The 68,412-nt window shown below is 52.7% G+C and overlaps 3 protein-coding genes across 3 annotated transcripts; 2 read left to right on the top strand and 1 right to left on the bottom strand.

The window, feature by feature from the left end:
• Positions 1 to 20,545: 20,545 nt before the first annotated feature.
• KAT7 (lysine acetyltransferase 7) lies at positions 20,546 to 34,244 on the bottom strand. The gene is made up of 16 exons (XM_069876780.1): positions 34,065 to 34,244; positions 31,728 to 31,875; positions 30,223 to 30,399; positions 29,803 to 30,042; positions 29,196 to 29,278; positions 28,873 to 28,962; positions 28,091 to 28,189; positions 27,801 to 27,911; positions 26,861 to 27,052; positions 26,570 to 26,659; positions 26,237 to 26,377; positions 25,688 to 25,781; positions 25,357 to 25,503; positions 23,980 to 24,086; positions 21,345 to 23,365; positions 20,546 to 21,291 (listed from the first exon to the last, which is right to left on the bottom strand). The coding sequence occupies exons 1-15, from the start codon at positions 34,077 to 34,079 to the stop codon at positions 23,264 to 23,266; spliced, it is 1,836 nt and encodes a 611-aa protein (XP_069732881.1). The 5' UTR covers positions 34,080 to 34,244; the 3' UTR covers positions 20,546 to 21,291; positions 21,345 to 23,263.
• A 3,623-nt stretch (positions 34,245 to 37,867) lies between these two features.
• Positions 37,868 to 52,200, top strand: FAM117A (family with sequence similarity 117 member A). The gene is made up of 8 exons (XM_069876887.1): positions 37,868 to 37,964; positions 44,510 to 44,667; positions 48,245 to 48,340; positions 48,850 to 48,957; positions 49,234 to 49,368; positions 50,074 to 50,296; positions 50,649 to 50,769; positions 51,157 to 52,200. The coding sequence occupies exons 1-8, from the start codon at positions 37,868 to 37,870 to the stop codon at positions 51,494 to 51,496; spliced, it is 1,278 nt and encodes a 425-aa protein (XP_069732988.1). The 3' UTR covers positions 51,497 to 52,200.
• Positions 52,201 to 52,778: 578 nt separating this feature from the next.
• Positions 52,779 to 57,928, top strand: SLC35B1 (solute carrier family 35 member B1). The gene is made up of 9 exons (XM_069877254.1): positions 52,779 to 53,017; positions 54,105 to 54,208; positions 54,497 to 54,627; positions 55,081 to 55,111; positions 55,299 to 55,456; positions 55,858 to 55,984; positions 56,729 to 56,835; positions 57,095 to 57,248; positions 57,569 to 57,928. The coding sequence occupies exons 1-9, from the start codon at positions 52,818 to 52,820 to the stop codon at positions 57,619 to 57,621; spliced, it is 1,065 nt and encodes a 354-aa protein (XP_069733355.1). The 5' UTR covers positions 52,779 to 52,817; the 3' UTR covers positions 57,622 to 57,928.
• The last annotated feature ends 10,484 nt before the right edge of the window (positions 57,929 to 68,412 follow it).

The following is a 68,412-nucleotide window of genomic DNA, read 5'->3' as shown; positions in this document are numbered from 1 at the left end:
CCCCCTCCAGCTCATTTTCAGAGCTAACCTCACAGCAGCTCGATACTGCGTGGGGTCTGAGGGACATCAAGCCAATGTGTCCAAGCGGTAGCTTTGCCACAAAGCAGCCAGGTCTGTGCCCCATGCACGGGGTCTGAAACCAGCCCCCGGTCTCGTGTGGGGTTTGCAGGCAAAGCAGCTCAGCAGGGCTGGGCAGGAGATGCCCAGGGAAGAGTGAGGCACTTGGAAAGCATGGTGAGTGATATAGTAGGTGGGATTCTCCCCTCCGGGCAGCACCTGTTGTTTAGCCTGGAGAAGAGGAGGCTGAGGGGAGACCTCAATTCTCTCTCCAACTACCTGAAAGGAGGTTGTGGAGAGGAGGGAGCTGGGCTCTTCTCCCAAGGGACAGGGGACAGGACGAGAGGGAATGGCCTCAAGCTCCACCAGGGGAGGTTCAGGCTGAACAGTAGGAAAAAAATTTTCATGGAAAGGGTCACTGGGCACTGGCAGAGGCTGCCCAGGGAGGGGGTTGAGTCACCTTCCCTGGAGGGGTTTAAGGGCCGGGTGGACGAGGTGCTGAGGGACATGGTTTAGTGATGGGAATGGTTGGACTCGATGATCCAGTGGGTCTTTTCCATCCTGATGATTCTATGAACTCCCAGCCCGCTGTGGACCAGCTCCACCCTGCCGCTGATGCTCCCTGTAGGGGAACCGGCACTTGATGTGCTGTGTGAGCCCCGGTCCAGCCCTGCAGATCTCAGCGCGCAGCAGAGATCGCTGCTCTCTTTGCACCCTGTGGAACAGGCGTTCCCGAGCTGTTCAGCAGTGCTGCTGGGCATCCCTGCACACAAAGGGTCTGCACATCATGGGTGCTGCGAGCAGAGCACGTGTTCTAACAGAGGAAAAGGATGGGGTTGTGGCTCGGTTTCTCCAGCAGGAATATCAGAAAATCTGCGTCACCTCCCAGCCGTGAGGCCTGTGGGAAACCCGTCCTCCCTGTGTGATTCAACGCCTCAAGCGGGAGCGATCACACCTTCTTGTCTTTCCTAGGGAGTCCTCAGGTGGGCAACTGCTAACTGCAGTCTGTGTGGTTTTTACCAGAGGGAATCTCTGCTCTCAGCCTGAGCCCCTGCGTGTGATCATCACGCGGGGAAGAGGAACAGGTGTGAAACAGGGAGAGCTACCATTGCATTGTGCAAATTCATCACTGCACTTCTTGCCATGATGAACTTTTAATGCTTTAAAACCACTTTGTATATTATTCCAAGCCAAGAATGACATTGGAGATGGATTTCTTATGGGGACAAGAAAAGGGACGAAGCAGCCTTTGTTCCGATCTCCCAAAGCGCAGGTGGACACTGCAGTCCAGCCTCGGGGAGACCCCACTCTTCCAGCATTGCTGGAGGCATTTTGCAATCAACTAAGAAAGCTAAACAAGTCCTCTCCTCTTTGTAATCTTGCAAAAGCTCCTGGCAGGGACAGGGTTAATGATGGGATGCCTGGTGCCATCTGCTGCAGGGTGAACTGGAAGAATGTGCAGGCGATGGAAGTCACTCTGTGCAGCTCCACAAGCTTCTGCCACTGCAGGATCTGCTCTCACTCAGTCACACACGCGCGTCGACACACACACGCGGAAAGCCAGAGCCCTCCAAGGACGAGGAGACGGGAACAGGGTGAGGCCCATCTCACAGCAGATTCTCCTGCAGACCTGCAGGCACCTTTCAAAAACCACAAAACGGTAACCAAATAAACAAGCGGGGCGTCTCCAGCTCACCACACCTCCATACCCCCGCGGGCACCCAGCATCCACGGCTGCCAAGGCGCTGACGGAGCGGGTAAATCAGTGAGGAGCTGCGGAGTGCCAGTGCTGGGAGGATCATAGAATCATAGAATCACCAGGTTGGAAAAGACCCACTGGATCATCAAGTCCAACCATTCCCATCAATCACTAAACCATGTCCCTCAGCACCTCGTCCACCCGTCCCTTAAACTCCTCCAGGGAAGGTGACTCAACCCCCTCCCTGGGCAGCCTCTGCCACTGCCCAATGACCCTTTCCATGAAAAATATTTTCCTAATGTCCAGTCTAAACCTCCCCTGGTGGAGCTTGAGGCCATTCCCTCTCGTCCTGTCCCCTGTCCCTTGGGAGAAGAGCCCAGCTCCCTCCTCTCCACAACCTCCTTTCAGGGAGTTGCAGAGAGCAATGAGGTCTCCCCTCAGCCTCCTCTTCTCCAGGATAAACACCCCCAGCTCTCTCAGACGCTTCTCTTGTTCTCCAGCCCCTTCCCCAGCTTCGTTGCTCTTCTCTGGACTCGCTCCAGAGCCTCAACATCCTTCTTGTGGGGAGGGGCCAGAACTGACCCCAGGATTCGAGGAGCGGTCTCCCCAGTGCCGAGTCCAGAGGGAGAAGGCAGCAGGCTGTTTGCTCCAGCTCCCTGCTGCCCTGACAGGAGCTGAGCCATCTGTCCTTAGGTGAGCGCATCAAAGGTTGCCACGTCAGGCAGGTGAGTGCTCGGGCTCCTGCTCCCACGGGCACCCACACATCGCCTCCGCGCTCCCCCAGGATGTCCCAGCCCTCTCGGGAGCTGCCACGGTGCAGCACAGGAGAAGATGCTGGTGGAAAAGTGGGAAGAGAGGATGGCTCAGAGTTGCATCCTGGTTCTTCCTGCAGAAAACAGCTCTTCTCAGCCCAAAGTCAATCCCAAGGAACAAGGGTCTGGTGTGACCGGGCAGCAGGCAGGCACTGGTTTGACACAAGGGGACAATCCTGGTGTCACACTTTCTTTTTCACTCTGAGCACACATCCTCAGCTCTCCAAGCACCCCAGTCTGGCTTCACTTTTTCTCCTAACCCACCAAGTGCAAACTCAGAGAGGTCTGTCCCTGCAGGAAAACCAGCCTGGTGTTTCACCCACCAGTTCAGCCTCTCTCTGTCTCTTGTGACCCTGCTGGAGCCCTCCTAACTTGTTAATAGTTTGTATTTTTGTAATCAGGGCTTTACATTTTCCTAATTACTTGCAAAGATTTCTTCTTGCCCTTTATCAGCTTCCAAAGGCAGGTGAACAAGGGAAGTCAAGATGAGGTCCAGGTTAGAACGAAAGATGGATGTTCCGCTGTTGATTTTAGTGAGTTTGGGATCAGGGATGAGTTCAGACCAGGGAAAGAGCACATTTTCCTTTGCCCAGAGATGCTGTGGAGCCCGGCACCCATAAGAAGAACAGCAGAGAATAATTTGAGGGCTGTTTGTCATGATGTCAAACCAACGACACCTCACGTCGGGGAGGGAGCATCGTTCCGTGCTGTGTCTCACCTGCTCTCCACGACCAGACGACTCCTAAGAACTCAGGTGCAAAACACAGAAAGCAGCCCTGGCAGCTGCTCTGCTGCCTCAGCTGCGCTCCACCCTGCGGGCTCCCATCACCTCCACCCGCTGCTGTCCCTGCCCTTGTTTTGTCTCACATCCCCTCTCGCAATCTCCGCTGTGCCCTGCCTGCTCCCCTCCCTTTATCTTGCTGACGAGATGCCTGGATGCCTGGAACTGGGACCTGCTTTCCACCGCTGTGGAAATGCCCCTTTTGTTTTCCAGCTATTGAATAATCAAAGCCACGTTTCTGGTTTGAGCTTTTGGAACTGATGGCGTGTCGCAACAATGCCTGGGAGACCCAAACACAACGCAGCCCTCGAGAGCTCCGACCTCAGATGACACGCTTATCGATTCCACACCTCGGTGTCATCCTGGGAGCGGAAATGGGAATCGTGCTCGGGCTGAGCTGGTGAAAGGCTGCCAAGACCTTCTACAGACAGAGCAATATTATTCTTGCAACTGTCCTGTGCCGTCTCTCCAGTCTTTGCAAAATCATTCCCAGCCCAAATCCCACCTGTTTTCTTGCTAGAGATTACAACAAAATAACAAGCACCTTCACGCCAAGGAGGTGAGGACTGTGCAGCCAGGCTGAGCTCAGGCTCTGTGCTCACCAGGGACACACAAGGATGTAAGGAAGATACCTGAGTGTGCACGGAGGCCCCAGGGGCTGCCTGGAGAAGAAACACCTGGGGGTGTTGGTTGACAGCGACTGACCATGAGCCAGCAGGGGCCCAGGTGGCCAAGAAGGCCAATGGCATCTTGGCTTGGATCAGAAACGGCGTGGCCAGCAGGTCCAGGGAGGTTCTTCTCCCTCTGGACTCGGCACTGGGGAGACCGCTCCTCGAATCCTGGGGTCAGTTCTGGGCCCCTCACCACAAGAAGGATGTTGAGGCTCTGGAGTGAGTCCAGAGAAGAGCAACAAAGCTGGTGAGGGGGCTGGAGAACAAAAGGAGCATCTGAGAGAGCTGGGGGTGTTTAGCCTGGAGAAGAGGAGGCTGAGGGGAGACCTCATTGCTCTGTGCAACTCCCTGAAAGGAGGTTGTGGAGAGGAGGGAGCTGGGCTCTTCTCCCAAGGGACAGGGGACAGGACGAGAGGGAATGGCCTCAAACTCCACCAGGGGAGGTTCAGGCTGGACATTAGGAAAAAATTTTTCACGGCAAGGGTGATTGGGCAGTGGCAGAGGCTGCCCAGGGAGGGGGTTGAGTCCCCTTCCCTGGAGGGGTTTAAGGGACAGGTGGACGAGGTGCTGAGGGACATGGGTTAGTGATTGATGGGAATGGTTGGACTCGATGATCCGGTGGGTCTTTTCCAACCTGCTGATTCTATGATTCTACAGGAATGGAAGCAGGGGTACAGCAGGCTCAGGAGATGTCACAAACAGGATCTGAAAGCATCACAGCCAGTGAAGTCACCTCACCTACACCCTGATATTTTCAGGGAGAAACAGGAGCACTGAGAGAGCTGAGATAGGGAATGTGTCCATGAAGCTTCTTGCAGTAAAAATATAGTTGAAAACAGGAAAATGTTTCAGTCCTGATGAAAATGCCCATTATAAGTCCTTTAGGTGGATGAAACTGAATTCCAGCTCATTAAGTTGCTTTAAAAATATAAATCACACCTGATGACAGGCCTCCCATCCACATTAATCAGGTGCCATCAGCTTAGCCAGCAACATGGCAAAGCAACTCTGAGTGTTTCTATAACATTAATCACTGATAGACTCCCTTTTTCCTTCCTCTTCAGCTGACAGGAAGCACCCTTGCTGCTGGTTTCAAAAGGTTTTTCTGCTTTATGATGGCAAAAAACTCGTTTGCTCGGTGTTGCTCTAGGGAAGCTGCAGGTTTGATAGGCTGATTTCCAAAACCAAGAGTTGTAAAACAAATATCAAACCCTGCAAGACTCCACCGACGCTGCCAGAGCTGCTGGAAGTCACCCCCTAAAATTCCCCGGTCAGGGCTCGGAGGTACCTGGCTTGCAGCCCAAAGCACGGGGTGAAACCTGAAACCAGGGAAGTTCAGCCCAGTTTCATGTTTTGTAATTGCTGTTGCACAGCCCTGGCGAAGGATGCGCCGTACGGGTTGTGTGCTTGGTGGCTCCTTCTCTCCCCTGGCCACCAGGGAGCCCTTGGTGGCTCCTTCTCGTGCCTTCCCGAGGGGATCCCTGCTTCCCTCTGCGAGAGAATGGAAAACAGCCAAGCTAATCCTTCACCCTGCGATCTAAGTGAAGAACCATCGGAAGAGCTTGGCCCTAAGAAACTGAGCCCCAAATGTTTGTATCACTTCATCTCTCCACTGTCATCATCCTAGCGGTGAGTCACGCCGGTTGCTAAATAAAACGTGAATTGGCAAACTGAACTGGGAATATGGATGTGGCTGGTAGTGATGAGTCAGTGAAACTCAGCCCAGGCGGCACTGAGGCACCGGTGGGCTCCTCATCACAGGCAGCGCGCTCGAGGGGAGCCCCGGGGGGAGGTTAAGGGAATAAACCTCCTCACTCTTGCTCTTTGACTGGGTGAATTTATGGCCCACTAAGTGGATTTTATGAATAAATAACTCATAGAATCATAGAATCACCAGGTTGGAAGAGACTCACCAGATCATCGAGTCCAACCATTCCCATCAATCACTAACCCATGTCCCTCAGCACCTTGTCCACCCATCCCTTAAACCCCTCCAGGGAAGGGGACTCAACCCCCTCCCTGGGCAGCCTCTGCCAGGGACCAATGACCCTTTCCCTGAAATATTTTTTCCTAATGTCCAGCCTGAACCTCCCCTGGTGGAGCTTGAGGCCATTCCCTCTCGTCCTGTCCCCTGTCCCTTGGGAGAAGAGCCCAGCACCCTCCTCTCCACAACCTCCTTTCAGGTAGTTGTAGAGAGCAATGAGGTCTCCCCTCAGCCTCCTCTTCTCCAGGCTAAACACCCTCAGGGAATCATTAACAAATAAAGTAATTAAGCTCATGCACGTTACCAAAGGATGTGGCAAATTGGCCACCTCGTGGAGTCTTCCTTAGGGATGGAGTTGGCAGACGGCGCTGTCCCACGTGTCCTGCCAGGTTTGTGTTCGTGAACCCCACTGGGGTGAGTAAACACTGCTCAGGCTTGGCAAATGCTTGCTGGTTGTCTCCTGATGCCGATTCCTTCCAAGAGCTGTTGTAAACAGTAAAAGCTCCAGCTCTCCCTGTTAATCTTTCCATCTCGAGTCAGCCTGGAGAGCAGAACCCCCCACGAGTGAAGGCGTCGGGGCTCACAATGCTCCCTGCCAGGACTGAGTGTCCCAGGACAAGGAAAGGCCAGGAGCACACACGTCCCAAATGTCCCGCTGGGGACCTTCCCTCCTGACTGGCAGCCACCTGCAAACATCTCCTACCAGTCAGCAGAGGGAGGTGAGCGTGGATCAGGATGAGCCCCACATAAAATCTACAGCCTGGTGGATAACCGCATGGTTTTCTGGGTTCAGCTCTTCACATCAACCTAAAATTCCCTTCTGACAGCCCAGTGACTCCAACAAGATGAAGAGGAAGGTCTTTCTTGTTCTTCTGATGTTCACCCCATTCTTTAGGCAGACAGTCTTGACTGCAATTGGCAATCAAGAAGAGAAGGTCTGAGCCTTAGAAAGGACAGAGAAAAAGCTGAATTGTTCAGCTTGGAACTGGACACTAGAATGACCTGGAGTTCACAGAAAAGCTGGACTGTGGATCCAGCTCCCCAGTTCAGCACAACAGTTCAACCACAGGAGACTTTCCTGCACAGGATGAGCTGATGCCCAGCTCTGCAGACACCCAGGGCTACAGCTTGCAGGGAGAACCAGGAGAAAACATCCACTTCCCAAAGACCAGTCACATCCAGGCCCAGGGAGGGCTCTTAGAATCACAGAATCATAGAATCACCAGGTTGGAAAAGACCCACCGGATCATCGAGTCCAACCATTCCCATCAATCACTAACCCATGTCCCTCAGCACCTCGTCCACTCAACCCTTAAACCCCTCCAGGGGAGGTGACTCAACCCCCTCCCTGGGCAGCCTCTGCCAGGGACCAATGACCCTTTCCATGAAGTATTTTTTCCTAATGTCCAGCCAAGATAAGGGTTGGAGGAGAGACGGAGTGTGCAGGGGGCTGGTAGGTGATAAGGGGGGGTTCGTGCTTTCTCTCACCCATTTCCCTGCTCGGCTGTAAAGGGCAGGCAGGAGCCTGTAATTTGTGGGGATGAAGACGTCGGTTCCCTAGGCAGTTACAGCCTCAGAGACTGGAAGTTCCACCCCAGCAGCATCTGCCACCGCAGCTCTCAGCTTGAGTTACTCACTGGGAGGTCTCCAAAGCAGGAGAGTGGAGGTGGGGAGCAAAATAGAATCGTCAGCCCCTTCCTCTACCACGCTGGCCGTCACGGCGAGCTGAGCCTGGGGACGAAGGAGCCAAGGCAGCTCAGCCTCAAGGGGAAGCACGCGCCGCAGCTCTGTGTGGTCCTGGGAGCTCGACCCGCTCACCGGCTGGGCCACCATCAGCTGCTCTGGGGCAGAACTGTGGGACAGTATTGGAACACTGAGTACCCTTAGAGACCCACAGCTTGGAGCCTGCATGAAACAGGAATCCTGGGACACAAACCATGCGAGCAAAGCACAGAGGGAACGAGGTGCTCCGAGTCCTGAGCTAACACCTTCCCCGGGAAGCTGTGCCATCTGCATCCCAGGGAAGCTGTGCCATCTGCATCCCAGGGAGGCAGGGAGCTATAACAGGACACAGGGCTGCAGAGCCTTCGTTTTGTCCCCCTGGAAGGGACTGGTGACCAAACCAATGAGTGGCCCCAGGGCTGGATGGTGAGAGCATTCCGAGCCAGGGACACCTCCCCTGCAGCGTCCACTTGGCTCAGGGTCCAGTCTGGAAGCTGGAACTGAGACGCTGCTCGAGTCAGTGAGAGCTAAGCCAACATATTCCTTCTCGTGCACCTCCCTGTTTCCTCCAAGGGGAAAATCATCCCTTTTCTTCTCCCTGAAGCACAGAGGCCTTGCAGCCCGAAGGGCTCCGAGTGCACGGAGCTGTCAGGAGTGAACACGCTCTCTCGTCACAAGTTCAGATCATCTGGTGAGCTCACATCCTCGCCCTCCAGCCTTTGCTCCAGCCGCTGAGCTGCGGGGCCAGGCTGTGCTTTCCGAGCTGTGTTTGCTCCTCACAAAGCAAGGATGATAGTAGCTCTAGTCCGACCCTTGCGCCTCTTCCCAGAAAAGAAGAAACTTTCTCACTGGGAAGAAAAATAAATGTTTCATTTTCTGTGTTTTTCTGGGAAAGCATCCAAACACAAGGAAGGAGGGAAAAAACAAACCAAAACAAGTCCCAATATTCCCTGTTTCAGATCAACTGGAAAAATAAAGTTCATTCTTGGAAAGAGAGCAAAGGAAATGGTTTAATCTCAGACTGGTTCCAGTTCCAAACTGGTTTTGCTTGTGCACACACAGAGCCCCTCCCAAGCGCCCTGGTAGTTTCCCAGGGAGGGAACCTCTTTAGAACCAGCAGTTCAATCCTAGATGGGTCCTGCTGCCCCAGAGCTGCAGTTTACCCCGGATACTCCAGATATCGATGTCCCTAGAGCCTCAAAACTCACCCTCAGCTGCTGCTGGGGCAGAGCAGCCGTCGCTAGAATGAACCAGGATGATTTGGGGTCCCAAATCCACCCAATTAAATGCACAGCAGGGATACTCAGTTCTCAGGAAAGTCACGGGAACTGCAATGATCAAATGCACTCATGCTCTCACAGGGCTGTAAAACACAGAAACAGGGTCCAGCTCCCCTCCCATCAAAGCCAATAAAAACCTGAAGTCAATCCACTAAAATTTACACTGGCGTGAGTAAAAGGTGCTTCAAGCCAAGTGGCTTTTCCTGTCCTGGACAGCAGGTTTCTCCTGCACCGACTGTTTCCATCCTGGCTGAAGCATCAGTGCTGTGAGCATCTCGCAGCGATGCCCCAGTGGTGTCTGGAGGACCCCAAGAGGGATGTCAGGGTGTTTAGTTTGAAGATCCACAGGGCAAAGATATTTCTGTGCTACCTGAGGATCCAGGAATGCAGTAAAGCTGCCAAGAGGGCTGTGCTTGGTGGCCAAGAAGGCCAATGGCATCTTGGCTTGGATCAGAAACGGCGTGGCCAGCAGGGCCAGGGAGGTTCTTCTCCCTCTGGACTCGGCACTGGGGAGACCGCTCCTCGAATCCTGGGGTCAGTTCTGGCCCCTCACCACAAGAAGGATGTTGAGGTTCTGGAGCGAGTCCAGAGAAGAGCAACGAAGCTGGTGAAGGGGCTGGAGAACAAGAGGAGCGTCTGAGAGAGCTGGGGGTGTTTAGCCTGGAGAAGAGGAGGCTGAGGGGAGACCTCATTGCTCTCTGCAACTCCCTGAGAGGAGGTTGTGGAGAGGAGGGAGCTGGGCTCTTCTCCCAAGGGACAGGGGACAGGACGAGAGGGAATGGCCTCAAGCTCCACCAGGGGAGGTTCAGACTGGACATTACGAAAAAGTTTTTCATGGAAAGGGTCATTGGTCCCTGGCAGAGGCTGCCCAGGGAGGGGGTTGAGTCCCCTTCCCTGGAGGGGTTTAAGGGACGGGTGGACGAGGTGCTGAGGGACAGGGTTTAGTGACTGATGGGAATGGTTGGACTCGATAACCCGGTGGGTCTCTTCCAACCTGGTGATTCTATGATTCTATGAATGCTTGGTGACAAGCTCACAGCCAGGGCTCCAGGGGCCTCTGCAGCAGAGCTGCCTCGCACTGCGTTAGAAAACCTTCCTCATCGTCAGCATCCTCCCGTTAGCTGCCACCTAAACTTTGATGCGGTGATGCGAGGACTGGCAAGATGGCAAAAGCCTCGCAGCCCTGAGGAAGAGCAAAGCTGCCCTCCTGCAGCGGGCATCTCGGGGGCCTTGGTCACAGTGGTGCAACTGCTCGTCCCTCCAGCAGAGCAGATTTACACCCCGGTAGCTGACAGATTCGCTCAGCTCCGAGCGTTGTTTGTTGGTTAAAAGGAGACGAATATTTCCAAGTGCAATTTCCATCCCAGCAGAAGCAGGAGCTGTAGGCTCAGGGCTCCGAGGCGGCTTAAATGCCACGATGCCAAGACAGAACCCGAGTCATCTGTCTCCCTGCCAGCTCCCGTGACCAGCCGGCTCTGGCGCTGGCGACCCGCGGCCTCACCACAGTCAGCGCCTGTCTCTGGAGGGTCCTCCCAGGAGGAAATGTGGTTTCACAGTGGCTGCTTGTCCGTGGGATCTATTTGGAGACACCACCCCGCCCTCCCAAGGGCTTGATGGATGACCAGCCAGGAGGATAAAAGGCTTTCCTCTTAAAGAAACCCAGCTAAATATAAACCTTTGCCGGCTTTAATGTGTCTTGAGCGCTAACTCGAACCATCTGCAAGGGTAGAGCTGCTAACCCAGGCTCAGCCATTGTCTCACATGCAGCTCCAAGCCCTGAAGCCCCAAAGTTTGCAGGATGGCCAAGACGGGAGCGGGTGGGAGATGCAGCCAGGTCGCGGTGCAGCAGAGGCTGCTCGAGGCTCAGACGTGTCCGTGGGAGCCAGCACAGGGCTCTGCTTAACTTCAGGTGGAGAATAAGGGGCTGGTTCAGCCTGAACGCTGCTTGGGGTAATGCAAAAGCAGCTCAACACCTCTTCCCCGCAGTGAGGGTGCTGGAGAACAGGCCTTAGGAGGAACAGCTGAAAGAGCTGGGGGTGTTTAGCCTGGAGAAGAGGAGGCTGAGGGGAGACCTCATTGCTCTCTGCAACTCCCTGAGAGGAGGTTGTGGAGAGGAGGGAGCTGGGCTCTTCTCCCAAGGGACAGGGGACAGGACGAGAGGGAATGGCCTCAAGCTCCACCAGGGGAGGGTCAGGCTGGACATTAGGAAAAAAAAATTCATAGAAAGGGTCATTGGTCCCTGGCAGAGGCTGCCCAGGGAGGGGGTTGAGTCCCCTTCCCTGGAGGGGTTTAAGGGACGGGTGGATGAGGTGTTGAGGGACATGGGTTAGTGATTGATGGGAATTGTTGGACTCAATGACCCAGTGGGTCTCTTCCAACCTGGTGATTCTATGACTCTATGATTCTAAGAGCCCTCCCAGGGCCTGGATGTGACTGGTCTTTGGGAAGGAAGCTCTCATGACCTCGTGCTGCTGTTCAGAACATGTTCTATCGCCATTATTATTCCACCCAAGAGGTGTCAAGCAACCCCAGTGCCAGGTCATAGCAATACAAACGGGAAATGAACTTGGAAGCTGCTTTAAAGAAGAAGCCCCATCTTCATCACAGCTCTGTGAAACCAGGACAGCCACCAGCTTCACTGGTGCCCCAGGGTTGGCACTGCACCCACAAGTCATGAGTCCTCACACATTTAGGTCTCAAACCTGGTTCTTTAGTGCAAACCACCTGAGGATGAGACACAGCTGGGAAAGCGAGAGGTCCGTGGTGCACACGTCCACCTGCCCTGCAAAAGAACCAGCCAGAGCCCCAATCCCCTATTTCCCGACTCCCCATCCTCTGTCGCCAAAGTGGCTCTCGCAGCCGGGTGCTGGCGAGCTGTGGTCTGCGCTGAGCCAGGGCTCCCTGCCAACCTTCACCAACGGCTCCTACGCCTCCCAGCCCAGTTTAGAAGCCTCGTTTTACTGCTTCCCAAACACAGCGGGTTCGGCTCAGTGCACCTTCTCCGGTTTACTCTGCGGAGGATGCAGGCTGGAAATAGTAAAAGGAAGGGACACCTAAAAATAAAACATAATTACAGAGGGAAAGGGTGTTTGGAGTTCAGAGCTCCTGGCCCTGCTGGTAAGCAGAAACTGAGGCTCCGGGCTCACTGTCCCCATGTGGATGAGCAGATTTTAACCTCTCGTGAAAAATCCTAGATACCAGTAGCTGCCTTGAGCCCCAAAAGCCCAAAGGTGCCTGCGGGGAAGCCTCGTGGCAGCCAGAGGGACCAGCAACCACTGCAGAGTGATACGAGGTGTCCATATCAGCCACATTTATGTCCTTCCTGGAGCTCATACCTTCCCTGGAGGTGTTTAAGGTGCGGGTGGATGAGGTACTGAGGGGCATGGTTTAGAGATTGGTGGGAATGGTTGGACTCAATGATCTGGTGGGTCTCTTCCAACCTGGTGATTCTATGATTATACCCCTAGCTGGCTGCTCCGGGCAGGAAAGGGGTTTATGAGCCCCTTACCCCCTTAATACCCTGCGGTGTCTGGGGGTTCAGGCTGTGGAGGGCGCGAGGAGCTGCTTGTGCCCAACCACTAGAACAACAGCAGGAGTTCCCAGCAGAGGTCCAGCTCCAGCCCCACTGCTGTGACCAAAGGATTTCCATTCAGCTGAAGAGGAACTGGGAATTTGTTGTCTTCTATGAGCATTGCCTATAGAGATAATGCACGGTTACACCAGAGCCCTGTTTGGCTCTGAAGCCTTGGATACAAAGAGGGAAAGGCAGCACAGATCCTGCTTCTCAGGATCACAGGCAGCTGCAGGGCAACAAGAAACTTTCAGCATTTAAGTCCTGTTTGCTGCTATTTCTAATTTAGACATTCTCCTGCTACCTAACTGACCCTCTGGGTGGTCCAGACACTAAAACTTCATGAACAGCTTTCTCAGCATCCAGCCCTGTCTCCTTCTTATAGGTGATGAACTCCAGGGAGGAGAGAAGTGTCTTTTCCAGTGGATGGCCAAGAAAAAGTAGTCCTGAGGTCCTTTTTCTGCACTGACTGCAAATTCACACTCCTTCCTTCTCCCACTGAAATGAATCCATGTTTGGGACGGAGCTCAGAAGCCACGCAGCAATTTCTCTTATCAGTTTTGGGTAAGTAGTATCCTGAGCTATCACAGCACAATTAATGACCTAAGCCATCAGGTTTGGAGCTGGTCTGGCTGAGAGCATCTCCCCCAGCATCATCTCCCTGCTCCTGGCCCGCCTGGGAGTGACTCAGAGGGAAGAGCATCACCTGCTGAATCATCAGCAGGAGCTTCCTGCACCGCCAGCTCCATGGGGAGAACTCCCTGCAGGAATCGACTGACCAAGCCAAACTGCGCTTGGCTTGTGGCAGCTGAGGGCTGCTGGCCAAGAAGAGATGGGGCCTGCCCTGGGTAGCTCTGCTCAGTAACTCTCCTCATGGCGGGTAGTCTTGTTCATCAGGATGTCCCAATTTCATGCGGGTCTGGGGTTAGGAAGCATGTAAAGACCCCAGGGAACGGAGGGAATTAGCCTTGTGCTTGGTGTTGGACAGCCCTGTCACAGAGATTCCCAGCAGATCATAGAATCACAGAATCATAGAATCACCAGGTTGGAAAAGACCCATCGGATCATCGAGTCCAACCATTCCCATCAATCACTAAACCATGTCCCTCAGCACCTCATCCACCCATCCCTTAAACCCCTCCAGGGAAGGGGACTCAACCCCCTCCCTGGGCAGCCTCTGCCAGGGACCAATGACCCTTGCCATGAAGAATTTTTTCCTAATGTTCAGCCTGAACCTCCCCTGGTGGAGCTTGAGGCCATTCCCTCTCGTCCTGTCCCCTGTCCCTTGGGAGAAGAGCTCAGCATCACCTCAGCCCTGCCCCGCTGGGCACTCAGGGTGTGCTCCGGCTCCTGCTGCAAACCCACAGGGGTTTCACAGCCGGGACAAGATAGGACAAGCAGTGCTTCCCCCATGCCACATCCTCCCCTTTGCCTGAGGAGGCTTAGTTATCTCGTCTCCTCAGCCTGATAGTCTCCATCTGTCCGTCTGGGCAGGACAGGAGCTCTGCCTGTCGTCTGCGCGCTGTCTGCGTCTGTCTGGCAGCCTTGGCTCTCCCTCGTTCAGCGACTGCTCCCAGCGCTGTCTCTGTCTGCCCGTCGCCCCGCTCAGGAGAGCGAGGCTGGCTCCCCGCTGCCGCGCCTCTGGCATTCTGGCAGCATCCCTCCTTGTGTGGGAGGAGGTGGTGGAATAAGGGAAGAGCTCAGACTTTAAGACGATGCAAAGCGGATGCTGCAGCACCCTCGCTCAGCCACGAGAGGTGGAGAACCTGCCTGGCCCAGGAGCAGGGGCAGGACAACCCCCGGCTGGAGACCCGGGCACAACACAAGACGCGAAGGCAGGTTTGCATAGCATCACAGAATCACCAGGTTGGAAGAGACCCACTGGCTCATCAAGTCCAACCATTCCCATCAATCACTAAACCATGTCCCTCAGCACCTCGTCCACCCATCCCTTAAACCCCTCCAGGGAAGGGGACTCAACCCCCTCCCTGGGCAGCCTCTGCCAGGGACCAATCACCCTTTCCATGAAAAATTTTTTCCTAATGTTCAGCCTGAACCTCTCCTCATGGATTTTGAGGCCATTCCCTCTCATCTTGTCCTCTGTCCCTTGGGAGAAGAGCCCAGCTCCCTCCTCTCCACAACCTCCTCTCAGGGAGTTGCACAGAGCAATGAGGTCTCCCCTCAGCCTCCTCTTCTCCAGGCTAAACACCCCCAGCTGTCTGAGACGCTCCTCTCACCAGTGCACTCTAAACACTTGCTCTCCAGAAGCAGCAGGCTGGTGTTGCCACTCTGAAGCACTCCATGCTGTTCCCCCAACAACAGAATAATGGGAGAGAAGCCTCTTGGAGGCTCATCTCCAGCTCACCTCTCTCAGGTCGACAGCAGCCAGCATCCTCGGGCTTCTCCTACTGACCCTGCTGATGGGATTTCTCCCAGCATTTCAGGAACACACCAGAGCTCAGAGGGCTTGTGGTTTTGTGACACTCATCCTATATTTTCCTCCTCTTTCATACCTTTAGTTTGTTGTTTACCTCTCTCTGTCCCCTAGAAAGTCTTTCTCCCTGGGCATTTTCAGCCTCGTCCCATCACCTGATTCAGCCTTTGGTCACAAACTCCTGGACCAGCTTGGCTGCTGCCCTCTGAACTCTGCCTGTGGTCATCTTCTGGCCAGAAGGCTAATATTTTCCACAGGGTTTGCAGCCCACACTCAGAATCAGATTTTCAACAACAGGCAGGGAGCCGGGCACAGCAAAAAAAAATCCATCAGCTCCATCAGGGAGGGAATGAGACGCGGGGCCTTTGGAAAAACCCTCCTTCCCTTCCCAACTCTGGCACACAGACACCTTCCCATCTCACAGTACGGTTCGTACAGCAGTACAGAGTCTGTGCCTTAACTAGGGCACCAAGAACCTAAATGATGGAAATTATAAAAGGAAAGCCACGACTTCTCGAGCTGTAACAGCTCCCACAATCAGACTGAGGGAGTTTCTCTGGGAGGGGGAAATCTTGAGCACAGTTTTCACGCGCCTGCAAAGTTCTGGGGCAGCTCCAGCTCGTTTTAGAGAAAACTCCAAAACCAGAGGAGCTTGACTTGAACCCATCAAGCCCAAAGCCCGTCTTGGCGCAGGAGGCAGGAGCCTCCTGTTGCTGGTTCCACACATTGCAGGCAGCGGGTTATTAAAGCTCTCCCTCATTAAGTGCAGGGTGCGATATCAGAATAAATAAATACAGGTTTTCAGCCTCTGGTGACCTCTGTAGGTGCCCACTGCCAGGTGGTGGTGACACAGGAGCTGTGGGACATGGTCGGTGATGTCCCGGGACACAAGGTAGGAGGGCAGTGCCACCTGCGGGTCGTGCCGGGCTGGAAGGGACCTGAGAGAGCATTGAGTCCAACTCCAGACCCAGCAGTGCCAGCTCCACCCAACCTGTCCCTCGGTGTCGCATCCACATGGTTTCAGACCCCTCCAGGGATGGGGACTCCACCACTGTCCCACGCAGCCTCCACCAGGGCTTGACAGCCCTTTCTGTGAAACAGTTTTCCTAATATCCGTAGAATCATGGAATCATTAAGGTTGGAAAAGACCTCCAGGATCATCCAGCCCAACCCCACCGTGCCGACTGAACCCTGTCCCCAAGTGCCATGACCACACGCTTTTTAAACTCCTCCAGAGGAGACTCTACCACCTCCCCTGGTAGCCTCTGCCAGGGCTTCACCACTCTGTCAGGAAAGATATTTTTTTTCTTATCCAGTCTAAGCCTCCCCTGGTGCAACTTGATGTTAATTCCTCTCGTTACCTGTGAGCAGAGCCCAGTACCCACCTCACCACAACCTCCTTTCAGGAGCTGGAGAGAGCAATGAGGTCTCCCCTCAGCCTCCTCTTCTCAAGGCTAAACAAGCCCAGGTACCTCACACTCTCAGCTGATCTCTGTGCTGGTCAGGGACAGGGGACAGGAGTGGGGATGGTGGCTCTGAGCTGTCACTGGTGGGATAAAGGAAGCAGTATCCATTGTCATAGAATCATAGAATCACCAGGTTGGAAACGACCCAGCAGATCATCGAGTCCAACCATTCCCATCAATCACTAACCCATGTCCCTCTGCACCTCGTCCACCCGTCCCTTAAACCCCTCCAGGGAAGGCGACTCAACCCCCTCCCTGGGCAGCCTCTGCCACTGCCCAATGACCCTTGCCGTGAAAAATTTTTCCTAATGTCCAGCCTGAACCTCCCCTGGTGGAGCTTGAGGCCATTCCCTCTCGTCCTGTCCCCTGTCCCTTGGGAGAAGAGCCCAGCTCCCTCCTCTCCACAACCTCCTCTCAGGGAGTTGGAGAGAGCAATGAGGTCTCCCCTCAGCCTCCTCTTCTCCAGGCTAAACACCCCCAGCTCTCTCAGCCGCTCCTCTTGTTCTCCAGCCCCTTCTCCAGCTTCGTTGCTCTTCTCTGGACTCGCTCCAGAGCCTCAACATCCTTCTTGTGGGGAGGGGCCCACAACTGACCCCAGGATTCGAGGAGCGGTCTCCCCAGTGCCGAGTCCAGAGGGAGAAGAACCTCCCTGGACCTGCTGGCCACGCCATGTCTGATCCAAGCCAAGATGCCATTGGCCTTCTTGGCCACCTGGGCCACTGCTGGCTCATGGTCAGTCGCTGTCAACCAACCCCCCCAGGTCCTTCTCCTCCAGGCAGTTTCCAGCCAGACTTCTCCTAGTCTGGAGCTGCTCAGGGTTGTTGTGCCCCAAGTGCAGGACCCGGCATTTGGCCTTGTTAAACCTCATCCCATTGGTCTCAGCCCAGCGGTCCAGCCTGTTGAGATCCCTGAAGGGACCAAAGTGCACAGCAGGGAACCCTCTGTCACATTCGGCCTCTGCCTGTGTCAAACCTGGGGAGAAAACATGAGGTTTATTCCCAAGCACCAGTTGAGAGCATGTCTTAAGAGCTTTCCCAGAGCGCAATCCTACCCTGGTGGGTGACAGTCACAATCACGCACTGGGTAGCACAGAGGTGATGGCATTCACCGTGCCCTTTCTCCATAAACCCAATTCCCCTGAGGATGAGCAGGTATTTGTGCCCAGAAAATACAGAGAGATGGATCGATAAGATGGAATTCCCTGCCCTGGGAAGGCAGCTCCCTCTGCTGCCCTCTCCAAGCAAACAGAGCTTGGCCAAAACCCAAGACTTCCCTGACGTTTTCCTGGGGATTTCCATGGAGTTCTGCGGTTGCTTGGATTCGGTCACGTATGCGATGCCTCTTGCACCAGCTAAGCATGATGGATTACCCAACCGAACTGAGAAACAAACCCAGGAGCTTTAAATCCCTTTTAATCAGCGGGTTGTGATCCTAGGAAACAAGGCGCTGCAGGATCAGCTGAGCTCCTGGACTGGGATAATAAACACAGCCCTCAGCTGGTGGGTGGGCAATGGATTTTAGGAATCTTAGATGTGACCTGGATCTAACTTACCTGGAAAATGGGTTTCTCACAGCCTGGAATTCACTGTCTCAGTGAGCTTGAACGGCAACATTTTTATAAACCAGCAAACTCGTCTTCCTGCTCAAGAAATGACACAAATACCTGTCTGCGAAGGGACTGCTGACAGCTGAACTCCAAGAGAGTAGCAGCCACGTATTCATTGCCCACTGGCCACAAGCCGTGCCTCTGCGTGTCTCTGGAGGTGAAGCCTCTTGAAGTAAAGCAGAGCCACTCTCTAGACCAGCACTCCCACGATGTCAGATCAGCCAGACGAGGAGCGGTTGTGGCCAATATTAAACCTGGTCACTGAATTTTGCTGCTTTTCGCCATCTGATTCCTGGTTTTGCCCCCAGAGCACCAGTCTGTGAAAGGCAGATCACCCTGGGCTCCTGATGGCCAGGTTCCTGTGCCAGAGTTAAGTAATAACAGAAGGGCTCAAGCAGCGAGTGATTTATCTCACTGGAAGGAGAGCAATTGGTCTGCATGCAAAGCTCCCCACTGGGATGCAAAGCAAACAAGTATCTTGATGCAGTTGTTGGCTCATCAGGACAGGCTGGAGGTGCCAATATAGTTTGCTGACATCCTGTTTCCCTCTGGCTGCTGTAAGGGGTCAAACTGCATCTCCAGAGGCAGGAGAAACAACTGAAGCTTCCTGTTTCCAATTCTTTACTCAAGAAACTGTCTTCGGGTCAGAGTGGTGACAGGAGCACAGCCAGATGAGGATGTCCCAGGCGTGCATTGACTGGGACAAGCAGAGGGCATCTCTACATCTTCGTTAGCCCTGGCTAGAGCAGCGTGTCCTGCACTGCAGCACGTGGCTGCAGTTGTGTGGCCTTGCAGCTGATCCCTGGTCAAACCAAGGCTGTGACAGCCCTCGTTACCTGTCAGACACCTCTGCTGAGATACAGCCCTCGACAGTGAGTCTACACTATGCTGCTTGCTCTCCAGAAGCCTCTGCAGTCACCAGTATTGGACAATCAATCAACAGCAGAGCACTCCTGTTCTGGAGTGGAATGGAGCTGGGTTTGAGCTGGAAACAGCTGGTGCCCTAGACACTGTGCTCTGGGGAGGGAGGAATCTGTAATCACTAGCCAGGAGCTCCCAGTGAGGCTGCTGCATCGCTAGGTGATGCGTGAGGCACCCCAAGAGTCTCACATCTGAGGACATTATTCCTCCACTTCACTTGAGCCCTGGGCAAGGTTCCCTTTTTGCCTCCAAGTCATTACAAGGCCAAGAGGTTTGCAATTAGAATCATAGAATCACCAGGTTGGAAGAGACCCACCAGACCATCGAGTCCAACCATTCCCATCAATCACTAAACCATGTCCCTCAGCACCTCATCCACCCGTCCCTTAAACCCCTCCAGGGAAGGGGACTCAACCCCCTCCCTGGGCAGCCTCTGCCAGGGACCAATGACCCTTGCCGTGAAAAATTTTTTCCTAATGTCCAGCCTGAACCTCCCCTGGTGGAGCTTGAGGCCATTCCCTCTCGTCCTGTCCCCTGTCCCTTGGGAGAAGAGCCCAGCTCCCTCCTCTCCACAACCTCCTTTCAGGGAGTTGCAGAGAGCAATGAGGTCTCCCCTCAGCCTCCTCTTCTCCAGCCTAAACACCCCCAGCTCTCTCAGACGCTCCTCCTAAGGCCTGTTCTCCAGCCCCTTCACCAGTTTCGTCGTTTTTCTCTTCTAAATGTTAGCCTTCACAGCTCTGAATTTGAAATCTTTTCCTCTCTCTTAGAAATCTATTCCCTTCCTAGGGATATTTTCCTTTTGCTTTCTCCCTTTTTGCTCTCCCTCTGCTGCCGTCCCAGGCTCGGGGCTGAGTGTTTTCTTGCACCATGTGGGCAGAAGCTCAGGGGAGGTGGGAAGTAGCAGGGCTAATTACAGGGGATGCTCTCAAAAATAGAGCTGCTTTTCCCCTCGTGTGAGCTGCTGCGAGAGGAGGGTATTCTAGTTCTTTCCATAGTTTTGGAACAACAGGAGGGCGGAGTTACCGGCGGATGGTGTCTCACATGGATTTAAACCAAGCTCGAACTTACGCAGCCATCACAATAGAAACAACTGAAGTCATTTGACATATTTAGCTTCCTTCCTTCCTTTCTTTTCCTCCAGTGTTCTTTATGGGAACATCGGCCACCTATTCCTTCCCCGCAGATCCTCAGAGTGGCAACAACACAACCACATCCTGCTCCAAACAATGACATCAAAAGGGAGAAGCCAGCAGAGCTACCAGCGGTCAGACGGGGAAAAGGAGCAGCAGCCATGGACCAATTCCTGGAGCTGCACGCAGACCTTCTCAGTCAAGAAAAAGAAGCCTCAGGTGCCTCATCGCGGTGGAAACTCTTGTACCAACACTGCAGGAGTCTGAGGAAATAGTGTGAGGAGGAGGGGCCTCATGGGCTGACACAGGAAAGAGGCAAGAGTTGCAGTTAACACACTGGACATGCAAACGGGTTCAAACTGGAGAAGCAGAACAGCATCCGACTAAAATAAATTACAAGAAGGCAGAAACTTGAGCAGGCAGAGACCATGCTTTATTGAGCAGTAGGTACAGGAATAGCACATTCTACCACATCCTGGGAACAGGGCTGAGCTTCTGCACAAGAATGGCCTTCTTCCCTACTCCCCAAGAGATCTACTTTGTTGGCTAGTTTCACGAGTATCTGTGGTTTGTTACAATAGGGGAGCAAAGGGCACGAGGCAGCAGAATTCAGTAATGCCCACAAGGTACACACCACGTGCTGATGATCTTTTTTTCTTGTTCAAGGAGGCAGAGAAAGGCAGACAACCATCAGGAGAGTGACAGAAAACTCCTCCAAGCGAGGGTGGCTCAGTGGTTAATGGGAAACAGCTCCTATCTAGTCGCACACAGCAAGTGCTTCATTTCAAACACCATTCTATGAGGAGGCTTTGGAAGGTTCAAATGAAATCAGCACTGTGTGATGCTGCCACCACCTACCCCAAGCTCGTCCCCCTCTTTAATCACATTGGAGCCATAGAGGAAACCTGTGGCACAAGGACAGTGGTTATACTGGGAAGCCATTGTACAAGTTTTTCCTGGTAGCACTGAGGGGAGAGAGGAAGGAAAAGCTTTTTTGTTTTACAAAGACAAACAAGAATGCGCTGTCAGAGAAGCGAACCATCCCCACAGCGAAGTGGGGCTGCCACCCGTGCACCAAACGTGCTGCAGGCAATCCAACAACCAGCGTATTTGCACAGTGGAGTTTCTGTGGTGGTTTGGACAAGGCTACCAAAAGCCTGACTAAAGTTTCTATTTCTTCAGTTTAAAGTAAACAAACAAACAAACAAACAAGTCTTCTCCAGCACAGAGGGGCCCACAATTCAAGGAAGACTGCTCTGGGAAAAATACCTCCAGTGAAATATAATGAACAGCCTGTTTTTGCACAAAGGAACCCACCAACTGCAAGAGATCATTAAATCATTAAATCCCAGAAATCATTAAAACCCAGAAATTGCGATCAGAGAGGCATCTCCAGCAAGTGAGGGGCTGCAGTCACTCCCAGAGCACAGAACAGCAGCAGCTCCAAGACACCTCAGCTCCCAGGGTTGTACTCAGCCTCAGCTACTCCCAGGTAACACACAACCACACCACACAAGCTCCTGATGTACAATAGTAACTACGTGAAGACCTGCTATGTTACACGGGAACCCTGCTGGAAAAGGTGGTGTGTGATCCCACTAAAGCTACGCGATTCGTGGAACAGAACAGCCCAGCAGGACTGGTTAAAAATGCTGAAGTCGTGTAACTACAGTGCATGGAAAACTCAAGCTTTCCCCAAATAAACATCATCAGACCTTGTTCAAAAGCCACAGAAATTACCTCTGTTACTTAGAACGCAAAAAAACCTGAAGGAAGAAACAACCAGATTATAGAACACAACACAACCTCATCGGAACACAAACATGAGGGTGAGACCAGTGACTGGACAGGTACAGTACCAGATATCAGAACTCCTCGGGCCAGTGCTGCTAGGAGCTTCGTTTGGGTCCTATACAGATCCAATCCTTGCAACCTCATTGAGGCTGAAACGTAAAATCGGCAAGAATTGGCAGCAGGCACCACAAGTTCTGCAGCCAGGCGCTAGACTGAGGCAGAAAACACGCTCTGTGGAGCAAGGGAACCCCGCAACAGGGACCTAGGGGTGGGCAGGTCCTGACTCTGGGTTGAGGCTGATGCAGGGGAGGCGGTCCCAGAAGCATCTGTGGGAGATTTAAACAGCCCCTAAGAAGTGCCAGCAACCAGAGCACTGCAATCAGAGGCAGGGCACAGGGAAGGCAGTCTCTGTGCTCAGGAGGTGAGTTCAGTCAGTGACAGGGAGCCCAGCCACAGCGTCTAACCCGTCAGGGAGGCTGCATCCTCTGCACCTGCCAGAAGGGACGCGTCAGCTCAGACTGAGCTCTCAGGAAAACACACAACTGTCCAGGCCCCAGGCTGCAGGGAGCACCCCCAGCTTGCACTGGAAACAGAGGACAGCAGGGGTACAGCTGCATGGGGTGCGAGCGGGTGGACGATCTCCTCAGTCTGGTGGCAGAGCTGTGAGAGTGACCACAGAGGCTAAGGAGCATCAGGGAGTCTGAGCAAGGGATAAACCAGTGGAACCACACCCTGAGCTCCCTGAAACAGGAAGAGACAACCACCAGAGAAAGCCCCTGATCAAAGGGATTCGGTATCTTCCCCGCAACCAGAACGCAGGCAGGGACATAGAGAGAGCTCAACATGAGGTGGCAACGTGCATCTGCAGCCCAGAAGATCAACCATGTCCTGGGCTGTGTCAAAAGCAGCACGGCCAGCAGGGCGAGAGAGGGGATTCTGCCCCTCTACTATGCTCTTATGAAATGTTTTCCTCTCAGGGTATGGAGGCTCTGGCCCAGGCTGACCGGGGCCAGGGGTGGCTGCCCCATCCCTGGAGGTGTTGAAGGCCAGGTTGGATGGGGCTGGGAGCAACCAGATCCAGCAGGAGGTGTCCCTGCTCATGGCAGTGGGGTGCAACTGGACGGGCTTCAAGGTCCCTTCCAACCCACATAATTCCAAAGTTCCTCAGAACTAGCGTCTGTGTTGCACACACAAGATCTGGACCAGAGCAGTACCAAGGGGAACTGATCTTTTGGGAGGTACTGTACCAGCCAATCACAACAGCAACGGATACGACAGAGATCCCTAGGGTGCTTCCTACTGCTGGGGTTCACTGGCTTCAGAAGTGAGAGACACTTAAGTTCCCTTAGGAGGGGTCCATTTCAAACAGCTGGGATCCATTATCTTATTGCTGTTGGATCGTTTGGCCTCTTTGGCTATCCATTCATCAATCAGATCCTAGGGAAAAGATCACGAAAGGGCAAGGTCAAAACAAACAATCCATGATGGAGAATTATTCACAATGCATAACCACACATCCAAGTCCACAAATCTGACGATGACTGCTTTGCCTGACAAAAATCACCTTTTCCCTGCAGCGCTTTCTAGAAGCCCCTCCAACCACACAGATAAGGCTGCTTTCAGCTACACAGGGAAGTCGCAGGGGGGGGAAAACAAAGAAGCTGTCACATTTGGGGAGTTATAAACTGGTGACAGCAGTGGGTACGAAGAGGACTCATGCAGGATTCCATTAATTCAGTTTGTTTGCCCAGTAAAGGGAAGGCACAAGGAGCATGATGGAATGTGGACCCATTGCTCCCCTAAAATAACACTTAAAATGAGCAATGTCATTGCACTCAGCAGCAGAGAAGGTCATTGCCCCATGTTTCTGCCCCACAGGCTGGGTACCCACGTTCTGTTTTATCAGTTACCACGCTAGAAATCCCAGCGTTGCCCCACAGAACCCAGAGGCTGGGAAACCCAGCCCAGTGCAAAGGAAACTCCGATTCCAGTGAGTCCACATGACTAGCAGCTCAGTGTAAGGACACAGAAGCAGCCAGCACAAATCGTACCTGTCTTTTCAGGACCAGGTGTTTTCCTTTCCAGTATTTGAGCATCTGAAGTGCCTGCAAGGTGCTGACAATGTCAACGGGGTTCACTGCTGTCTCCTGGCTGATTTCTGCAAACCAGTACCAGTTTGTGTTAGAACAGAAACAAATCACAGAACCACCAGGTTGGAAGAGACTCACCAGATCATCGAGTCCAATCATTCCCATCAATCACTAAACCATGTCCCTCAGCACCTCGTCCACCCGGCCCTTAAACCCCTCCAGGGAAGGGGACTCAACCCCCTCCCTGGGCAGCCTCTGCCAGGGACCAATGACCCTTTCCATGAAATTTTTTTTCCTAATGTTCAGCCTGAACCTCTCCTGGTGGAGCTTGAGGCCATTCCCTCTTGTCCTGTCCCCTGTCCCTTGGGAGAAGAGCCCAGCTCCCTCCTCTCCACAACCTCCTCTCAGGTAGTTGGAGAGAGCAATGAGGTCTCCCCTCAGCCTCCTCTTCTCCAGGCTAAACACCCCCAGCTCTCTCAGACGCTCCTCATAAGGCCTGTTCTCCAGCCCCTTCACCAGCTCTGTTGCTCTTCTCTGGACTCGCTCCACAATACCTCATCATCATTAGGTTTCAACTATAACTTTTATGCAATTCCTTTTGAAGTGGCACAGGCAAAATGCCTTGCAGACATCAGCTGCCAGATGCACCCCTGAGCACCCCGGTTACTGGCTGCTCTGAGATACAATCAATATCCCTTCGTTTTTCCCTCCCAAGGGACAGACCAACTGCAAACAGCTCCAAGAACCACGGGCTAGGGATGGGAGCCATGCAGAGCTGTGCATGGCTCACCCCAAAACTGAAAACCAAGCTAGGCAGCACCATGATTTAGTGATGCTGATTTTACGATCCAAGTGAATAAGGTGTGATCCTCCGAGAGGAGAAGCAGCTGCTTCTTCAGAACCACCCTGATGCCTCTGTGGCGTGAGCATTTTCTACTCCTGGGTGCCATGAACACAAAAATGCTATTAGAAGTCGTCCAAACAGTCCTTGTATTTTTCCAGAGCATTTGAACTCCTCTCAGTGGAGCCATTTTTGGTTTTAAAGCCAACATTCTCACCTACAAGCAGACAAAATTCTTTGCTGAATCTTTATAAAAGTGCAGTTTTTAATGAGAACCAGGCAGTGCGTTGACAACTCTGCAAGCTGGCGTATCTTCAACAGCAGCAGGGCTGGGAAGGAGCTGTACCCATCATGGGGAACATCCCACTAACCGTGCTGCTCCCCAGACACCCAGATGGACAAGTAAAGCACAACCCGCCTCAGATTTGAGGAGTGAATGAGATGCATGGGTGTTCCTGAACGGATTCACTACAAGCCCAATTAGCTTGAGAGCGTACCTTTTATAGAGATTTCTTTTCCTTGGAAATTGTGCAAGTAACGAAGAAGAACTTCCTTCCAGTAACTACGGTAGCTGATGAGACCTAGATCAGACAGAGGGCGTTCCGGAGAGCCAACCTTCTCTTCTACTTTAGAAAGCAAATAGCCTGTAGAGGAAAGAAAACCTATTCATCCTCCCTAGCCCACTGCCTTCTGACTGCCACCCTCCTTTAGCACACGCAGAAATCAGCAGTGATGAGAACTGCTCAAACCACCACAGGCCTGCCAGGGTTCTGGGTGAAATTCCCAGGTTGGACAGAACACGGTTCCAAAATTTCTCTCTCTACTTACTGAAGTCGATGAGCATTTTGCCGTAACCTTGCCTCATATACTGAGGCATTGTCAGGATACAAGAAACGTTGTAGTTGAGAAAGGAATTCTTCTCCTGAAAACAAGAATAGAGAGGAGAGGTGAGGAGGTCTAGATCTGCACAGGCAGTGGGGTATCATAATCCCAACAGACCGAACAAGTCTGCACAATTGATACAACACACGGTGAAAGGAGCAACAGCAGGAGAACCTGCCTAACGACAGGTAACACGATTACCCTCAGCTACAGCCTAGCCTGGTGTCGTTATAAGCCACTACATCAGGTGTCTGGTGCACAGATTTAAACCTAAGCTGGCCACAAAGTTGTACCAGGAACATCCCCACTACCACCTCCATCATCTCCCAGGTTTATAGGCCACAAGAAGGCAACACAACAGTAGCACTGTAAGCACACACTGCAATATTTAGACAAGGAACAGACTATGACACTCAAATCCTCAGATCATGAGAAAATTGATTGTAATACTATAGCAAAGCACCTGCAATCCCTGCAGAGAGAACAACTCCTTACCTTGGAGAAATACCCAATCAGGTGACAGCCAGTATTGTCAGCTTCTGTCATGACATAGAAGAGGAAGGGTTCAACATCATAATACAGTGTTTTGTGGTCCAAGAAAAGCTTTGCCAGCAGACACAGATTTTGACAATAGATCTAGAAAGAAAAGGAGAAGAGGATACACTGGTTTGAATGGCAAGAACAGGGAGATCAGACTCCAGCAGCCTTTCTGCAGCTGGTGGGAGAAAGGGCTGTTTGCATCCCATTTCCCTACAGGAAAAAGCAGAGCCTGGCACATTTTGGAAGAGACTCCACACTCCAGACTAGCCTAACGATCGCAGTTTGTACCTTGTTCTTTTTCCCATCCACCTCAAACACCGAAATGGAGCCTTTGCGGTAGATTTCATCACCGGGTGGATGTTTCCAAACACATTTGGCCTGCAACAGGAAAACAAAAGTTAGAGTGACACTACTGTTTGAAGGGTGTAAAGGAGGTTACAACAGTTACTGGATTTGCCAGGAAACATGCAGTCTTCTCACCTCCTGAAGCAAGGAGAGCTCACAACAGTTATGTTTTAAATCGCTTCCATGCTGACACTAGAATTAACATTCAGGAACCAGCTCTGCCCTAGCCCTTACCATGTGTCTGCGCAGAATTGTCTGGCTCTTCATGTATTTAAGACAGAACTCGCACATGTAGAGGCGGCCCAGGCGAGCGTACTCCTCTGGGTAGGGAGAATGGTACCAGGTATCCAGCTCATAACGGCCAAAAGCAATTGTTTTAATCATGTTGCTGCCTTCTGTGATCTGGCCCTGGAGCCGCAACTTCTCCTGTGAATGAAAATAAAAAGGGATGATTATTTTTTTAAAAACATTTCGCACAGGTGGAGAGGAGGAGGGGCCCTGTTCATTTATTTCCAGGAAATCATTTACAGCAGCTCCTCTAAATTCATGTTTCCATGACCTCTCCCATAGACCTCTCCTCAACCAAACTTGGCCTGACCCCTGTCCACAGGCAGGACACACACCAACTGCTCCTTTCACAAGGAAATGTCTCAGGAATAAGCACTTAGCAGCCTGGTAACTCTAGGGTCCTACTCTTTCTGTCATCAAAGCAATGTAACCTCCTTATCGCTTCATGTTCCTTCCCTGGCTGTAGGGAGAGGATACAGCCTGATGTTCTGCCTTAGACACACCAGACAGTTGTCCCCAGTAGGCATCAAAGCATCTTTTGGTTCCTCTCTGGAGAGAGAAAGTGGCTTTGGAGAGTACCCACGGAGGCCCCAGCAACGCTAATTGTTGAGCTCCATTCCACAGCCACCAGCTACTGTTAGGATGACTTTTAACATCGTCACTGACTTGGCTGGGCTGTAGCTGCTCTTAGAAACTCTGTTCCATCTGCAGAATTGATGGAAATATCCCATTTTGATAGGAATGGCTGGACTCAATGATCCGGTGGGTCTCTTCCAACCTGGTTATTCTATGATTCTACGATTCTAAGTACAATACAACCCAGACAGCATTCCTGTTTCTAACAGAGACATTTGCTATCAGATCTATCCTGAGTCAGAAGTCTCACCAGGTCCTCAGAAGCCCGTGCTTGTGCCCTTCGGAACAGCTCGAGGTCATATTCACTCGTCAGGTTTTCAAGCAGAGGTTCCCTGGTGTTGCCGTAGGTTTGCCTGTGCTCCTAGAACAAAGGGGCAAGAGGATGGGTTGTGGCCAACACTGCTCCTCAGCTGTTAGAGCTCACAGCTTTTTCAGCTTTCTCAGCTGTGGATGTTGCAGGATGCCTGGGAAAATCAAACTCCCACTTGGCGGCCTCAATCCAGACAGGAGGGAATAAAAGAACAGAATGACCATTTTTACCATATACTTTTCTTTTTGCTCTTTGCTCAGTCCCGAGTTCCGCTTCTTCCTGAGCTCTGCCACTTTCTCTTTGTACCGCAGCTGTCTCTCTGTTGGTGCCTAGAAGAAACCAGAGTTGGAAATCTTCATGAAGCTTCATTCCCTTCAGATATTTTTCTTCACTTTCGCACCCTCAAGGACCTCTACCCTGGCTTTCGTTTATTGATGTTTGCTGCCTCGGAAGCAAATCCTGTGCTAATGAAATGTATTGCACACAGGTATGTAAAATAGATGTTTCCTCCTAGCACAGCTCACCTCTGTCAATGCATCTCAGCCCCACATGCAGGGTGCATGCCTCACGCAAAGCTTAATCACAGGGACAAGCTCTGAGCTGACTCATTAAGTCATCTCGATTCAAGTCCAGACTCATGAACTGAAAAATGTAATTCCCCTGGTTTTATTCTTTTCTCTTGAGTCAGAGTAAAATTGTAGTTTACAGTTCTGCATGAATCCCCTTGTCCTACAGATTAAAGCATACAGAAAAGATCACCCTGAGAAGTCCAGCTTCCTCTGCAGTATCACTGACCAACCCCACCTCCCCGCTCTCAAACACCGCTCTGGTCTCTTGTTCACAGGGTGCAAGGAATTGCCCTTGCAGAAAGAAACCAGGGATGACAAACAGGGAGCACCAGAACTCGGCACAAGATCGGAGGAGATCAGGTTAAAATCCCTGTCGCTAGAAACCACAGGCTGAGGTTTTTCCAGGAGCAATGAACAGCCACCCCATGCCATAGATCACCTACCTGGTGTCTGGTGGCATGCCTATTGTTGTCGTCCTGCCGATGAGCCAGCATCCTCTCCTCAATCTGCTTATCCCGGCTCTGGGCTCGCACCTGGAAGCCAAAACTCATCTGTCAGTGCTGCAGCAAACTGCCAAAACCTCCACCTTTTCCACTGCTCACTGAGGCGAATTCTCTGAACTGTAACTCACAGACAATTTGACACACTTGTTTCTGTCTTATAGCCAAGGACATGAGCTGAAACATATTAGCTCCACTTTCTGTTCACAAATGACACATTTTGTTGAAAAAAACTGTCAGGAAGATGAAACAGAAGGCTCGTTTACCTTGCATTCATCTGCTGAGAGATTGTGATACAGCGGGCACCCCGATATGGAGAAGTGTCGCTCGTGTTTTCCAGTCAGGTGTCCTGCAAAGGATCAGAAATAAAACCACCTTCAACACATGACAGCAGAGGTTTAAAGAGTCTCCTAGATGGGCAGGTACCTCCCACTGGCTTCTTGGGGAGCATGTGGGGTTATTAGAGTGACAGGAGTTCACTGCGTGGGTCATGGCACAAATGTTAAGAACAAAGAAGAAAACTCCTTCTCATGCTAAGTCAAAGCTGCACTCGATGCAGGCACCAGGGGTATAGGAGGTCTGCAAGAATTTGTTTTCAAGGACCCGCTTCTGGTGAGACCAGCACCTTGCCCATCCTCCCACACCTGCGCTCACGCTCTGGAACTGTTCTTTACCCTACCATCCCCAAACACCCCTACCCAGAAAACTCCAGGGAGAACGTAACTGCAGATACACTTTGTATCCTTTCTCTATACCCACTTCTGATCCTAATTAAAGTGCATATTGTTAGGATGTACAACCCAGTTGAGCGAGGCCTTGGATAACACAGCAGGAAGGCCAAACCCAACAGATGAATTCTGGAGCTGAACTTACCTAAAGAGTTACAACCAGGAGTGGGACATTTCATGTTGAAATTGTAGCTTTCATGGAAGCGGCGGCGCTTCGGGCGGTGAGACAGGTCACTTCCAGAATCCTTCATGGACATGTCCTTGGCGATGCTCTCATCATGGGACACGTTTGGACTGGAGATATCAATATCAGACTCTGAGGAAGGTGCGTTCCCGGTGGGGGTACGAGGTGGAGACTCATCGTGATCCGCTGCATTTTTAGTGTCTGAATAAGGATCAAGATGTTATAAATCCGCCTGCAAGAAAGCTTTCAACAAAACAACTCCAGAGTGCCATCTGGAACCCTCTCTCTCAAGATATTACACTGTGCTTTCGGAGAACAGAGTTACACAAGCTTTCCAACAGCATTCTGCAAACTTCGAACACCTCCCTGCCCCTCACGCACCTCTGTCAGAAAAGTCAACCACTTGCTCGGTCTCTGACCCCGAGGAGCGCGTCTGCCGGAGCGGGTATTTCTTTGGAGTCACGGGAGCCGGCTGCTGTTGGCTGCGGGTTACCCTCCGCGTGGAATAGACGGGCTCTTCTGCTCCAAACGATGGCGGATTACGGACAGGGCTGGAATCTAATTCCATGGAAACACCATGATTACACCACAGTAGCCACTGTGTGCTCCCGAGTTTGTGATACCAACATCAGATAGCTGGGTATGAGAGCCCTGTCCTACCATGCCCCCCTGTGCCTTGTCACAAAATAACGTCCTGTTCTTCCAAGCTTAAACCTTTTGAGACTTTTCCCAACACTGACAAATCTGGAATTAGGTCAGCTTTCTCCGGACTTAATTACTTAATTAGCTAGTAATTACAAAACCAGCTCCCATTTGGAAAGCTAGTTTAGATAAGAACTATTGGCGTTTGGATAAGCCTTGGGAAAGCGAGGATTGCTTCTGGTATGGAGTTCTATGTGGGACCCTGTGTGTGGGTTTGTGATCCTGCACTGCTCGTAAGGCTATAAAACAATTATCTTGATGAAAATGCTTCCATAACCTAGGAATATCCAGGCAACCCACACACATCCAGACCATTTATCCTCTTGGTTTTAAGATCTGATTAGCAGATGATGATGATGCATGTACGCTTCTTGCCTGCAATAAATTTATTGCAAAGCAGATTATTTATCAAAGCAGAACAATGGAAAGAAGTAATTATCCACTGCCATTTCCTCCCTTAATGCCAGATGGCAGCTCATCAGCCAACAGCCAAGGAACGGCTGCACCAAGGAGGTGGGTATGTTCAGTGTTTCCTCTCACGATCTGGAAGCCAGAGTAGAAATACACAAAATAACTGGCAATATGGGGATTACATTCATTGCAGGGGGTCAGCATCAGCAAGTCATGGAAATCCCTCTTCCCTTGCAGTACAGAAAACCCCAAAAAAACCAAACAGAACAACATCAGCTTTCACCTTTACACTCCTCTCTCTGTTGGCTCCAATAGAACTGTCCAGTCAGAACGCATATTTTTTGAGTTCTCAAGAAAATGAGGCAAAGCTGGCAGCAGAACCACAGCGTTTGGTTCCTACTTCCTTTAACACGCAAACAGCTTTGCTTTTGAACAGATACTCAGGTTCTGACCACCAGCACATTCTTTAGATTACATTACCTCATTGGGGCAATACGCACAGGTAAATGCTGCTGTTAGGCTCTAGTACATTAACAGCCAGTGAAAAAAGTTAAATGTTGTTATTCAGGTAGAAGCCTCGCAGATATTAAGTTCTAAAGATCAGGAATACAGACTATTACTCTTGCTATACTATATTCTTCTATACTTCTGCTACTTAGTGTTTGATAGGAACGATTGGACTCGATGATCCGGTGGGTCTCTTCCAACCTGGTTATTCTGTGATTCTGTGATTCTGTGATACTTTTCCTTGTTGAAGAAAAAAAAGCCTTTACCTTGTGAGCTCTGACTGAGCCTAGCTGAGGAGCGGGTCACCCGGGCGGATCGCCGTGACGTGCCATCACTTTCAGAACTGTCTGTGTGCTCAGGATCAGTGGAGAAATCGGAGTCTTCTGTCCCATCCGAGCTACTGCCCGCATTCCTCTGCAACAGCGCAAACGCAGAGATGAGCACGGCAGCTCTTACACTTGCACATTGTATTTATACTAACAAAATTAAAAAAGAGAGAAAATGTTCACTGATAGGTAGCTAAATTCAAGTTGGCACGATGACAAATGCAAACTAATACATCTCAAGGGTATGACTGCGGAGAAAATAGTTTAGTTTAACAATTAAGCAGTGTCAGATTGAGACTTCAGTAAAAAGAAGCTTCTGCAAACTGGTTCACGGAGAAAGATCTCAAGAGCACCCAATTTTAATTCAAGGCAAACAGCAAATGGGATAGACTCCACCACCTCCCTGGGCAACCTCTGCCAGCACCTGAGAACACTTTCAGTGAAGAAATTTTTCGTAATATCCAATCTAAACCTCCTCTGGCACAACTTGAGGCTATTTCCTCTCATCCTAGTGCTTGTTCCTTAGGAGCAGAGTCCAGCACCCACCTCACCACAACCTCTTTTCCAGGACCTGCAGAGAGTGATGAGATCTCCCCTCAGCCTCCTCTTCACCATGCTAAACAACCCCAGGTCCCTCAGATGTTCCCAGAACCCTTGTTCTCTAGCCCTTTCCCCATCTCTGTTCCCTTCTCCAAACACACTACAGCCCCTCAATGTCCTTCTTGTCCTGAGTGGCCCAAAACTGAATCCAGGATTCGAGGTGCAGCCTCACCAGCACCAAGTACAGGGTCACAATCACAGAATGACCCGAGTTGGAAGGAACCCATGTGGATCACCATGACCAACTCCAGTCTCGGCACAGGGCACCCCAACATCCAAACCGTGTGTCTGAGGGTGTTGGTGCTTCTGGAATACTGACCAGCTTGGTGCCCTGGCTGCTTCCCTGGGAGTTGTTCCAGGGCTTCACCACCATCTGGGTGAAGAGTCTAAAGTCCAACCTAACCCTCTGCTGGTGCATCTCCCTACCATGCCCTCAAGTCCTGTCATTGGTCACCAGATAGAAGAGCTCAGCGCCTGCTCTCTCCTGTGTGAGGAAGCTGCAGAGCATAATGAGGGCTCCCCTCAGCCTCCAGGCTGAGCCGACCCAGGGGCTTCAGCCACTCCTCATATGAATTTCACTCTACACCCTTCACTCCTTCACTGCTCTCCAGCAGCTTTAGATCCTTTTTATCCCACGGCGCCCAAACCTGCACCCAATATCGGGGCGAGGCGGGCGCTGGCCACACAGTTTCATAAAATCACAGAATCACCAGGTTGGAAAAGACCCATTGGATCATCGAGTCCAACCATTCCCATCAATCACTAAACCATGTCCCTCAGCACCTCATCCACCCGTCCCTTAAAGCCCTCCAGGGAAGGTGACTCAACCCCCTCCCTGGGCAGCCTCTGCCAGGGACCAAGGACCCTTGCCGGGAAAATTTTTTTCCTGATGTCCAGCCTGACCCTCCCCTGGTGGAGCTTGAGGCCATTCCCTCTCGTCCTGTCCCCTGTCCCTTGACTTCCCTTGCCAGAAGTTCAGTTTCTGAACAGGCCCGGCCTCCTCAGCCCCGCATTCCCCTGGCCCCGCACCCCCAGCGCGGCCCCTGAGGCCGCAGGGCTGGTCCCGGTCCCGGCGGGGCCTGAGGCGATGGCGGCGCCTGAGGGAAGGAGGCGGGGGGAGAAGCTCCGCACCGCTTTGTTTTGCGCCCGGCGGAGGCGGCGGCCAATCAGAACGTGCGGGCGGGGCCAAAAGGGAGCGACAGCCAATGGCAGCGAAGGGCACGGCGTGGGGGGCGGGGCCGGCAGCGCGCGGCAGCCAATCAGCGCCAGCCTCGCTCCCAGACAAACAACATCCACAGAGGCGGGTGGGGAAGGGGAGGCCGGCGCATGCGCAGAAGAGGCAGAGCGGGAGGGGGTAAGATTGACAGCCGCGGCGGCCAATCAGCTCCCAGCCCGGCGAGGCGGGCTGACCAATGAACCAGCGGCTCTCCGGCGCCTGCCCAATTGGAAGAGCCGGGGGGCGGGACCCGCCGTGGCGCGCGGGAGGGGGCGGCGGCCGTTGGGGGCGCAGAGTGGCGCGCCGGGCGGCCAATGGGGGCTCAGGGCGCCGCAGGCCGCTCTCCCCCCCGGTTTAGTGCCCGGGAGAGACAGCGGAGAGGGTGAGGAACCGGGCAAAGCTGCGGCCGAGCTCGCCGGCCTCCCCGCCGGGCGCGTTCCCGCTTCCCCGGCAGCGCTCACCTTCCTGCGCGGCATCCTCGGCGGGGGCGGGGGCAGCGAGGCCGGCTGCTCCCCGGCGCCCCCGGCCCGCGAAGCGGCGGTCGCCGCCGTGTTAGCGCTGGCGGGCTCCGTGGTGGCGGCCGTCGTCTCCCGTGCTGCGTGCGGTGTGCTGGGGCGGCGGCGGCGGCCCCGCTCCGCTCCGCTCCCCCCGGTGCCCGCTCGGTCCCTCGCGCTTCCGCCGCGGCCCACGCCCCCCGCGTCACGTGACCGCGGGCAGCCTCGCGCCGGCGCCGCCGCCGCCATCTTGAAGGCGTCGGTGAGGCTGCCGGCGGCCATCTTGGATCCGGGCGCGGGGCTCTTGGCAGGGAGGTGGAGCGGCGGCCATCTTGGTTGCGGGTGTGAAGTCAGCGGGGGCCCGGCGGGCGTGTTCCTCGGGCAGCCATCTTGGTTCCGGGCAAACGGAGCCCAGCGCTCGGAAGGGCTGCTGGGGCAATTAATCCTTCCAGAACAGCCCCCTGAGCCCCGGGCCGGTGGGGGCATCGCCGGTTAAACGTAACCTATCGATAGCCTGGACGTAGTGGCGCTCTCTGTGCGCACGGGGGCATCGGCCCGTGAAAAGAGCAGGGGAAAATAAGAGAATTCAGTGAAACGCGGGGTTTCTCCCCAGGTCGTGTCCTGGTTGGGGTTGTCAGAGAAGGCTCCAGAGACACCTTGGAGCAGCCTTCAGGATTTTCCAAGTACGGAGCGAGCGCTTCCCTGCTGCTGCACCAGAAGAAAGCTTAGCGAGTGCCTGAGGACTCGAGATTTCATGTTACAGCACGAAAAAATAAAGTGATTTTTGTTTTTTTTCAGTCTTCGCTTACCAAACCCGTGTAGGTGCCAGGTTGCAGAGTTGCCTGCAGTCTCTCAGCCCCAGAGATCTCACTGAGTTTGTTGAAACCTCTTCAGGTCTTCCCCCTCACTAAGACCCTTGGGGAAGTGGCTCCGGCGTGTTCGTGTTGTATTGAAAGAAAAAGTCTTGTAAATCTTGGGAAATACAGACATGAAAAGAGCTTTTTTGCCAAGCCCCATCTCCACAAACACATACAGGCATAAATAGGTTGAAATTAGGTTTATAGCTCTCATCTCCTGCCTTGGCTCCTGGAGGAACTGCCTGTGGAACCTTAACGCAGCCCTCACTGTGTTAGAGAAGACAGAGGAGGCTCGCTTCTGTAGGGATTGTTAGGAAGCAGAAGAAATGCTTGGAAAGTACTTCAGGTTTTCTGTGTTGCTTTGTAAATGTTAAAGCATCTGCTTTAATTGCGATGCTTTCCTGCAGGGCTACTGAAGCTCTGGCAGAACGCAGCGAGCTGAGGAGGGACAGGGGTGTAAACTGGAACAGAATCTGTGCTCGCTCTTACCCCAGGGCTCTGGCATGCAGGCTTCTGTGCGAAGCCAGAGTTTCCTGGCATCAGGAACAAGGTCACTCCCGTTTGGCCTACATCTCTGGAAAAGGATTCAGCCTGAGCTCTGCTGAAAGCAGAAGTGTCCCTCCCTCCTCTGGGGCTCACAGTATAATCTCATTATTAAATAGATGCAATAAGAGTGCATTTCGCCCTGGCAGGGCTAAACTCTATTGATAGCCCAGGTATTTTTATGCCATCTTCACCCTGTTTGTGCCAAAAAGGGTTATTTTTGGAGTTCTCTGACCTGCTTTTAGGTTTGTGATCCACTCCTTTAATACATTCCTTCCAGTGCTCTCCAGCTGCCTGGCACTGGTGTTATAATGCCTTGCTTCCTAATCAATCAAGTCCACTGCACCCTTCCTTAAAGGAAAACGCTGCTCATGCTGCTCAGCCCAGTGACGCAAACTTCTGAAGGTGTGAAAGCGTTTGTCACCAAAAATGACAACTGTGTGGGCAGTGGGGGCAAAGCTGTATCCTGCCTCGCCTTTCTCAGCCTGTGCTGTGGGTAGTTTCTCTCATAGAGGGGGGCAGTGGGCAGCCTGATGGAGCCTCTGCAGCCGTTTCCAGCTGAGGTGCTGTATGACAGTTTTATTTTTGAGCCCTGTGCCATGCTGATCACTCACATGGCTGACTCCTCGCATTCCTTCACCTGCTCAGCTCAGACGCTGGCAGTGCTGACCATGAGCAGTGACCTCTCAGTGCACTCTTCTGGTATATTTGGAGCTCTGGTGAATAATCTGCTGGTCTCTGTTAATAAACTGCAGTTTTATTTATCTTGCAGGTCTTCAGAGCTTTTCATCTCAAAACACCGGAGCGCAGAAACTGTCTCACAGTGAAGGGCAGCCAGCTCTGCTGGGGATGGAGTGGGAGGCAGACAGGCAGGCATTCCAGTCTGCGGTTCGGAGTGAGAGGAATTTTGTTCAAGGACAATGAGGGAAAGCTTAGTTTGTGTGCTGAATGCCCCTTTGATCTTCCACGTTCATGCTCAGCTGATCGGGACTTTAAATCTTGGCTTTATCGTCTCTTTCCTACCTGTAGCGAGCGGCCAGGTGATCAGAGGGCTGGAGCACCTCCCATATGAGGACAGGTTGAGAGTTGGGGTTGTTCAGCCTGGAGAAGGCTCTGAGGAGATCTTATAGCAACCTTCCAGTACCTGAAAGGGCTACAAGAAAGCTGGGAGAGACTGTTCACAAAGGCTTGTGGTGATAGAACTAGGGGCAATGGGTATAAACTGGAGAGGGGCAGATTTAGACTAGACATAAGGAGGAATTTCTTCACCGTGAGGATGGTGAGACACTGGAAGAGGTTGCCCAGGGAAGCTGTGTCTGCCCCATTCCTGGAGGTGTTCAAGGCCAGGTTGGATGGGCCTTGGGCAGCCTGAACCAGTGGGATGTCCCTGCCCATGGCAGAGGGGGTGGAACTTCATGATCTTTAAGGTCCCTTCCAACCCAAACTATTCAATGATCCTCAGGGATATCCACGGGAGCCTCGCTGCTGCCACAGGGCTGGTTCTGAGCCCATGCTCCGCCACCTCAGCCTTTCCCCCTCTCTTATCTGGCCCTGCCACAGCTTCCCAGCTCCCGGTCAGAGCTCAGCCCCTTTCTTTTCCTTCCTTTCCCTGCACCCTCTGCACTAAGTCCGTCTGGAGGCAGGATAGCAGCCTACAACGCCGCGGGGAGGCTGGGAGAAGTGGGATGCGATGACCTTTGAGCGCTGGCTGGGCTGGAACGTGTCCCAGGGGCTGCAGGAGGGGAGGGGAGGGGAAGGGAAGGAGAAGGGGAAGGAGAAGGGGAAGGGGGAGGGGGAAGGGGAAGGGGGAAGGGGAAGGGGGAAGGGGAGGAGAAGGGAAAGGAGAAGGGAAAGGAGAAGGGAAGGAGAAGGGAAGGGAGGAGAAGGAGGAGGGGAAGGGGAAGGAGAAGGAGAAAGGAAGGGAGGGGAGGGGACCCGCATCCACGTCCCCGCTCCTCCCGAGCGAAAGAGAAACCAGCTCTGCCCACGTGACCGCCGCCTCCTCCTCTGATTCGCCTTCGCGGGGAGAGGGCGGGGAGCAGGGAGCGCTTGCGATTGGTCCCTGAGAAGGAGGGCGGGCTTTGCGCTCCCTGCTGGCGTTTCGATTGGCTCCCCCGCCGCGCGTTTCCCTCTCTGATTGGCTCCGGCGCGAGGGCGGTGCCTTCCCCGCGGTGTCCGCGGTTTTGATTGGCCGCCGCCCCGGGGCGCGCGGGGCGGAGCCCGCGCCCCGCTCTCATTGGCTGCCGCTAGCCAGGGGGCGGGGAGAGGGGCTGCGGACACCCAATGGCTGCCTCGCTCCGGGTCTTGGCCCCGCCCACTGCGCTTTATAAATGGCGCGGGAGGCGTGAGGGACTCAGTGTACGGGTGGGCATGGCGGGGGCGGGTGGCGGCCGCGGGCTGGGGTCGCTGCAGCCGCTCCGAGCCGCCCTCCCTGCGCAGCTCCGGCGGCGCCGCGGGGGCCGGGCAGGTAATGGGGAGCGGGGGGAGCCTGGGTAACGGGTTTGGGGGGGAAAGCCCTGGGCTCGGAGGCTTCTCTCGGTGCCGCGTGGGTGGAAGCGAAAGAGCAAGGTGAGTCCTGAGGGCGCGGGGGGCACCCGGATCCCCCCCCCGCTCCGCCCCGTGGCGATCGCCGCTTCGGTTCCCCGAGCCCGGTGCCCCTGTTGGACATCGGGAACGCTGCCTTGGTAACCTAAGAACACCACTTGGGGCTTATCCCGAAGCTTCGACGTGCCCCAGTCTGCTGCTGGGCTCCTACTTGGTGCTTGTTACCTCAACAAGCACCGAACAGCAGTGAAACATTTCGTGTGAGCTCCAAGGTCTTAATTTTTGGTGAAATCTTAAGTTCCTCTGGAGCAGAGGGAGCCCCGGAGCTGGCAGCGCTGGGTCCGGTTGGATCTGAGTGGAGGAGCTGCTGCAGCCCCGCCAGCAGGGAGGATTGGGCTAACAGCCCTGCGCTTTGCTGCTTGGGACTCGCAGCCTTTCCTGCTGCTGGAAGGGCTGGGATTGATTGAAGAATCTGTTAAATAGGTTTTCCCTCAGTTCACGCACGAAACAAGTTGATGAAAGAAACCCTTTAGCCTGCTCTCCCTCTTACCTGTGTGCTGGAGAGGGGTGAGTTGCCGTTAATTAATGCCCCTCGAATCCTGGGGTCAGTTCTGGGCCCTCACCACAAGAAGGATGTTGAGGCTCTGGAGCGAGTCCAGAGAAGAGCAACGAAGCTGTGAGGGGGCTGGAGAACAAGAGGAGCGTCTGAAAGAGCTGGGGGTGTTTAGCCTGGAGAAGAGGAGGCTGAGGGGAGACCTCATTGCTCTCTGCAACTCCCTGAAAGGAGGTTGTGGAGAGGAGGGAGCTGGGCTCTTCTCCCAAGGGACAGGGGACAGGACGAGAGGGAATGGCCTCAAGCTCCGCCAGGGGAGGTTCAGGCTGGACATTAGGAAAAAATTTTTCATGGAAAGGGTCATTGGGCAGTGGCAGAGGCTGCCCAGGGAGGGGTTGAGTCCCCTTCCCTGGAGGGGTTTAAGGGATGGGTGGACGAGGTGCTGAGGGACATGGTTTAGTGATTGATGGGAATGGTTGGACTCTGATCCAGTGGGTCTTTTCCACCCTGGTGATTCTATGATTCTAGTTGGGGAATTGCTCAGTAGTTTCAGATGTCACAAAGCAAAAGAAGCTGATCTCCAGAAGGGGAGAGCCGGCCTGGCTGCACTCTTGCTTGTGCCAGCGCTCTGTGCTGTGTCTGCACCAAAGCACGGCGGATGCCATGTGGCTTTCTGAGGGCAAAGTGGCTGTAGCTGTGCTGATATGAACCAGGGTTGCTAGCTTTCGCTTCTCCTTGTCTCTGTGCCCCAAGAGCCAAACTTCATCACTTGGGGACTGAAGTTTTCCTCTCTATCGCAGTCATTCCATCTACGGTTTTGGAAGTGTTTAAATTTCTGTGGCACTTGGCTTCATCTCTCTTCCCAAAGTGCAGTTTACTCCCTGCCTGTGCAGGAGCTGGAGCAGCAAACAGGCAGGGTTGGACCCAAGCCTGATGTCCTGGTGATTCAGTGTCTTGACTATCCAGCTTCTGGGAGCTCAGCTTGGAAATCCTTTGCTTTACCACAGCTTTCCTCATCTAATGCTGTGGACTATTTGGATTCCTGTGGAGCTGTTGCTGGGATCGCTGCAGCTCTGCTTTCTGCTTTTAGAGCTGTACAGTGATCCGGGATCGGATCCTGCAGCTGCTCTGCTGATAGAAGATCCCATTGATTTAAGGAGCAGCTGTTGAGCCTCTCAAAAGGCTTCCGTGCAAAGGAAGAGCTGGGAGCTGCCAAGAAGGAGGACTAAGGAGATTTGAAAAGGACGTGACTGGAATCCAAGCTGCTGGGATTTCTAGCGCTGGGTCTGATGTGGGTCAGGGGGGTTTTAAATTCCTGAACTCTTCAGTGCTGACCGAACCCATCTCTGTTGTGTTGGTTTATGCCAGGTTAGGTGGCTCAGAGGCAGCTGCCGGGGCAGTTTGAGCTCTGCAGCACTGGCAGGGCTACACCTTCTGTGGGGTGGGATGAGCTTTGTGGAGACTTTGAAGTTTAAACCTGTTAGTGTCAGTTCTCATGTTGTTTGTGGCCTCAATTTTTTCCTCCAAAACCCACACAGAAGTACATGCCAGTCGGAGATGTTTTCAAGCCTGCATCCAGATGTCCCTCCCCGAGACCTACACCTTCACACTCCTGAATCTGCTGGCTGGGGGTAACCCCAGACCTCGCTGAGCAGTGCGGAACTGAGACCTGACTGTCTTGAGCAAGACACCGAGATCAAGTGTCTGCACCTCTTTTCTTCAGCATGAAAAACCAGGATTGTTTAAACCGCAGCTCAAATTTTAAGTTGCAGCCGTGTTGGTGAACAGCATTGTGTGAACATGAGTGAGAGAGGAGTCCCAGTCACTGGAATCATTCATGCACAGAAAGGGAGAAGATGGAATATGCTGGAAAAGCCAAGTTCTGTCATCAGTTGCTGGCTGAGCAGGGGCCTTCCATGCTTTCCTTATGAAATGTCAGAGATGGAGTGAGATGAACAGCTGGGCTGGATGCACGATGTGAACAGTGGCTTGGACTGGCTTTACAATTCCAGATTTGGGGATTCATCGCTATTAAGTAATCCTGACTTTGCCCTCGGGGTTTTGCTGTGGCTGTACAGGCTGATAGAATCAAAGGGTTAAACACTGGTAGAGAGCTGCAGTGGGGAAACAGGAGCCTAGATGAGGGATGGGAAATGTTTGTAGATGTCCTGCTCTTGCAGTAGCGAGGAAGAATCCTGCCCCTGTCCCATGGAATCAAACCTGGCATTGTGCAGAATGCAGCTGAGTGCAATATATAGCTCAGGTTTGGAGGCAAAGCGTTGCAGGTGGCTTTGTTTAATGAAGAGCAAGTTTCTGGCATGGTACTTGGAGCCCATTCATGGGATCGCAGCCCTCGGCTGATACAGATCATCCCTTCAATCTCAGCTCGCTGCTCCCAGTTTGTCAGCCTCTGGATGCAGGTGTGGGAAAGGGGAAGCAAAGGACACAGCCATAACTCATCTTGACTTGTTTCACCCACAGAATATCAACACAAGTTTTTCCCTGGTTCAAAATGCCAGAGATGACATTTAAACAGCTCTGCAGGGGGAAGGGATGAGGCTACGTGGTTGCTCTGATCTGTGCCTGGTACAGTGGAATGTTTTGGCTGAACTGGGAAGCTCTCGGGTTGTGCACCCTGGATGGATTCTTATTTGTGGGTCCCTCTCAGCTGGGGCTCATCTGATGCGACTGCATGGACCACGGTGAGGTTTCCAGCCCTTGTGGGGTGGATGGAGAACCAGAGGGACCTGGACATCTCTGTGCCAGCTGTGGTGAGCATCTTGCTGTCCAACTGTGTGGTGAGAGAGGAAGAACAAGGACTTGATCCAACACAATGTCAAGTACCAAAGTGCGATGAGTTCTCTTCATGCAAAGCTTGGATGCTGCAGTGCTGGGCAAATGGGAGCACTGGCTGCACCAGCTGATTCCAGAGCTACCTTCAGTGCTCCTGCAGCCTTAGACTGATGCCAAACGAAGGGGGTTCGTGGTGGTGTTTTATAATTTAAAGAACAACCTTAGAAAGAATTGAGTGTCAGCTGAAGAGTTCAGCGCTCTCCCCCAACACATGGGTGTGCAGCTCCAGGCCTTGAGCTGTGCTGGAGGGAGTTGTTCTTTAACCATCCAGGAAAAAAAAAAAAAGCTGGCTTGGACTGCTCGTGTCCCCTGTTAATTCCTGCAATGACATCTGCAGATGCTGTGTCTGCCGGGCAGCTCACTCCAGCTGCAAAGCCTGGAACTTAGGGGAGGGATCACACAGCCTGGAATCGCTTCCTTCTACTCCGGGCTGGCTCGGTGAAGCCCGTGGGGTGGTTGTGGCTGGGTTAAACCGCATGGAACTGGGAGGTATCTCAGTAGGGTCCTCTGTGCCCTTGGTTTCTGTGTGTTCCTGGCTCCCTGCAGTGTGTTCCTCTCGGTGCTGCAGCAGGGAAGGGTCTGTGGGGTTTCCGAAGGGCTGTGCGTTGGGAACAGCCAGTTCTTTTGTGGGTGCTGAGCTGTGTGCGTAAAGTTTGAGCAAGAGTCCTGAGGGCAGAGTGGTTTTAACCACAGCTTCTGCCTCCGCCGGAACAGAAGTGGATTTCAGTGCTCTGTGGGGTTTGTGTTGCTGTATCAATGTTCTCCGCAGCGAGCACAGAGCGGTGAAATCCTGTCCTGCATGGGTGTGAATTTCCCTTCTGTTGTGAATCTTTAAAGGCAGAGAGATTATTTCAAAATACTGAGAGATGTGGAGTAGTTCCTCTGCAGAGATGGAAAGCTCTGGTGCCAGAAGTCACTGCTGCGGGCACAGAAACTCTGCTTCTAAACTTTCTTCAGATATGAAAGGATCTGTTTCTCCTTGGTGAAATCTGGAGAGGGAAGGATGAACGCTTCATAGCTCAGAAGAAAGTGGTAATGGGAATTTCCCTTCTGCTTGCCATAGCTTTGTGACTCAGCTGTGGGGGTTCTGAGTTGGAAGGCAACACGGAGACTTTAAATGCTTGCTGAAGACTTGCATTTTCTCTCTTTGGATGCAGAGATTGGCTCTGGGAGCTCTGAGCTCCTGATACTGGTGGTGTTGGGAAAGGAACACAGTGAATCTGGAACTCCAGCATGGAGCCTTTCCACTTCAAACCTACGTGTTGCACCAGTCTCGTCTGGCAACTGGAAGCAGCCAAGTGGCTCCTGGAGATATGGTGGTGGTTCTGTTATCTGCAGCAGCTTTGCTGTCACGTGAGAAGCCAAAGCACCTCAATCTGAGAGTTCTCAGCTGTGGAGCTAGCTTGGCCCAGCTCCAGTGCTCGTGGCAGTGGTTCAGGGTCTGTATGGGGGGATGATAATAGTGTCGAGGAATAAACAGGACGTTCCACCCCACCTCAGCACCTCTTCAACAATCCTGTGCAGTGCTACAGACTAGAAGAAGTCTGGCTGGAAAGCTGCCTGGAGGAGAGGGACCTGGGGGTGTTGGGTGACAGCGACTGACCATGAGCCAGCAGTGGCCCAGGTGGCCAAGAAGGCCAATGGCATCTTGGCTTGGATCAGACACGGCATGGCCAGCAGGGCCAGGGAGGTTCTTCTCCCTCTGGACTCGGCACTGGGGAGACCGCTCCTCGAATCCTGGGGTCAGTTCTGGGCCCCTCCCCACAAGAAGGATGTTGAGGCTCTGGAGCGAGTCCAGAGAAGAGCAACGAAGCTGGTGAGGGGGGTGGAGAACAAGAGGAGCGTCTGAGAGAGCTGGGGGTGTTTAGCCTGGAGAAGAGGAGGCTGAGGGGAGACCTCATTGCTCTCTGCAACTCCCTGAGAGGAGGTTGTGGAGAGGAGGGAGCTGGGCTCTTCTCCCAAGGGACAGGGGACAGGATGAGAGGGAATGGCCTCAAGCTCCACCAGGGGAGGTTCAGGCTGGACATCAGGAAAAAATTTTTCAAGTAAAGGGTCATTGGGTACTGGCAGAGGCTGCCCAGGGAGGGGGTTGAGTCCCCTTCCCTGGAGGGGTTTAAGGGATGGGTGGACGAGGTGCTGAGGGACATGGTTTAGTGATTGATGGGGATGGTTGGACTTGATGATCTGATGGGTCTTTTCTGACCTGGTGATTCTATGCTTCTGCCCCATGCACCGCAGCCTGGCCCCACATCTCTCAGCTTCCCCAGCTCCTCTGGCTTCCTGGGGCTGCTTGGAAACATGGGTGGCAGAGTGATACCTCACAAACTGGGGCAGCAGTTCTTGCTGTTCGCACACAAATAGCTTTAGAAGCTTGCCAGGTGTTGTACCCGGGTGCTGCAGTTGTCACGGTGCAGGCCGTGTCTCTCATGTGCTCTGGGCTCTTCCTGGCTAGTTTTGGGGATGTTGCCCTCATGAAGGTTTGGAGAATGGAGGCCAGGTTGCTCTGGAAGCGATGGTTAAATTGAAGGGTCCTCTGGAGGGCACTTGAGGGGGGTGTGCGCTGTGGGAGAGGGGGTGCTTTGTTCAGTTCTGCTGGGGAGAGCAGCGTGAGGGGAAGAGATGGCAGATGGAGGTGCAGTTACCACAGCCTGTGGCCAACGAGGCACTGAAGGGGGAGCTGCAAATGCCAACAAGTTTCTAAATCATAGCTGGTGGTCAGTTTTTGGCTGTGGGCTGCTGAGCCTGGCTCAGCCTTCCATCCTGTGGGACCCTATGAGGTGTAGCTACCCTAAGCCACCTGGCTTCTTGCTCCTGCCCTTTTCTCACCTATAACTCCCTCTGCCAAAGCAGTGTTTGAGCTGATAAAAAGCTGTCTTTACAGGCTGTGTCCCTGGAGCAGCCTCAGCCGTGAGTCTGTGCCTCAGTGCACAGAAGGATTTGGCGGCCGCAGCCCAGTGATGCTGGTTGGAGTGTGGTTCACTCACTCCCTGTGGTTTGGGGAGCAGGCTGGTGCTGCATCTTGGCTCTGGCAGACTAATTTCCTCCTCTTTTCGCCTTTCCAGCCAGTGTTCCCTGTGTGGCAGCTGCAGAGAAGAGCCGGCAGCCCCATGCGTGGCGCGCCTCGTCCCTGGATGCCATCGTGGGCTCCTACCTGCTGGGCCAGTGGCCGTGTGACGCCGAGGGAGCCTCCGTGCCGTGTGTGAGTGACAAAGCCACCCAGGTACGAAGGTGTTACATTTCCATCCCTCCAGCTGCAGCTTTCTAGGAAGGCTTTTTTTCCTTTTTTTTGTTCTGCGCTCTGGTGCGGGGTCAGAATTCCCTTGGCCTTGTCTGGAGGCAGGTGGCCTCTGGCTCTCTGCTTTGCGACTGGCTCAGTGATTTTTCCCTTGCTTTCTGTTCTGGGCCAAATCTTTATATAACACTGGCAGGCTGCATGCTGTGGGGAGGCAAGGGTGCTCTGTCCAAAGGGCTCACCAGCAGGGCTCTGCTGTAGGATGGAAGCGCTCCAGACCTTGAGGAACTCTTAGCAACCTGTAAATATTGCTGTATGGCAGCAGACACTGCTTGCCTATCTGAGAGGAGAAAGAATTTAGAAGGATAAGAGTATCTGTTTGCCTAGCCAGCCATTCATTCAGCGCTTACCCCTAACGGTTTTGAGCTGAAAGAGGGGAGACTGAGGTGAGATTTTAAGGAGAATTGTTTTGCTGTGAGGGTGAGGAGGCCCTGGCCCAGGTTGCCCAGAGCAGTGGTGGCTGCTCCGTCCCTGGAGGGGTTCAAGGCCAGGCTGGATGGGGCTGGGAGCAGCTGGATCCAGTGGGAGGTGTCCCTGCCCATGGCAGGGGTGGGACTGGATGGGCTTTGAGGCCCCTTCCAACCCAATGATTCTATGAAGCCCTCAGGACTTTGCAGCTCCTGCCATGGTTTTGAGCTCAGCACTTTCTCTGGCTTGTCTGTTTGCCTCCCTCCTCCCTCAGCCGCAGACCAGCTGCTCTGCAGGGCTGTGTGGATTTGCTGTCAGGAGTGATACAACTGCAGGTGCTCAGAGTGGGGGTGAGCTGGCAGCTCCGCACGACCAGAGCGTGTGGCTTTTATCTCACCGTGCAAAGCGGTTCTTTCTCTCCTCTCTCTGAGGAAGCGGTTTGGCCACAGTTGGTACAAAGGTTTCTGTAATTTCCTTCTGCCAGTGAGAGGTGGGACGCGAACATGCTCTGTGTTTTCAGGCCTCCCTGTTGCAAACAGCGCCTCTTCTTCCTTTTTAGGCCCTGTTTTTGTGAGCAATGCTCAGGGCAATGGGCTGCTCAGAGTGATTTCTCTCACGGGGCTCAGGAGGCTCCCAGCAGCTTGAGGAGCATTTCCATCCCATCCTGCAGAGCAGGACTGTTCCTGGCAGCTGGAGTTCAGCTTCCCACAGCCTTGCTTTTAGCTGTGATGTGAGACTGTGCTGCAGTCTTGTTTCTAAGCCTTTTTCTCTTCTCTTCTACTGGGTTGTTAAGGGATGCAGCGCTTTAGGATGATGGCCAGAATGTTCAAGTTGAGGAGAGAGTATCTGAGGTAGGAAGTGAGCTCAGATGCCCATGTGCTGAAGATGCAAGGTTGATCTTTGCTGTCGATCGTCCCATTCTGATGGTTTGTGCCCTGCTTGAGGCAGGGGTGGCTGCGACCAGTGCCTTGGAGTTCTGCAGGGTCTAAGGGCAGCAGCTAAGGCTGAGCGGATCTCTCCTCTCAAACCAGAGCGAATGCTGTGTGACATCCCCTGTCACGGCATCTGCTCCTGCTCAGTGGAGACCTGGACAGGGGACACTTAGCTGTGGAGACAGCGTGTGCGCCACTCAGTGCTGTCAGGAGGGGCTCTTTCAAGCCTGGCAGCATGGGAGAGGGTTTGATTTCTGCCTAGAAATCACCTGCACCCCTTTACAGGGGGCAACCTGGTGGCTCTCTGGGAACTTGCCTTGTTCCTTTGGTTTAAACAGATCTAAAAAGCTCTTCTGAGAGAAGAGGCTGCTCCATCCCCCTGGCTCAGCAGGGCTGTTCAGACCAGCTGTGGTTCATGCTGCAGCCTCGGGGGAGGCCGGCTGAGCCGCTTGGTGCGGAGCTGTTCTCAGGCCCTTTCCTGCAGCAGCTGGAGACAGAGGAGGGAAGCGTGATCCAGAGCCTCCCACGGAGATGGCAGCAGCAGGGACACGGGGCAAGTGTTTCCAGAGGTGCCGAGATGGATGGGGTGTTGGGAAAAAGTCATGTCTGGCTTTGAAAATGCTTTGTCTTGGGACTGGTCCAACTCTGAGCCTGTGCTGAGAGGGCTGAGATCAGTGGAAGGAAGCTCACGCCCTTTGCTGATCAGATTAACAGCGTGTTCAGATTCCCATCGATATTTGGAGTGTGGCTGGTGTGTGGAAAGCAGCTGGATAAGGCAGTTCTGAGGAAGTTTTCCTGCACGGAGAGGCAGCTGAGCGCTGCCCACCCTGCAGATGGAGGGATGTGAGCTGGAGAGGCAGCTGGGCTCTTGCTGCACTCCAGAAGCGATGGGTCTGCAGGCCAAGTTCTGGGTTTGGTTCTGCCTTTGCATTCTGATAACAGGAGCGTGAGGGCTTGGCAGCAAGCTGGGTGTTCTCACAGCTGGGTGAGGCCTTTCCTCCCAGTAACGCTGCTGTGTACAATGACTGCCTGGAGCCCCACGTCACCGTTTGCCGTGCTGGAGCCTGTGTGAGCCGTGCTGGGGCTGTTGTGGTTGTTTCTCTGCAGTAACAGCTTGGTGTGGTTTATCTCACCAGGCACTTGTGGTGATGGAGCCCCTGCCTCCAGAGCAGGACCCTCACCATGTGAGTCTGGGAGGTTCCATCTCCTGATAGGCACAGACCTGAGCTCAAATATCCTTGTTTTGGCAAGCCTGAGTAGATGAGTATCTCTCAATGAGTGTTACTGGGTGTTATGCCAACAGGGGAGGCTGGGATGGGACTGGGAAGAAACAGTAGCTGATTGCTTGTTCTTGGTCTCACCCTGGTGTGTGCTGTGATTGTTCTCAGCCATAGAATCATAGAATTACTAGGTTGGAAGAGACCCACCAGATTGAGTCCAACCATTCCCATCAATCACTAACCCATGTCCCTCAGCACCTCGTCCACCCGTCCCTTAAACCCCTCCAGGGAAGGGGACTCAACCCCCTCCCTGGGCAGCCTCTGCCAGGGACCAATCACCCTTTCTGTGAAAAATTTTTTCCTAATGTCCAGCCTGAACCTCCCCTGGTGGAGCTTGAGGCCATTCCCTCTCGTCCTGTCCCCTGTCCCTTGGGAGAAGAGCCCAGCTCCCTCCTCTCCACAACCTCCTCTCAGGGAGTTGCAGAGAGCAATGAGGTCTCCCCTCAGCCTCCTCTTCTCCAGGCTAAACACCCCCAGCTCTCTCAGACGCTCCTCTTGTTCTCCAGCCCCTTCCCCAGCTTCGTTGCTCTTCTCTGGACTCGCTCCAGAGCCTCAACATTCTTCTTGTGGTGAGGGGCCCAGAACTGACCCCAGGATTCGAGGAGCGGTCTCCCAAGTGCCGAGTCCAGAGGGAGAAGAACCTCCCTGGCCCTGCTGGCCACGCCGTGTCTGATCCAAGCCAAGATGCCATTGGCCTTCTTGGCCACCTGGGCCACTGCTGGCTCGTGTTCAACCAACACCCCCAGGTCCTTCTCCTCCAGGCAGTTTCCAGCCAGCCTTCTCCTAGTCTGGAGCTGCTCAGGGTTGTTGTGCCCCAAGGGCAGGACCCGGCATTTGGCCTTGTTAAACCTCCTGCCATTGGTCTCATGTTTCTCTTCCCTTCAGACCCCGGTGTCCTGGCATGATGCAGAAGCAGGAAAAGCTGGCTCCAGCACTCACAAGCGTTCTGCTTCCTGGGGCAGCATGGATCACCGCAGAGAGGTAAAACATCACTGTCAGTGCTGGCGTGAGATCTGTGCGAGCTGCTGATGCACTGGAGACTCCTCCTGGGGTGGGAGGGTGGATCCCCTTGGAGATGAGACTGTAGCCCTTGTTTCCATCCCCAGTGTGCTGCAACTCAACTGATGGCTGATCTTGGTGGCTTCCTCTGGCAGCAGCTATTGTAAAGTAGCTCCACTGAGTGTGTTGTGTGTCAGTGTTGTGGTGTCAGTGGGCTCCAGCCCAGCGTGGTTCCTCGCTGCAGGTACAAGATGACCCAGACACGCTGCAGGAAGGGCTTTGGCCCCATTGCAGCAGGGGAGCTTGTGCCAAGGCCTTGTGAGCACCTCTGGTCCATCCTTGAGAGGCGTCCGAGTCTCATGCAATCGAAGCTGTCTCTGTTTTGACATTTCTATGTGGGTTGGAAAAGAGGAGAAGGAGGGACAAGGCATGACCCTTCCTGGTGGAGGCATGTTGCTTGTCAGCTCTGTAGCTGAAGTTCTGTTTGCCAGATCGCCAAAATGAAGCAGCAGCTCCAGCGAACGAAGCTGAATGGCAGAAGCGGCAAAGAGAAGAGCTCCCCGCTCCCAGGAGACCACGGTGTCCTCAGTTCACTCAGGGTATGCTCCGATCTCCTGCACGTCCTGAGGTGGAGAGCGAGCTCCTCTGAGCAGGGCTCCAAGCTGACCTCAGAGCTCTGCTCTCAGGGCTGAGAAGGGAGAATGTTTCTCTCCCACCTCTTCAACTCATCTGTGTGCTTGATCTGCAGTTAGTGAATGCCCTGGATTCTCTGCCCATTGGTCTTTGGGGAGGCTCTAGTTGAGTGCCAGGGGGCTGTGGGAGCAGGATGTGGCTGAGTTTGTGCAGTTGTAACTCTGGTTTCTGGTTTGCTGTAGGATTCCGCTTCGGCCTTCCCTTCTCCATCACCCATTTTGAGGCTCAGCCCCTGCCTGCACAGGAGCCTGGAAGGGCTCAGCCAGGAGCTGGAGGAAGCGTTCGTGAAGGAACAGGGCGAGGAGGAGCTGCTGCGGGTAAGTGAAGGTCATGAGGTTGCCCTGAATTGTTGAGGATTCTGAGAAGCCCTTCCTCTCAGGACACTGCCTGTGCCTGGCTTGGCTGTCAGGACTCTCCCTGTGTCTAGTTCTGGATTATTCTAAGCATGAAACTGTCTAAATGAGCTCATGTGGCTGCTGGCTTCACTCCTTCAAACTCCTTAAAACATGAGAGATCGCCCAGCAAGGATCTCGGGACAGGGGGCACCTCATTGATGATGCTCAGGCTGCATCCGATGGCCACTCCGTACCCTGTGGGTGTGGGAATGGTGATTCCCCTACAGCTGGAAAACTGAAGGGTGTTGCAGGATAGGGAAGGGCTGATGCCCTGGTTAAGGGAAGAATCATAGAATTATAGAATCATAGAATCACCAGGTTGGAAAAGACCCATGGGATCATGGAGTCCAACCATTCCCATCAATCACTAAACCATGTCCCTCAGCACCTCGTCCACCCGTCCCTTAAACCCCTCCAGGGAAGGGGACTCAACCCCCTCCCTGGGCAGCCTCTGCCAGTGCCCAATGACCCTTTCTGTGAAAAATTATTTTCCTAATGTCCAGCCTTGCTCTCTGTGGTGGCTCTACCTGTGCCAGGATCAGCTGCTGTCTGTGGCTCGGCTGCTGCTAAAACTCTTCCCTGCTGACAAGGGCTTCTCCCTTCACTAAGATTTTGCTTCTCTCTCAGATTCTGGATGTTCCAGACGGCCACAGGGCACCTGTGCCTGCCCAGAGAGGCTCCAGCGACGCAGCCGTGGCGCTGGAGCCCAGCAGTGGCAGCTGCAGCAGCCGCTCCCTCTCCCCTTCGCCCTCAGTCCCTCTCTGCTGCTCCCCACGAACCCCAGTGAGACCGGCAGCCGAAGAGCCCTCCTCTGCGGTGGATGGGACGCAGCCAGATCTGAAGGAGAAAGGTAAAAGCTGAAAGCAGAGGGGGCCGGGAGGCAAAACGGAGAAGGCAGCCCCACAGAAGGCTGAGGCAGCAGCTCCTCCCTGCCTGCATGCTGGGTCAGAAGCCGCAGCTGAGATGGGAAGCAGGGATCAGGGCCGGTTTGGCTGAGCTGCAGGATTTTAGAGCTCCAGAGTTGACCCTTGGGTGGGTGGTTTGCTGTAACAGATGGAGGATGTGAGATGGGAACTGCCCAGATAAAATGCTGTGGCTTTGGGGTGTTGTGGCCTGCTGCCCCAGGGTCTGAAAGAGCCCCGAGTTGATCCCTCTTGGGTCCTTCTGAAGATCTCTCCATCTCTTTTCTCCCTCCCTTCCAGGGGAGCTCAGCCCCTCCCCAGTCCTGGCCTTCGCTGCTTCTCCTCGCCCCAACCACAGCTACATGTTTAAACGGGAGCCTCCTGAGGGATGCGAGAGGGTCCGCGCCTTCGAGGAAGCTTCGTAAGTACCAGGAGCTGTTGGCAAAGAGAATCCCCCAAGGCTGCTGTCCCAAAAGCAGGGAGCAGCGTCTGGGAAAACACTCCCAGTAAAAACAGCTGTCGGCTTCTGGTGAGAGGAGCTCAATGCTGAGCTGCCAACCCTCTTGAGGAATCCTATGATTCCTTGCCCTTCCCCGACTGCTGCTTTGTCATCCAGCAGAGCCTTTTGAGGCCAAGTCGGGGGTGTGTCTGTGAACACATCTACTTTCAGAAGATTTCGGGCTTCTTGCTGCTCTGTACCCAAAGAGCTGTGCAGCTCCTGGAGGCAGCACAGCTCCACGTGTTTTCCCTGTGGCTCATGGTGCCCTCAGGAGTGTCTGTTCCTAACCATCTCTACTCTCTCCTCCAGCTCCCAGAGCCCCGATGGGACTTTCCAACCCTCCTGCCCCGATAAGAACAAAGTGCACTTCCACCCTACTGGTTCTGCCTTCTGCCCCGTCAGCCTGGTGAAGCCTCTCTTCCCAGACGTGGGCTTCCTCTTCAGGGGCTTTCCAGCTCCTTCCAGCCCTGGCACAGGCGCGTGTGCACCCTGCCAGCCCCCAGCCCCCGGCTCATTCCTCAGCGTGCGGAAAGATGCTGCAGTAGATGCCTTCAGCGAGGTGTCCAAGCCTCCTCCACTGAGCTATGAACACTGGAAACGTGGCCAGGCAGAGGAGAGCGTCGTCTTCCACAGCTCTCTCGTGGTGTGAAGCTTTCAGGGAAGGCGGCCAGCGCTGGCTCCTCGGTGGAGATGAGCGCCTTGGAGGTGGGATGTGACAGCCAGGAGGCAGCCCTGGGCTGGGAACCAGGACCTGCTTCCTTCTGGGATGCCAAACTGTGAGAAGCAGCGTGGCAAGGGGCCTCCTCGCTGCTGGAGGGGCTCGCTTCTCCGAGCCTCTCCCTCTTCTGAGCACTTTCTGCGTCGATTTGCGTTTCCTGTGTGATTGTTTTACTGGTGAAGAGCACCCCTGGGGAGCAGAACTCGCGCTCTGTGACTCCTAGTGAAGCTGAGCTGGGAGAATCCACGCTTGGGGATACCTTGAGCCCTGGGGGGGAGGGTCAGGGGGGGCGTTGGGTGCTGCACAGAGAATACTGCGTGCCTGCAGCATGGAGAGCAGAGTCCCCTGTGCTGGGGGGGCTGTGGCTGTGCAGAAAGCCCTGCTGCTTTCCAGCCCTGCACCCCAAGAGCTGCGATGGGGCAAAGAGGGGGGGGCTGGGACCCCTCTGCCCCCAAGGGGGAGAGCCTGAAGCCCCCTGTGCTCCCCCCCACCAGGTAAGGAGGGAGCGCTGAGCGCAACGCCTGCTCCTGCCAGGAGGGTTTGATTTTTTTTTGCGTTCTGATTGTACGGAAGAAGCTGATTTTCCTGTATCCCCTGTTGAAACTCTTTATTTTCTGCCAAAGACACTATTTTTGCAGCTGTTGCATGAGGGTGAGTGATGTTCCTTGGGGAGAGGGGGCTGGGAGGAGGGCAGGGCTGGTTGAACGGGAGCAAAAGAAGCGTCTCGGGCGGCCGGAGCCCTTGGGATGTAACGGATCGAGTCGTCCCGGTGCCTTGGGGGCTCCTGCAAGCGGGGATGGAGGCTCCTTGCATCCTTCTACTGGGGCGGGCGGGCGCTAGGACCTGCGCGGCGGCACCCGGGGTGGGGGTGGGGGCGGTGGTGTGAGCTCCTTCCCCGCGCATGCGCGCTTCCCTCTGGGAGTCGCTCTGGCGACCGCGGGAACGCCGACCCCTTCCCCGCAGCCAATCCGCGCGCTCCACATCGTCTGACGTCACCGCGGCGCCCTCGCGCGGCGAAGGACCCCGCGCCGGGCCTGCCTTACGCAGCGCCTGCTTCGAAAGGCGCCCCGCTGCTGCCAAACCGAGGAGCCGCGGCGGTGCACGGGGGTTTTAGAGGAGCGAGAAGGCTGAACGGGGGTTCTACCGAGCGGTCTGCGCCCGCCGCGGGCTAGGCCTCCGCCACGCCGCCCGACGCGCTGCTCAGGCAGCGCGTCGGGCGGCGTGGCGGGGGCCTGGCCTGTGGCGGGCGCGCATGAGGGCGCCGCCGCCGCCACCGCCGCGGGATGCGGGGCTGGACGCGGTGCTGGACGTGGGCCCCGCGCTGAGCGCCCGCCCCGCCGCTATGGGGGGCAGCGGGGCCTCCCCGGCCCTGCCCGAGCGGCTGCGCCTCCCCGTCTGCTTCCTCGGCGTCTTCGCCTGCTACTTCTACTACGGGATCCTGCAGGAGAGCATGTTAGTGGGGGGCGAGGAGGAGATGGGGGGGAGGCGTGCGCTTCCTTCTGTCTGGCTGTGTCCCGCTGTCTGTGTGTCTTAACGACGTCCTGATGTCTGTCTTTCTCTTCGTGGCCCTCTGCGTTCAGCTGCTTGTCTGGCTCTCCACATCCCACTGTCTGTCTCACTAAGTCCTGCTGCCCATCTGTCTGTCTCTTCACGTCCCACTGTCTGTCTCTGCATCTCCCTGTCGGTCTGTCTGTCTCACTAAGTCCTGCTGCCCATCTCGTTGTCTCTCCACATTCCCCTGTCTGTCTGTCTCTCCACGTCCCCCTGTCTGTCTGTCTCACTAGGTCCTGCTGCCTGTCTGTCTGTCTCCTCATGTACCACTGTCTGTCCCGGTTTCTCTACATCCCCCTGTCTGTCTGTCTCACTAGGTCCTGCTGCCCGTCTGTCTGTCTCTCCACGTCCCCCTGTCTGTCTCTGTCTCTCTGCATCCCCCTGTCTGTCTGTCTCTGCATCCCCCTATCTGTCTGTCTCACTAGGTCCTGCAGTCCGTCTGTCTGTCTCTCCACATCCCCCTGTCTGTCTCTGTCTCTCTGCAACCCCCTATCTGTCTGTCTCACAAGGTCCTGCTGCCCGTCTGTCTATCTCTCCATGTACCACTGTCTGTCTCTGTCTCTCTGCATCCCCCATCTGTCTGTCTCTCTGCATCCCCCTGTCTGTCTGTCTCACTAAGTCCTGCTGCCCATCTGTCTGTCTCCCCATGTACCACTGTCTGTCCCTGTCTCTCTGCATCTCCCTATCTGTCTGTCTCACTAGGTCCTGCTGCCCGTTTGTCTGTCTTTCCACGTCCTCCTGTCTGTCTCTGTCTCTCTGCATCTCCCTATCTGTCTGTCTCACTAGGTCCTGCTGCCTGTTTGTCTGTCTCTCCACATCCCCGTCTGTCTCTCTGCATCCCCCTATCTATCTGTCTCACTAAGTCCTGCTGCCTATCTATCTGTCTCTCCACGTCCTACTGTCTGTCTCACTCTCTCTCTGCATCCCCCTGTCTGTCTCTCTCATCACACCCAATGTCTGTCTGTCTGACCGGCTCCTGCCCTTGCAGCACGCGAGGCCGATACGGGGAAGGCATGAAGCAGGAGAAGTTCAAGTACGCCCTGACCCTGGTGTTCATCCAGTGTGTGATCAACGCCGCCTTCGCCAGGCTTTGTGAGTCCAGGGCAGGGAGCAGCCGCAGGGTCCGGGCTCCAGCAGGCTCTGCTGCTTGGGCAGTGGGGCTGGAAGTCCCCGCTTGGGTCTGGAAGTCACCAATTGGGTCTAGACTAGAGGTCAGCAGCCAAGGTTTTTCCCGTGGGAGGAGGGGACAGATGCTGTTCTCACAGCAGAGCACGAGTATCGATTGTCGCTTGTCTCCAGTGATGCCCTTGAGGCCCGTTGTGATGGGGTGGGGGCTGTTTGCGTATCTCCCGACTTCCCTCCTCTTTCTTCCCCCTCTAGTGATCCAGTTTTTCGACCCGGTGAAGGCAGATCGCACGCGGAGCTGGCTCTACGCCGCCTGCTCCCTCTCGTACCTGGGTGCTATGGTTTCCAGCAACTCGGCTCTGCAGTTCGTCAGCTACCCGACGCAGGTGCTCTGTTACCTCTTGTGCTCAGGGCACCCCGAAACCAGGCACGGAGCGAGGGAGCCGGCGCTGCGGGCGAAGCAGCCGGTGAAATAACAGGGAGGGAAATGGATTTCCACACGTGTTTCTCTGTAATGGCTTTAGTGTGGCTGGATTGCTGGCTTTTCCCCATGTGGAGGGGGATCAGGAGAGCTCAGGCTGATCCAGAAAGGGAATAGCAATCCCTAGATGTTACGGAATCAGTTGGTGCTGATGCTGGAGGCCCCAGGATGATCCCTGAAGCCGTCGCTGTTACTGAGTGGCTGCGTGGTGGGGATTTGCTGTCCCGTTAGACACCCCTGCTGTGTTTTCTCAGAGGCTGCCTCAGGGTGGGATGAGCCCCGCAGCCCCAGCGCTGCTGGGATCACCTTGCTGGCTGTCGGTGACATGCAGATCGTTAACACGGCCTTTCTTTTGTAGGTCCTGGGCAAATCTTGTAAGCCCATCCCAGGTAAGCCTATTCCACCTCTCTTCTCCTGTGTTTTTGTGGGTTTCTTGTGACCTCAGCTGTCCAAAGTGCCGGTCCCCTCTGCCTGCTAAGCCCTAGTGGGTTTTTATTGGTGTGTGTGGTGCTGCTGGACCAAGTTAAAATCCTCCGGGAGGGTTTGGGAGCGGCTTCTGATGTTGCTTCTTTACAGTCATGCTTTTAGGAGTGACGTTGCTGCGGAAGAAGTATCCGCTGGCCAAGTACCTCTGCGTGCTCTTGATAGTGGCAGGCGTGGCCTTGTTCCTGTACAAACCCCAGAAGGCAGTTGGGAGCGAGGAGCACGTTTTTGGCTACGGAGAACTCCTCCTGGTGAGTGCTGCCGGCGCAGAAACAGCTCGCAGGGTGTGGAGGGACAGGCGGTTACAGCGCAGATAAGGCCGTGTCCTTTGTACCTCGGCTGAACCCCAAAGCCAGCGTGGAAACGCTTCCACAGGGTTTGAGGGGTGCAAGATCAGGGCAGGAGGACACGCGTGTCCCTCTTAGCGCGTGTTTTAAGGCCACATCGTTGCTCTTGAACCTGATCCAGTGGGAGGCGTCCCTGCCCACGGCACCAGGGTTGGAACTGGATGGGCTTTTAAGGTCCCTTCCAACCCAAACCATGATTCTGTGAGTAGGAGTTTGGGAAGTAGAAAAGAGGGAGGATGCTTAAAGTTTCTCCCATGCAGAGGATATAAAGGGTGAAGGTTTTCTTTGCTTTTTCTATCTCCCAGCTGCTGTCACTGACCTTGGATGGGCTGACAGGGGTCTCTCAAGACCACATGAGAGCTCACTACCAGACAGGCTCCAACCACATGATGCTCAATGTGAACCTGTGGTCCACCCTGTTCCTGGGGGCCGGTAAGGAACATCCCACAAACCCCACAGCCACCGTGCTCAGAGGCTGCCCTGTGGTGTGAGAGACACCACGTCCTGCGCTGAAATGGGGCCTGGGATGCTTTTTGCAGATAATTTTGTTTGGTTTGGGTTTATTTGCGTGTTTGCGAAGAAGCTGAGTTGTTCCGTGTCACTCTTGCTGTGCCCAGCAGAGGACACTGTGTCCCAGAGAGCGTGGGGAGAAGCAATCCCTATCCACGGAGCTTTCTGCTCTGTTTCATAGAATCATAGAATCACCAGGTTGGAAGAGACCCACCGGATCATCGAGTCCAACCATTCCCATCAATCACTAAACCATGTCCCTCAGCACCTCGTCCACCTGTCCCTTAAACCCCTCCAGGGAAGGGGACTCAACCCCCTCCCTGGGCAGCCTCTGCCAGTGCCCAATGACCCTTGCTGTGAAAAATTTTTTCCTGATGTCCAGCCTGAACCTCCCCTGGCGGAGCTTGAGGCTATGAGTTAAGGAGCAGCATGTCTAACTAATTGCTAGAGAGGGGTCTGTCAGAATGGGATTTGCTGTTAACGATTGCTTCTTTAATTGATTAACCAGGAAGGTGATCCCTTTTTCTTTTCTTGTCTTTGTTTTCTGCTGTTTGGGATTTGCCTTTAGCAGCTCTGCTGGGATCTGAGCACAAACTGAGGTTACGTGGCTGCTTGGGCTGCGTCTGGGCTCTGAACTCACCCTCCTCATCCTCATCTTCCTTCCAGGGATCCTGTTCACAGGCGAGCTCTGGGAGTTCCTGAGTTTTACCGAGCGCTACCCCAGCATCATTTACAACATCCTGCTCTTCGGCCTTACGAGCGCGCTGGGGCAGGTAAACGCGCTTCCCTCCTCTGCAGCCTTTGCCACACGTCAGGAGATGCTGCAACTAGTGTTGCCTCGCGTTCTGTCACTTTGATCGCTGTTTGCTTTCCGCACAGGCTCCCTCCAAAATAAAACTGGTCTAAGTTTGCATGCAAATAATCAGGATGTGAAGTAAGATTCTTTCAGCTCTGGCTTTTCATCTAAAACGTGATCGTATTGTGCATTCTCTAGTCAGAGTGACAAAAGGCGTCGGTTTGTGTGTCTTACAGAGTTTTATCTTCATGACTGTGGTTTACTTCGGACCTCTGACCTGTTCCATCATCACCACAACCCGCAAGTTCTTCACCATCCTAGCGTCCGTCATCCTGTTTGCCAACCCCATCAGCGCGTTGCAGTGGGTGGGGACGGTCCTGGTCTTCCTGGGTGAGTCTGGAAGAAAAAAGCCTTTCTGCTCTCAGCTTAAACAGCGATGATGTGCGGCAGGGGGAGAGCCAACACGAGGCTCTGGTCACAAAATCAAATTGCACGAGAAGGCTCTCAGTGTCAGCGGCTTTACCTGTGTGGAAAGAGGGGAACCTGATTTCTATCAGATCCGTTAGGTCTTTCCACACGCTGGCTGTGTCGCTGCCTCCGAGGGATTCTAAACTGGGGCTGTGAAGCTGAATTTTTTGCAGTTCGGGGCATTGCGTTTATCTGAAGAATGTGCAGGAGTTTTCTAAGTGGGTTCCTTTCTCTCTCTGCAGGCCTTGGACTCGATGCCAGATTTGGAAAGGGAGTCAAGAAGACATCGCACTGAGGAAATGATTGATCTCTGCAGCTGGAATGAACTTTTAATTTATTGTCTTGTACCTCAAAATCTGTTATGGAACTGGACTCAGGACAGGTGATCAGAAGGGGAATGTTTGAATTTTTGTTTGTTTTAGTTTTTTTTTTTTTAATTCTAAATTGTCTTTAAAGTGTGCTACTTTAGTTTTAGCAGTAATTGAGCTTTTTTGTTCTTACCTGTAATCAAAGCTGCATCGCTAGAGCCCAGCAGCAGGATGAAATTCTTGCCTTAACAGGAAAAAAAACTTCATATCTTTATTAAAGAAAAAGAGACGATGGCTACTTTTCCAGAACTCTTAATTCAGTCTTGCTGGCTGATGCTGGGGAGGAGCGGCAGGCGTGCCTCTCTCCCAGGAGCGAGCTGGGTCAGGTTTGTGTTAGTTCTTCCGAGTGGGCTGGAAAGTTCCTTGGATTAAATGCCTGTGTTGGAGACAGCCCCCCACCCCGTTCCTCACTGCCTGTTTGGTTTTTGCATAGCTGAGTTGGTGGAACTGCGAGTGGGACACTTCTTTTAAGATACGATGCGTGAACACTGCGTTATATCCTTCATCTGAGCCGCTCTTGGCGTATGCAAAGCTTCACAGGGAACCTGTTTAACCAGTGGGGCCCAGATTAATTCTTCTCATCCCCTCTGCTGCTAAAACCACGCCAAGGTTGTGTGACAGCAGCCTCTAAATATTGAAAGGGCCCTTGTTAATTAACCACCATCGTGATGAGCTTCCGAGCAGCCGCTCTTGAGCGCGGGCCGGCTCCTAGCGCTGTGTGGGGAGGAGCTGTTACCATAATGAGGCCTTCAGAGCTGGAGAGCAATATTCTCCGAAGAGCGAACTTTACAGATGAAAGCGTGTTCCCACCAGCTGTCGCTCGCTCTCCATCTGCTCTGGGGCTTTGGCCTTTTGCCCCTCCAGATGGGAGCTTGATCTCTTTCCTGCACAGCTCTTGTAAGGCTCTTTGTCCCCTGCTCCCCCCACACCTCCAGTGTTTCTTACAACTTTTTTTGGCTTCAGATTTGGTTTTAATTTGATCTGTATTACTCTCCTGTAGTTCTGCTCAAACTGTTCCTTGCGAAATTAAACCCGAGGCTGTTAAAGGCTTTTTCTGCTCCCCTCACCTTACGTTGTCTTAAAGGTCAAGTGCTAAGTAGCAATCAAGCACATTCTCAGTAGCAGAGAATCCCAAAGTAAAACCTTCTGTGACTTAACTCGATGAGTGCTGCTTGAGGAACACTGTGTGCTGGCATCCACCACCGTGCGGAGAGTCTGTCTTCCCTGAAGACCGTTATCCTCCCCAGAATCTCCCAGGTAATGAATGCTGTTTCCACTTTATAAAAGGGAGCGGAGAAATCACATGGTTCATTCAGGAACACTGCGGCAGAGATAAGAATTAATTACCTCTTGTGTGATTTAATCATGAAACTGTCTTTCCTCTGTGTTTGTAGGACTTGCGCCCCTCTGTTCCTTAGCACAATCTTAAATTAAACCAGTTCTCAGACTCGGCAACCGAAAGGAGCCAGAAGGTTCTAGGCGGGCTCTCAGTTCTATTGGTTTTCCAGCCTTGATTTCCCTTCTATTAATAACGTAATGTAGGAAAAGACCCAGCTCCCTGTCAATGTGCAAATACAACACCTGAAAAACACGCTGTAAATCTCTTACTCCCTGAACTGTCCGCTTCCTCTTGATAATCATGGAATTCCTGTTCAAATGAGTTGTCTGTAATGAGTATTTGAGTCATTAACTGTTACAAACCACTGCTCTGTCCCAAAGAGTGTGCTGCAAATCAAAGGGAAATCACTCTCTTGATTACAAAGGACAATTGCTTCTTAGGAATACTACACTGACCAAAGCTGTTGAGAAAGTTTGTGGTCAGAAATGAAGGGAATGAGGTGGCAGCAGCTTTTCCCACTGTGCTGTCCATCCACTATCGGTGATCTCCTTTTTATCTTCAGTGTCTCAAGCCAACCTGCCTCTTTGGTTCTGCGCTACCTGCACTTTTCTCCCCCTTTTCCCTGAGTTTGGGTGTAGCTCTAGGAGAGAGACAGTCTCTAAAAAAACCCAAACAACCAAACACCAAAATTTTTGTCAGTTTTTTCCTTAACTATGGAAAAGAAGCCATCCTGGTCCCAAGGGACGAAGCTGCAGGTCTGTCCCCTCGCTGCAGCGGCCCGGATGACCAGCAGAAAGAATGATGCTGGGAGCTTCCAGTCTGTTCTCTAAGCCAAGATCCATCTTTCCCAATATCTTCAACTCGTCTGTATTCAGAGCACAGATTTAAAGATCAGTCTGCCAAGAAGTAAGAAAAGAAAGGAGATTTTCTCTCTCCTGATTGCTGCAGGCTCCCTTGACCCACTTTAGCTCTAAAGCCTATTCCTGGTACTGCTCCAGCTTAGTTCTTGCTGCACCTCCGACTCTTGGGCAATAAGAAGTTCTTAAAACAACGGCAGCTCTTGTACCTGCCTTGAGTCTGAATCCTGTGGATTTCCTTGAACAGCTTGCTGTCTTTTCTCCAGACCTCACGTACTGTGAGATCCCAGAGGAGGCTACAAAAGCAATTCAAGAAGCTATTTTCAAATCAGCACTGGCTTTTCCTCTTGGCTGGCTTTAACAGCACTGCCACGAAACAGGTCCCCAGCGCGGAGCTGCCAGGCAGGTTGCTGTAACGCCTCTTCCCCCGTGGCAGACTGGTAACCACAGTCTGAGAAGCCCGTCTGGTGGCGTTTGGTGGGTGTTCCTGCCTGACTTCAGCTGTCTCTTTAAATAAGGACAGGTAAACTCCAAAGGAACTGGGCTAGGATCCAAGAAAGTTGTCATCCTCTGTGTTACTTTTTCCTGCTAGCAATGGTAGCTCCTCTTCCAGGCCCCTTTGGCAGAGGGGAAGTTGTGTTTCATTGAGTATTGGCAGTGGCCCAGGTGGCCAAGAAGGCCAATGGCATCTTGGCTTGGATCAGAAACGGCGTGGCCAGCAGGGCCAGGGAGGTTCTTCTCCCTCTGGACTCAGCACTGGGGAGACCGCTCCTCAAATCCTGGGGTCAGTTCTGGGCCCCTCACCACAAGAAGGATGTTGAGGCTCTGGAGCGAGTCCAGAGAAGAGCAACGAAGCTGGTGAGGGGGCTGGAGAAGAAGAGGAGCGTCTGAGAGAGCTGGGGGTGTTTAGCCTGGAGAAGAGGAGGCTGAGGGGAGACCTCATTGCTCTCTGCAACTCCCTGAGAGGAGGTTGTGGAGAGGAGGGAGCTGGGCTCTTCTCCCAAGGGACAGGGGACAGGACGAGAGGGAATGGCCTCAAGCTCCACCAGGGGAGGGTTTAGGCTGGACATTAGGGAAAAATTTTTCATAGAAAGGGTGATTGGTCCCTGGCAGAGGCTGCCCAGGGAGGGGGTTGAGTCCCCTTCCCTGGAGGGGTTTAAGGGACGGGTGGACGAGGTGCTGAGGGACATGGGTTAGTGATTGATGGGAATGGTTGGACTCGATGATCTGGTGGGTCTTTTCCAACCTGGTGATTCTATGATTCTATGTTCCTTTTTTATAAACAGTGCAAGTGCCCTCAGAAGCAGTGTTTGGATTTCTGGGGAAGTGTCAGGAGTGGCTTTCTCTCTTCAAGTAGGAGATTGGTAACGTACAAAGCGTTGGCAGGACTTACTCTGTCTAGATCCTGCGTAACACCCAGAGTACGGCTGTGTGAAGGGCTCATAGCTGTTGCTGGCAAGTCATCTGTTGCTTGTTCAAAGAAGGAAATGTTCCGTGGCAGTGTGGGCACCCACAGGCAGTTTAGAGGCTTCAAGGAGTTGAAGTGCAGTGCTTGGGTTCTCTACAGGCAATCTGAGCTTTGCCAGTTCTGCTATGACTGTGCTTTTTTTAGACGTTCTCGAGTTTATTAGAAAGGTGCAAAACCAGTTAAATAAAAAAGATCAACTTGTTATTGAGTCTTGCGTGCTTGATCTGTCTGTTGTTTCCCAGCTGTGAGCAAGCAGTGGTTTTGTGGTAATGATGCATTTCCCCAGATGAGAAGGTTTTGTACATGTAAAGCATCACCCATTGCAGCCAAGATGTGGATGCTTCAGGCACTCTCTGTGTAATGCTTTGAGCTAGGGAAGGAGTTGCTAAAGGGAGCACGCGTGGTTTGCTCCTTCCTTAAGAGACGTGGCTGGTCTTTCTCTGAGTTGAAGAGGAAGGGAAATCAGTTGAGTTGGAGATGAGTTCATGAAGTGCCTTAGACAAAGCCCCACGTGTGCAAAACATGAAGGTCAGGCTGAGGTGCTGTGAAGAGATTCCATCCCCTTCAGCTTTTTGTTGGCTCTTGAGTCCTAGCCCCGTGTCTGCTTATGACTCAGCCACTAACCAGCAGGGGGAACTCTCATTTCAATCGTTTTCAAGAAAAGCAAGGAGAAAACCAACAAAAAAAGCAGTTTCTCTTTAATTAGTGATCTAACTATACTTCTAGAGTCTTTGTGTGTACTGTAAAAACATGGAAATCAAGGGCTTCCTCCATTTTTTTTCTCCTTAATTCTCTTTGACTGTCAGCAGAGACAACATTGAAGCTGGGTCCCTAGAAGCTTTAAGAAAATCACTACCTCCTCTGCAGAGTGGCCTCCATCACCTGTAGCATGAGTGTGTGTGCACAGCTGTGTGTCCTCTTGCCCTCACGCAGCACGAACGGCTCCCTCTCTGCTCAGCAGCCAACGCTGGCATCACAGTCAATGGTTCTGAAAACATTTCTGCTGGAATCCTCCCAGGAACCTTGTCAATTCTTGGTGGTTCCAGGGAGAGAAGCGTCACGGACACTCTGAGAGTAAACAGCAGATTACGTTGCTGCAGTGTTTGTGCCTGTTGTCCCTCCAGGAGGAACTCAATGTATCAGCCCAGAAAGGTGAAGTTTTGTTTCATAGCTGAGATGTGGCATATGCAGGGGGGGAAACTTGGCAGCTGCGTTCCTTTCCCTTTCATCTCCTTTGGTTTTACGAGCTCCCGCGGCTTCGTTGGTGGATGTTTAAAAGCCCCTAATGGTTAGTGAGCAGAGAGAATAAGGTGGATCATGCTGTATGTGCGTATATTCTGTAGAGGTGGATATGATCGTATAGCTTAGATAATATTCTGGTCATGGGATAGCAGAGGCTCTTGCTCAAACGACAGCAGCTCAAGGGATAAAAGCATTATCATTACTGCTTCAGAATCAATGACTTGCCAGTCTTGACACCACTTAAAACCCAACCTTAACAGTCATTCTTCAAAAACTATCAGGATTTATGCGGTGCCGCTCCATTAAGAGTCAGTCATTACGTGAGCTTATCCTGCAGGATTCCACACAGTCGTGGAAGGGAGATGGGAATTCTTGTCAGATTTCATGGGCTGAAAAACACATGAGAAGCAAAACAGTTAGTGGGAAAGAGTTTGGGCAGTAGGCATGGGATATGCATGTGAAACCAAATTGTAGGAAATCATTAGTACTGGTTAAGAGAGCTTCATTAATATTTCCGAGCAGCAAGGCACCGTTACCTGATAAACGAGGAAATGCCCATGAAGAAATGAATTATTTTTGCAGTCAGTGAATATTTTAGGAAGTGGGAGATATAAATATCTTGGGAACCCACACAGGATGCAGCATTTCACTTAATTATCGATAAACTTACGCAGTCACAGAACAGGACAGCACAGTGGAAACATAGCTCTGGAATGGCTGGAATTTGCATCCCGTGCTTTGGTGGGATGTGGTATGATGCAATCAGCTTAGAGGTCCCTACTTCTTTTTTTTTTTTTTAATTTGGTTGGAAAACGGATGAATTAGAAGGTACCGAGGAATGGGGTAGGAAGAGAGGAACATGAGACAACATAAGCTTTGTCTCCTTAGGAAATGAGGTTAAAGATAATGTGATCACACAATTAAAGACTACAGCATACACATCAGGACCAAAATATACCATGGGTAACCTTACTGTGCGTCGGACTTCACAGCTTCTGAGTGCTTGGGTTGAAATCTGTTCTAGAAAGTGATTTTCTGTGCAGCAACTGGGTGCATCTGCGAATGAAATTCCACATCCAAGTACTCATTAGTGCCATTCTGCTCACAGGCACTTAATGCCATAGTAATTACTGCAGGACATCACTAATGAGGAGGCAAACCCAAGGAGCTGATGAGCTCCGCGTAAGCTGTTCAGATCTGTAGGAATGTTCTAGAGTAGCAATATTTAAATTGTGATCCTTGCCAGTCCTAATGCTAACCTTCAAACCTGTGCTTCCAACACAGCAATAGAGAGCTCTCCTCTCCACCAGCATTAAACCAGAACAAGGCTATTCATCTGGCTGTGAATCCTCGTGCTGCGTAACTGAGGGATTCTCAGTTTGTGGATCCCTTAAAAGCCCTGCCTGTTCCTTCACTGTTGTTATTCCCTGCAAGGTCCAGACTCCAAATGCAGTTTTGTGTTTTCCCTTTACCACGTCACTTTGCTTCGCTGTTCCCTGCAGTTTTCCTCCTTGATTTACTTCCTTTTTCCCCCCGAGCTGTTTGAGCCCTGTATGCTCATTCATACTTCTGTGCTCTGTTAATGGAGTGAGCCTTATACTTGATTTTTACATCTCTTCTCCAATTATCTCTCCGTACGTGTAGAAGGGGGGAACAGCAGTGATAAAAACCTCCAGGCTCTGCTGCAGTCCCTTCCCACTTCCCTGCTAAGGAAGATTGCTGTGATAACATTGAAGATTAATTCTTGTTTGTGGAGAAAAGCTGGTTTGAATAACTCTGGAGGACTTTTGACAACGTTCTGAGCTCCTCTACTCTGCAGGTGCCAGCGGAGTTAACAGCGGCTTGGAGAAAGGAAAATAATTTCACAGACCATTAGGGCTGGTGGGAAGCAGCAGGATCAGGTTTTAATGAATACAGGATCAAAAGCATCTTAAAGCAAACCAGCACTAAAAACAAGAGCAGGCTCATCAGGGAAGACAGGAGATGCTTCTAACAAGAAACAAAGCACCGACTCAAAGACGTTGGGGAGTCACTTTCTCACAATAGTGCATTTTAAAGTATAATTTCCTCTTCTAAAAAATTTGCTTTGATACTTTTCCAATACAGCAAAAATAGCACCGTGAACAGATGCCCTGCAATTAAAACCTCCAAGTCAGTATTGTTCCAAAGGGGTCAAGATTTTTTAAACGCTGTTTGTTTTCTCACAAGTAAAACTCACAAGTTTTGAATCACTGCACAGGTGCCTAAGTTAAGTTTCTGACAGTATTTTGAAGTTGGGAAAGGAAATCTGGACAAGAAACCTGCACAGCAGCAGGCTCAGATCTGAGAATGGTTTGTGTGTGAAAGAGGAGACTATTCCACCACGACTGGCAGCATTTGCTCATAGCAGGGCTGGACCTCACTGTGTCTTGTACTGTTATTTACTGGATCCAAAGGCAGTGAAGGGAGGAGCCAGTTGCATCAGTGCTCAGGTGGTGATGGTTTTGAGCACGTGCATTACCAGAAACTGCCCACAGAAGTGATGTTTCAGGTAAGGAAAGGCAGTACCTGAAAGATGTAGGTACCTGTAATTTTATACCTCCGTAGAAAAATAATTATTTTCAGTCATAGTTTTGAACTTGAATGCCTAAATCCCACCTAATTCCTACATTCTCTGGATCACTGCTTTGAAAGAGGAAGCAAGCTGTTTCCCAGTTTATATACATGTATATGAATAAACTGCTTAAGTTCTCTCCGCTTTTAAAAGTCTTAAAAGATGGGTAATATTCAACTTGCCCTCCTGCTTGGTGCAACACAGAAGATGAGTTAATTTACAGAGAAGGAAAAGTGGGGAGACTGGACTCTATCTGCTCAGTACTTGGTATTCTGTTGCAAATTAAATTTTGAGGAAAAGGGTTGCAAAAGAGAAAGCTCGCCAGCTGCCTTTCCCTGGAGGATCCTCAGCCTTGCACGGTTCAAAGAAGCCAGCATCTCAGAAGCTGTTCCTTTCATCACAAAACCATATCAGCACTTACCGTCCTCTAGTGTGCGCAGCTGGTGCCACAGCCTGGACCGCTCTGACAAGATAAATAAAAGGCAGGTTTTGTGCGGAGCTGGATGAGTGTGACACTCTCAGGAAGATGGAGCTGCCCTGGCAGAAGTCAGACTGGAAGGATAACCTGCAAGACACCAGATTTTTAATTGGCTGTGGCACAGCTATTGCTGTTTCACCGTGAAACCTGGAATATCAAGATGCTTTTTATGTCTTAACTTTAAGACAAACGAACCAACCGTGTCCTCAAACCAAGTGGTGATCCTATTCCTGTTTATGACTGTACCTCAGCGGTCCTTTTGCATTCTGTATGGAAAGCGAGCTCTATCAATGTCTCAATGGTGTATGCAGAGGTGGATTGAGCAACCTGTGATGTTTGTGTGACTGCTGCCTATATAAAAGCCTCATTAAGTCTCCCCAGTGATGGGAGATGGGTTTTGTTTAGAATGGGCTTTGTTTGTTTTCATAACAAAGATAGCAAATACAGGAAATAATCAAATAACTGTGTTTTCATACTCTCCCGATCTGCAGCAGCCTATATGAGATTTTAATTAGTGCTGCATTTTCAATAACTCCCTATCCGTACGTGTTGTCGATTCTTTCCTGGATAACAGGGAGATAATTATGAGAGTTCTGTTTTTCAGCCTCTCACTAAAGGGATAGCTGAGATATTTAATCATGATGTAGAGACTCTGGCAGCTTTTTCAGAGTTCAGCCTCTCTCTAATTACATTTCTAGATTTTTAGTAAATTGAAAGGGAAAACGTAGGAACAAAATAATTAAAACCAAAGAGGAAGTGAATATTAAAAAGCAGGAGCTATTTAACATTCTTGCACACAACTCTCGCAGACATCAATTTAATCAGCTTCACACAAAAATCACACTTGCAGATTCACCAGCAAACGTATAGGTGTATATTTTATACCAGCCCTTCTCATGTGGAAAAACCCAAACCGCTCTTGTATCACTCAGATGATGCTGAGGACGATGCCGAAAGGGAAATGAACTGGAGAATGTGGTTCTCTCACACGCACACTAGTGTCACAACACACACGTGTCAGCAAATCCTGTATCAGTTCTTGGGTTAAAGTAGCATCTGTACCTGGAAATTCTCCTGTAACCTTATAACAGAGCTGTAATAAAGGCAGAAGGTGGTGTCTGTGAAGAGTAATGGCACTATTTCACTCCTATCTGCGGCCAAGGAGGGCAGAATCGACCCTAAATAACTTCTTTTGCATGGAGGAGAGGTGGAATTCGCTCTTCATTTTCACAGATATCCAATTTAATTTCCCATTTCCCAGAAAAAAAAAAGAGAATTTTGATCAGGAGAATGTCGTAAACCACAAAACAGGTTGACTTCCCTTCTGCAAAACGACACATGGCTGGCATTAAATTAAAGGAGACATTTGTATTTGTTCTGTTTAGGAAACCCTTCTACCAAGTGCCTGCAGACCAAGTGCCCCAGGAGGGCAGAGTGAATCTCTTTGTTTTCCCTAAAAGCGGTGCAATTTCCTTTTGCATTCCAATGGTAAGAGGATAAATGCATCAGTGAAAATCCACAAATATACTGAGAATATAAAACCCGGATCAATGGAAAGGGTATGAAAATCAGTTTCTAGGAGAATAGGAGAAACTTGTAGCCAGCACAAGCATGTTGATACAGCTCCTTGAATCCTGCGTTCAGCTGTGGGCCCCTCACCACAAGAAGGATGTTGAGGCTCTGGAGTGAGTCCAGAGAAGAGCAACGAAGCTGGGGAAGGGGCTGGAGAACAAGAGGAGCGGCTGAGAGAGCTGGGGGTGTTTAGCCTGGAGAAGAGGAGGCTGAGGGGAGACCTCATTGCTCTCTCCAACTCCCTGAAAGGAGGTTGTGGAGAGGAGGGAGCTGGGCTCTTCTCCCAAGGGACAGGGGACAGGACGAGAGGGAATGGCCTCAAGCTCCACCAGGCTGAACATTAGGAAAAAAATTTTCACAGAAAGGGTTATTGGGCGCTGGCAGAAGCTGCCCAGGGAGGGGGTTGAGTCCCCTTCCCTGGAGGGGTTTAAGGGACGGGTGGACGAGGTGCTGAGGGACATGGGTTAGTGATTGATGGGAATGGTTGGACTCAATGATCCGGTGGGTCTTTTCCAACCTGGTGATTCTACGATTCCCTAGGGGCAGGTTTGTGGTGTTTCCTCGTTACAGCGCAGTGTTATCTGCTGCTTTGTCTCCGTGGAACAAAGTAGTTTGGGAAATGAAGGAACAAAGCAATGCCCAAGAACTGGTCATGGCTTGGATGAGACCCTGGCAAAGAAAACCCGTGACTGCAGAAAGCATTCACGGTAAAGCAGGCGATGTTCTCAGAGTCACAGGTGGGTAGACGTGGTGTGAGAGGCATTTTTCATGTGTGAGAGAAGGAGGTGGGAGATAAAGAGGCTGGATCTCTCACTGCAAGAAGCGCAGCTGTGATTGATATGATGGATAACTAAGAATCACAGAATAACCAGGTTGGAAGAGACCCACTGGATCATCGAGTCCAACCGTTAATATCACGTAACCTGGCTGCTTGGGTTGTTAGGGTGCTTTGGTATAGTGAATTAATTGTATTAATTGTATTATAACAGGAGACTGAAAGGGGGCAGTGAAGAAAGGCTCTGGATGAACCTCAGGGGAGACCAGAGAGCAGCTTCCAGCGTTGAAAGGGGCTCCAGGAAAGCTGGGAATGGGCTCTGGATCAGGGAGTGCAGGGAGAGGATGAGGCAGAACGATTTTTGAGCTGAAAGAGGTGAGATTGAGGTGAGACC

Source organism: Phaenicophaeus curvirostris, chromosome 26 (genome assembly GCF_032191515.1).
Source record: "Phaenicophaeus curvirostris isolate KB17595 chromosome 26, BPBGC_Pcur_1.0, whole genome shotgun sequence".
Classification (NCBI taxonomy): domain Eukaryota; kingdom Metazoa; phylum Chordata; class Aves; order Cuculiformes; family Cuculidae; genus Phaenicophaeus; species Phaenicophaeus curvirostris.
The sequence above is the reverse complement of the archived record's forward strand: the minus strand, read 5'-3'. Positions and strand labels throughout refer to the sequence as shown.

What these genes read in the sequence shown, in the direction of transcription:
- FAM117A (XM_069876887.1), top strand. Translation starts at nt 37,868, where the DNA reads ATGGCGGGGGCGGGTGGCGGCCGCGGGCTGGGGTCGCTGCAGCCGCTC. An exon ending in GCCAGATCTGAAGGAGAAAG is followed by an intron (nt 50,297 to 50,648) that starts GTAAAAGCTGAA and finishes CCTCCCTTCCAG; the next exon opens with GGGAGCTCAGCCCCTCCCCA. An exon ending in CGCGCCTTCGAGGAAGCTTC is followed by an intron (nt 50,770 to 51,156) that starts GTAAGTACCAGG and finishes TCTCTCCTCCAG; the next exon opens with CTCCCAGAGCCCCGATGGGA.
- SLC35B1 (XM_069877254.1), top strand. Translation starts at nt 52,818, where the DNA reads ATGAGGGCGCCGCCGCCGCCACCGCCGCGGGATGCGGGGCTGGACGCG. An exon ending in GGGATCCTGCAGGAGAGCAT is followed by an intron (nt 53,018 to 54,104) that starts GTTAGTGGGGGG and finishes CTGCCCTTGCAG; the next exon opens with CACGCGAGGCCGATACGGGG. An exon ending in GACGGTCCTGGTCTTCCTGG is followed by an intron (nt 57,249 to 57,568) that starts GTGAGTCTGGAA and finishes CTCTCTCTGCAG; the next exon opens with GCCTTGGACTCGATGCCAGA.
- KAT7 (XM_069876780.1), bottom strand. An exon ending in GGTTGACTTTTCTGACAGAG is followed by an intron (nt 30,043 to 30,222) that starts GTGCGTGAGGGG and finishes ATCCTTATTCAG; the next exon opens with ACACTAAAAATGCAGCGGAT. An exon ending in CACGGGCTTCTGAGGACCTG is followed by an intron (nt 27,053 to 27,800) that starts GTGAGACTTCTG and finishes TTTCATTCACAG; the next exon opens with GAGAAGTTGCGGCTCCAGGG.